The 60,948-nt window shown below is 36.8% G+C and overlaps 1 protein-coding gene and 1 long non-coding RNA gene across 2 annotated transcripts; one reads left to right on the top strand and one right to left on the bottom strand.

The window, feature by feature from the left end:
* Positions 1-22,371: 22,371 nt before the first annotated feature.
* On the bottom strand, positions 22,372-23,187 carry LOC142524608 (uncharacterized). The gene is made up of 3 exons (XR_012814917.1): positions 23,108-23,187; positions 22,671-22,733; positions 22,372-22,547 (listed from the first exon to the last, which is right to left on the bottom strand). It is a non-coding gene; the product is annotated as an uncharacterized LOC142524608 (long non-coding RNA).
* Positions 23,188-43,946: 20,759 nt separating this feature from the next.
* LOC142523871 (uncharacterized) lies at positions 43,947-45,131 on the top strand. Its single transcript, XM_075627603.1, has one exon. It carries the CDS (start codon positions 43,947-43,949, stop codon positions 45,129-45,131), a length of 1,185 nt encoding a protein of 394 aa, XP_075483718.1.
* The last annotated feature ends 15,817 nt before the right edge of the window (positions 45,132-60,948 follow it).

Here is a 60,948-nt window from a genome sequence, read left to right as displayed (position 1 = left end):
TAGCAGGATCAACATATATGTCATGTCTCGAAATTAAGTGGCCTAAAAATACCACTTTATCCATCCAGAATTCACATTTGGACAATTTAGTATATAAATAGCTAGTACGAAGAGTTTGAAGTACCAGTCTCAAATGTTCAGCATGCTCATTTTTCGATTTCGAATAGACAAGAATATCATCAATAAAAACAATAACAAATCGGTCAAGATAATCTAGAAAGACACGATTCATTAGATCAATAAAAAAAGTAGGAGCATTCGTGAGACCGAAAGGCATAACCAAAAACTCATAGTGGTCATACATGGTACGAAAAGTAGTTTTAGGCACATATTCATCTCGAACTCGTAGTTGATGATAACCAGAACGAAGATCAATCTTATAGTAAACGGAAGTACCCTGAAGCTGATCAAATAAGTCATCAATACGAGGAAGTGAATACTTGTTTTTCACAGTAGCCCGATTCAGTTGCCTATAATCGATACACATTCGCATCGTACCATCTTTCTTTCGAACAAATAAAACCGAAGCTCCCCAAGGTGATACACTCGGTCGAATATATCCCTTATCGAGAAGATCCTGTAATTGTTCTTTTAATTCTTTCAATTCCAGAGGTGCCATGCGATAAGGAGCTTTAGAAATAGGTGCAGTCCCCGGCATAAGTTCAATACTAAACTCAACTTCTCGATGAGGAGGAAAATCAGGAATCACATCAGGAAATACATCCGGGAACTCTTTTGCAGCAAGAATATCAGATAAAGTAGGCTCCTTCTTAGAGACATCAATAGCGTAGATAATATAACCCTCATCTCCACTAAACAAAAGTCGAGACATTTGCAAAGAGGATACCAATGGAATTTTAGCTTGGGAACCCTTGCCATAAAAATTCCACTTGGGTCCATCAATAGGTCGAAATCGAACCACTCCATGAAAACAATCGACAGTAGTTCGATTTGTTTTCAAGATATCCATGCCAACAATACAATCAAAGTCATGCATTGGGATGAAAATCAAATTCAGAAATAACACATTGTCCTCGTATATCAATACACAATTCTGCACAACTTGCTCAGACAGAATAATCTTTCCTGCTGGCGTGACTATCGATAACGTATCATACAATGGGGTACTCATAATGTCATGAGATGCAACAAATTCATGAGATATGAATGAGTGAAATGCTCCTGTATAAAATAAAACACGTGCAGGATAATCGCAAAGCATGAAAATTCCTGCAATCACAACACCAAGAGCTTTTTTTGCCTGATCCTCCGTCATAACATACACTCTCACTTGAGGAGGGACTTGAGCAGTCTGACCACCCGGTCCTTGATATCGTGGAACACTCAAATGCTGGAAAGAAAGAACAGGAACATAAGGTCTCATCATACTGGGGCCACCTCTAAATCCTGGCCGGGGTTGAGAAGAAGTCGTACCCCTGTTCGGACATACTCGTGAGAAATGGTCTTCCTGTCCACACTGATAACAAGTACCAAACATACCTCGACACTGCTCGATAGTATTTTTGCCTCCACAATGACTACAATAAAGAGCAATCAATGGACTCCATTTCGGGGATCCACTGGAACTCGAAGAAGATGAAGAAGCAGCAGAACCAGTCTTCTTAAATCTCCTACCTCTCGGACGCAAGGTAGGCTGCTGACCTGTCACTGGAGGTGGAGGAGCATACTGAGGACCTCCTTGATTTAGTCCAGCTTTGGCTGCCTTTGCTCGTTCAACTGCCTCTGCATAGCTCGTAGGCAAACCAGAAATGACAAAAGTATAAATAGCAGGGTATAATCCATTCACAAACCTGTTATATTTTGCTTTTGCATTTGCTGCTACGTGCGGTGCATATTTCAACAACGTAGAAAACTTTGAAGTATATTCTGCAACAGTCATCATTCCCTGCTGCAGACTATTGAATTCATTCTCTTGAGCAGTATAATACGAAGAAGGAGAATACTGCTTCAAAAAATGGGTCTTGAAGACATCCCATGTGGCTTCAATCCCGGCTTCTTTCAATCCAATCTCAGCGGCTTCCCACCAAGATTTTGCTCGGTCTTTCAATTGATACAAAGTAAGTTTCATTCGCCGAGCCTTAGAATATTCCACAATATTAAACTAGTGCTCGATATCCTTCAACCAAGCCTCTGCTCTTTCTGCACTCTCGGTGCCAAAGAACCTCGGTGGTTTCAAATCCTGGAATCGAGCCATCACTAAATCCATGGACATTCCTTCGAATTGTCCAACCAACCTCTCAGTACTACAACTCGCAGTTTCATTTGTGGGATCCATCTACAAATCAGAGGATGAATATCACAAATCTATATCAATTACACATCATCATCTCATATCATCAATCTCATCAACAATTTACTCAAACTAAATCATGTCGGAGCACACAATCGCACAATTCATTTGTGCCTATTCAAGTGTACACAAGACTCAATCGAGCATTCACAGCTATGCTCTGATACCACTCTGTGTGGGGACCTTAACTTCTAATCGTTATTACAATACAATCTGATTAGGGTTAATTAATTACAGCGAAAAACGATTTTATATTTTTTTTACAATGAGCCCAAAACGTGTCAACTATAATTATAATACTGAAAAATAGTATATAATATCGTTTCGTCTCAATATGCCACAATATAAAACAAGCCCACACTTAATCCAAAACAACTACATACAAACAAACTCATATCCTCGGGATATGCCCCGGTATATAGATACATATACATATACTGGGAAAGACCACTAAACCTCAATTAAAACTGTGACTCCCTCTAGAAGCACCATCTCCGGCCTCCTGATATCCTGGATACCTGTCATTGTCCACATACAAAGACAACAACATCCCCCTCTGGGTTGAGCAAATCTCAGTCTGAAACAACCACAATATATACCACAAGTATCTAAACAATGATATATGATATGCAATGCATGTATTTCGTGGAGGTATCAGGTCAAATGCCCATCCATTGAGCATATATCAGAATCAATCGAATCGCTATCAAATCAATGCTCGAGTTGGCACACCGGCCTCAATCAAGGATACTCGTATAATAATGTTGACAAAGCGCTATCAAATCCCAAATCTCAATCAATAAGTGGGGCCACCAATGACTATGCTTTAAGGGCCATATAATGCCAAACATAGCATCGTGTTCACAAACTCCATAATCAAATCCAATCATATCAGAGTATCCAAGGATCATAGCTCAACGTGCATGTCATGTATGCCACATAAACTCAACAAATAAAGCATATAGACATATATTATCAATCCAATCATTCAAACATATATCATATAATACAGATATCTGTCGTATGTTACTCAATCACAACATACCTCAATTCTTCGTTCCAGTCGATGTAGCTTTAGATTTCAGTAAAAATATCTATCTACATCAATAACATATTTATTTCAATCAATAATTTCATTCAAATTCAATAATATAAGTTTCAAATATCTTTTGAAACTTTGAAAATTCATATCAAATCGAAATCAAAACATAATTCAATTCCGACTTCGAATACAAGTTTCTTGTCGGTTATTCTATCGCATATATGGATCTCGACTTCAAATACATGCTATTACAGCACTTCAATAATTAAATGTGCTGAAACTAGAAGAAACTTACCTCAAAAGAAAGCTCTCGACGCGATGATTCCGAATATATAATTTGTTTTAAGTTTGGACAACGTTTCAAGGTGATTTCATACGGTAGAAATCAATTTCCAACTTTGTATCTCAAAGCTACGGCAAGGAATGAAAGAAATTGAGAAGATAACTCATTCTTATCAGCCTAAATATTGTGAAATTCGAGGGAGACTTACCAGGCGGACCACAATTCGCGCCCGGGCGCGTAAATATTGTGAAATTCGAGGGAGACTTACCGGGCGGACCACAATTCGCGCCCGGGCGCGCCTGGTATGGCCGAAGGCCTGTCACTGCACCATATTGCGACTTGTTCATCCCGAAACTCTATTTTACGTTTCGAATTAGAAAAGGTGATCAACATGACTGTTGTAGATCTATGTTCTGGCTTTGATTTTCCTCCAACCTCACTCAATTTGAATATCGGATGCGAGAGTTATGCTTATTCTCCCAAATATATCAGTGCATAAATTACAACGCACACGATACACTTTGGGATGATTTTGCCCTTATTTTCAAATGGATTTGGACAAAACTCAAGACATGAAAATTTTAGTACTATGTATTAGCTTTCCAATGCGATTGGTCTCATGTCATTTGGACCAATAATCAGTAAACTATGCTAAAAACCGTATCATGTGTCACTTTTCTGTTGCTGTTCAGCACACGTTTCAAATACAAATAAATTTCTATTGCAATCTTTCATTATCACCACTTATTTTCTCACTATCATTGTCATGATATACATCATATACGTAATCACATGACAATTTTATGAATCATTGATAATCACCATAGGATTTACGATAATACGATACACGGTCCTTACAAAGGGGATGAACGAAAATATGAGATTCTGGAGTCCTAGGGTTTCGAACTTGGGTTCTAGGTGGGCACAACTGTTTCTGCTATTTGGGATGTGTTCAAGGGTCCTAAGGGAGTCTAGACATGGTCCTAGGTGGGCTGTGCAAGGGCTGGACGCAAGGTAGGAGAGGGATGCAAGTTTTGGGGTTTTAGGGGAAGCAATGGTTTCGGTTTTGGGTTCGTTGAATGGTGGGCTGTTGGTGGCTGTTAGGGCATGTCCAGGGGTCCTGAGGGACTGAGTTGGGGCCCTAAGCTGAGGGAGGAAAGGTTGGTTCAAAGGGGAAGGGTGAAGGATCGTATGCCGGGCACCTTTGAGATGCTTTAAAGTTTAAACACAATATTCTCCAGTGAGATGCAATAGCTCATGTTATAAGAATGTTAACATCGATGAATTAAATCAAGTTTGGTTTTAAATCAAGTGGAAGAAACTCGAAGTAATCTTTCGTGAAGAAAGCTTCTATTTTTTAAAGCATTTTAACTTATGTAAACTGAATAACTGAAAAGCAGAGGATCAGTTCTGGGATATATCAGTTCAGTTATGGTAAGAACTGAACTGATAACACCTCAAAATGATCAAATCAGTTTGGAAAATGATAGTTAAATAATTAATACACAAGATATGTTTATGGATGTTCGGAGACTTCAAATACTCCTACGTCACCCCTTCTACCACCTCGGGTAAGATTCACTAGAAGACTTTCATCTATACAACAACTTGTACAAATCCACTCAGCTTAGGACTTACGGCACTGCCTAATCTGAACTCCTAGCCTAAACTGAAGGCAGAACCTTTCAGCCAACACTTCTTTAACATCTGTGTGTCAAAGATTACACACATAAGTTTATTGTCTTTGTGCAAAACTGTATTTTGGTGACGGCGGTGAGTGTTTGTGTGTGTGGGAACTGAACAAGGAATACACCGGAAAGATGATCGCACACACTGAGGGAAATGTGCTTCTAATATAAGCTGATAACACGTTGAAGTGTTCCCTTTGGGCTGATTGCTTCTTGTAAGCTAATATGCAATATGCGTGCCCTTTTTCTCCGTATCTTCACACACTTGTATATCTTCACTGATATTCTATTTATAAGCGGGAAACTGATCGTACAGTGAGACTCAATAATTGTATCCATTGTAGCTTGAATGTGTTCCTTGAGATACGTGTCTTGACTTTTCCGACAGCCATTCCGGAACATTTGTCTTTAAGCTTTGCTGCAACGTCCATTTACTGTACTATTGATAGTACAAATGATTTACCCAGTACGCACAGCTGGATTACATTGAATAAGCTTGTCGTGTTCTGCAAACTGATTGATTCCTAAACGATGATCTGAACTGGTCAATAGAATTGTCTTGAACTGGTTCGGTGAAATCAGTTGGCTCTTCAGCTGAACTGGTTTCACTGATTCAGTTGAACTGGTCAGTTGGGATTTCCATCAGTTGAGCTCTTCATCAGCTGGCCGGGCTTTTGAAGGTCTTATGCTGAATCACCTACCAACTGATCAATAAGTTGAACTGTTCTTTGATACATCAATTGGACTTATTCAGTTTGGACAATCAGTTGACACTTTCATTTGGCGTTCTCGAAAGCTTCAGTTTGGCTCGTTTAACTGATCAGTTTGAAGCCTGATCAGTTTCAGCTTCCTGCGCACTTAGGTAAATCATTAGAAATAAAATAACAATTTTTCTTAATCATCAAAATCAATATTGCGAACATGAACTGTTCCAACAATATCTCTCTTTTTGATGATCACAAAACTTGAACATTTAAGGCGATTTAAAAAAAAATTTAAATTTTTAAAATTAAACTAATTCTCCCCTTTTGTGAGAGACAAAAACATTTAAAAATAAAAAAAATTTCAGTTCGATAGATAAGAAAGCTCCCCCTCAATAACTGAATTTAAAATCAGGTTAAAACTGAGTTTAAAACATTTTTCAGTTCGAGGAAAATAAAGCTTCCCCTCCTTAACTGAATTGAAAAATCCTCTTGAAAAATAATTATATATGCCAAAATTTAGTAGCTTTAATCATTCAAGCAGTTTAGGCAAGAAATCTGGAGATATCAGTTCAATCATACAGAAACATAATTGGATAAACATGATGTTTAATTAATCAAATAAGAGTCCCTTTTATTATACATTTAAGCAAGTGTAAGGGAGATGCTACTACACTAGCAAATATTAAACAACATCAAATATCAATCAGTTTATGCATGACATAACTGAATATACCAACAATTGGTTGCCTTGAAGTCTTGAAGTGCTGCAAAGATCTTGAGTCTTCTTGCTAGACAAATAGGTACCTGCCTTGGACATGATCTCTGTGTTGCCAAACTGGTCGGGCTGACTCAAACTGGACTCAGCTGATGTTGAACCGCATTGATCATCTACTTGATATGATATGACAGTTAAGAGACGATATCCTGCAGATGATTAAGCTCAACTTTAATAATCCAACATCTCAACATAGCTGGGCTTCGTCTGTTGATCAGCTTCAGCTGGTAGGTTGTTAGCTGAAACCTTGTCTTCCGATCAATTTTGCTGAATAGCCAACATGTAGGACTCATACCCCTACAGGCTGATTAAAGCCCCAAAGCTCAGAGTCGAGAGAAGTGGCTACAATGTTAGTCGCAGAGCTAATCCTCTCTACTCTTCGCAATGAGCGTTAGACAAACATTTTCAAATATTTTTAAAAATAGTATAAAGTACTTTTAAATAACTTTTAAAACTATTTTAAAGTACTATAATTTAGAACACAATTTTCTTCGAATGTTCTTCTTAGAACAACTAGCTCTGATACCAATTTAAAGATCGTGTGCTGGATACCTTTGAGATGCTTCAAACACAATATTCTCCAATGAGCTGCAATAACTCGTGTTATAAGAATATTAACACCGATGAATTAAATTGAGTTTGGTTTTAAAGCAAGGGGAAGAAACTCGAAATAATCCTTCATGAAGAAAGCTGCAATTTTTGAAAGCCTTTTAACTTGTGTAAACTGAATAACTGAAAAGCAGAGGATCAGTTCTGGATATATCAATTCAGTTATGGTAAGAACTGAAATGATAACACCTCGAACTGATCAAATCATTTTGGAAAACGATAGTTAAACAGTTAATACACAAAATATGTTTATGGAAGTTCAAAGACTTCAAATGCTCCTACGTCACCCCTTCTACCACCTTGGGTAGGATTCACTAGAAGGCTTTGATCTATACAACAACTTGTACAAACCCACTCAGCTTAAGACTTACGTTACTGCCTAATCTGAACTCGAAGCCTAGACTAAAGGCAACACCTTTCAGCCAACACTTATTTAACGTATTTGTATCAAAGACAACATTCACAAGTTTATTGTCTTTGTGCAAGACTATATTTTTGTGACAGTGAGTGTGTGTGTGTGTGTGAGGGGGAACTGAGCAAGGAGTACACCGGAAGGTGTTCCCACACATTGAGGGAAATGTGCTTCTAATCTAAGTTGATAACACGTTGAAGTGTTCCCTCTGAGCTGATTGCTTCTTGTAAGCTAATATGCAATACGCGTGCCCTTTTCTCTGTATCTTCACACAATTGTATCTTATTGGTCTTCACTAATATTCTATTTATAGGCGAGAAACTGATCGTACAATGAGACCCTATAATTGTATCCATTGCAGCTTGAATGTGTTCCTTGAGATTCGTGTCTCGAATTTTTCGACAACCATTCTGGAACATTTGTCTTTAAGATTTGCTGCATCCATTTACTGTACTATTGATAGTACATATACTTTACCCAGTAGGCACAGCTGGATTCCATTGAATAAGCTTGTCGTGTTCTGCAAACCGATTGATTCCTAACTGATGCTCTGAACTGGTCAGTAGAACTGGTCTTGAACTGGTTCGGTGAAATCAGTTGGCTCGTCGGCTGAACTGGTTTCACTGATTCAGTTGGGCTTTCCATCAGTTGAGCTCTTCATCAGCTGGCTGGGCTTTTGAATGTCTTCTGCTGAATCACCTATCAACTGATCAATCAGTCTAAGTGTTCTTTGATACATCAGTTGGACTAATTCAGTTTGGTCAATCAGTTGGCACTTTCAGTTGGCGTTCTTGAAAGCTTCAGTTTGGCTCGTTTAACTTATCAGTTCGAAGCCTGATCAGTTCCAGCTTCCTGCGCACTTAGGTAAATCATTAGAAACAAAATAAAAAGTTTTGTTAATCGTCAAAATCAAGATTGCGAATATGAAATGTTCCAACAAAGGTGCTGTAGCGAAAGGCTTGGGGGCGCAAGGTATGTAGGATACGGTTGAGGGGTTTGCAAGTGCAGGGGTTGTATAAGCGGTTTCAGTAGCTTGTCTAGGGTTCAGTCATGGTCCTAGGATGGTGAGTTAAGGTCTGGACATGGCGGTTAAGGGCTGGAGTCGAGGAACATGAAGGTATATGCAAGCTAGGGTTCGAGATAAAACTCTATCAATAACAAGAAAAAATTAGCAATTCAGTTTCAAATGGTTTGAGCTTTGAAGCAACCTGCTATCTATCAATAGGCGAGAACAGACTGCTTCGCATATCTATTATGGCTGGCTTTAAGACATCAGAGGAAAGACCATCATCTCTATCCGGGTACGATAATAGCTTCATTCATTCGTTAAACCTTGGGGATAACCATTAGCATTGAGGTCAATGACCACACCACCTCTATCATACATACGACATTACAAGAAGCGAGAGTGCATGGTCAACACACACCTAAAGCGCCTATGTTCCGCTTGCAGCCACAACCTAATTGCATGAGATTCAGGGTATTTTAGTTTCTTGTCGGCATTCAAAACTTCTCTATCCCAGCCTCTCTCGTTTGATGTTTAAGCCATGACAATGGACAAAAGAAGAGAGCCCAACGTCCTTGGAATCCTTTAATCCAGAGCGAGGATTACGGCCATGTCTCTTCAAGAGCCATATCTCTTTGTTCTTTTCCCTGGCCCGGCTAACTGATATTTCTTTCTTCCTCGGCAATTCATATGGCTGAGGTTAAACTAGACTTTGAGTTCCTCTTTTAATAACATAAAAAAAGCATTCCACAGTCGTAGGTACCGACATCGGTTTAGTTACCATAGCCCTAGTCTTTTAGCGGACTCAAGGTGACTTCTAACCAGGAGTTCCTCATATCACACAATAAAGAGTGCCTCAAGCGGCCCGATTATGGTACTTCTAGTAGAAGTAGTAGTAGCAACAAATCTATTTCTTCGGCCCCGACTCTTCATCCGAATGTTTGGCGGCGCTTTCCGAAGGCGCTGAAGGAGGATATTGCAAGTGGTCCACTCTCTCATCTACAACAGTGAATCAACCCGTTGTCCTGCAGCACATGCAGTACCAACTTTTGTTCTTGATGTGGCTCTTTAGGAAGTTGCGGAAGATAGTATAGATGCTCCTGTTCTTTCTGCGGCAGTTGTGGGTGCGCTTTACTTCTTTCTGAGTATCCCAGTGCAGCTGTCTTGTTCAAGCTATGGATCAACTACAGAGAAGAAGTGTGAAAGACCATTTGCGGCTGCCAATGACCCAAGAGAAGGGAACTCACTCCCCATTTTGGAAACCATTGAAGGCCACCATCAACACCCATTCGAAAGGGCACTTGTTCCTGAAAGCCAAAAGGACGGCTAGCGGAAAGGATGGTTGTTCTAGATTTCCTACTAGGGGTGAAGGAATTCTTCCATTGAACCGGATCGAGAAGCACGGAACAATCTATTTAGAGAAAAATGAAGTGGCACAACTTCAATCCTTTTCTTCCGCTTCTGTAGCCGCCTCTTCAAAAGAAGGAAAGCCCGAAGTCGCAAAAACGTTTGAAAACCTCGGCTTGAAGGCATGTGATACCAGGGGTCGTGGAAGTAGTGAAAGAGAGCATTTTTATATCGTTATATAATATAACGAATTTGCGAACTTGAGATCACTTGTACGGAGATCCGCATTTAGAAGGGCTCATAGTTCACGTGCACAAGTTGACAACGATCGAATTGCTCAAGCAACTACGAGCTCTTCTCAGGGCGGGTCGGCCCCTCCTCACCACCCTGATGTAGACCCAGAAAATCAACAAACGCTTTACGCACTTCGCCTTTGGAGAAAGATTGCCACATTTTAGAGCCCAAAATCAGTATACTTAAACCCTTGCATTTATTAAATGGCTAAAAATTATTATTTAATTTTAAAATGATTTTAGGAAGGCATGATTGATTATTTTGCATGATTTTAAATTATTACATGTTTATTTAATGCACGTTAAAATGTCTTCTTGAGTTTTGTGCTTCAGATGATTATTCGATGCGGGATTGAGAAAAGAGAATGTTGAAGATTTAGGCAATTTACGAAAATGTGTTATTTTATTTCAAGTCAAGAAATGAGTATTTTAATTGAGTTATGAATTTTTAGCATTTTTAAAGCCTAATTTAATTTATTAGGTGATGTAAAGATTTTAAACTTTTAAAGTTTATTACATATGTATTTTATTTTTAATTAGGGGATTTTTAGTAAAGTTAGTATTGGGTTAGTATTCTAATTAGAATGTTAAATAGTTAATTAAGCAATTTTTACCTTAATCTAATCTATTTAATTAACCACTACACACACACAGATTCTCACGCACACACCTACACGACACACACACACACAATTCTCTTGTGTTGTGTTTTTCTTTTTTTTTTTTTGAGAGGAAAGCTGGGGTTCTAAGTTCTTCAGCAGCCACCCTTTCCCTTCGAATTATTTTAACGAATTCACGTCCGTTTCTTCAAGTAATCGTGCAACAAATCGTCCTGGATCGGCCCTCGCATCTCTCCGCTTCGGTATCGTCGTTTTGTGACTTTTAATTCATCAAAGAAATGTATATTCTTTCATTTTTGCATCGATCTTGTCATAGTATATGTTTCGATGTTTATTGTGTGAAAAAATTTATGTTTGTTATGCAAATGTTTGAGCAAAAATGTTTGAAACGATTTTGGATAAAAAATTTTAGATCTCAAAACCTAGTCTGCTGTCATTTTGATTACTGTGAATTTTCGGTTGATTCTCTGGAAAAATTTTCAACATATAAAGCGTATTAGTTTTTGATATCTTCGATTTGACAATAAATTCTTAATTTTTGGACAAGAAACGAGTGAGTTATGATCATTTTCGTGGGACTGCCCAAACTGCGATGATATAAAAATATGTCCTTTACGTGTTCTTGAGAATTGTTTGTTGCAGGCTTCATTGGGAACCGCCGGATGATCACTGCTGCATTTACATATATTGTATACGGTGTTTGGATATATTTTGGTGCTTCGTTTCGTGACGTTAAGCACATGGTTGTATTAGAAGTCGTAGGAATCATTTTTTGTTGAAAATTCGTGTTTATGGGTTGTGTTGCGTTGCATGTCGTGCGTCCATGTTTTGGGGCATTTGTGTGAGTTTGATTCATTGCTGTAGTGTCCTAGGATAGGTCTCGTTGCATCGGTTTGAGTCGGTTGGGCGTGGCATAGAGTTTGCATCAAATTTGTTCTTTGGGGCCGAGTTTGCGTAGAGTTAGTGCCACAGTGCTCTATGGGGAGCGCCGCAGCGCCCGGCTTTCACAAGCCTAGCACCGCGGCGCTGCCCTTGTGGCGATGTGGCGCTAGAGCTGCGGCACTGCGGCACCACGTTGCTAGTGGCGCTAGGCAACGCCACATCGCCGCATTACCCAGCGTCTGGGCACATGTTCAGGACTTTTAAATCACTATTTTAGATCCATGTCTTCCATTGTTTTGGAAATGTTCACACATCATTTCAGGATTTTTTTAGGGGTTCGATTTCATGGCTTAGTACGATGAATAAACGAGGTCAACTCCCGAGAGATCTGGAAAGTCATAAGTCAATTTTTTATTTCGGTGGTGAGCACGACTATTACGTCTAAGTTATGGAAATTAAGTGCTTGAAATTGAGTTAGTATGTGCAGCAGTAGCCCAAGCGAGATCCAACAAATCCCTCAACGCCATGTAAGTATGTTTGACGTGCAAAGGAAAACATTTTATGTTTTTGAGGTATGCTAATTGTCTTCTGACCAATTATGAACGGGTTTGTAAGCCGGAGAACGTGTCCAGGGACCTCTCTACCCCGGTAAAGTATGAGCGGGTTTTGATCAGGATTGGAAAGCGGTAAAATATGACCAGGGACCAATCCACCCGGTAAAGTATGACCGGGGATCTTATGTATGTGGTGGTGGACATCCCTGCCAGCCCAGTACTGTGGTTTAGTCTTATCAGGCGTATTATGTATGAGTCACTTGCTTTGAAACATATCTCTACGCAAAATGATGATGATACGCATGTTTATGTATGTATGATGCAAGTATGTTTACGAAAATGTTTATGAATCGATGGCATGTCTATGGTATTGTAAGTATTTTCAAAATTAAGTTACATATGTGCTACTTTAAAATGCATGTGGGTTTATTATACGTCACTTGCTATTCCCAGTTTATACATGTTGAGTCTTTAGACTCACTAGACTTGATCGATGCAGGTGAAGACGAGCATGAAGAGACGAGAGGCGGGGATCAGTGAGCTGGCTCGGACTGTGCCGTGGACTAATCTGAGGACCGCTTAGTTTCAAGGATTTTTATGCATGTTATTTCATTTACTCTAATTTTAAAGAAATTATTTCTTGTTGTTTAAAACAAGTACTTTTTCAAGTTCGTTACATTCCAGATATTTTGTCAAATATTTTATTTGTATTGCATTTTGAAAGATAATTACTTATTTAAGAAGATTTTTATTTTTCCGTAAATTTTAAGTATGTTTAAAAGTACGGTCCGTTACAGTTGATATCAGAGCGTTGTTCTTGTAAAGGGTTAAGCCTACTGCCATTTGTGAGAAGCTCACGAAGTCATGCTTCAAGTCTGTAAGTTCTAAAGTTTTAAAATTCTTTCATGTAGTAAGCATCAAGGTCATGATTTTAGCATGTACATGTTTAAACTTGATTTACGTGAATATTATGATATGGATATTACGTGCTTGCATTCTTGCATGTTGGTTTACGTGTTGGGTAAATTTTGGAACAGTATGTCTCCTATACGTATGTTTGCACGAGGAGCAGGTGAAGAGAACAGAGAGGCTCGTGATAAGGACAGAGCCACTCCTCCTTGCCCACCGCCAGATATGCAGGCACAGATGCTTGCAGGTATGACTCAGTTCTTCACACAGTTTGCGGGGAACAATACTGGAGCTGATACAGGGGTGAGGCCCAGGCCAGAGGTCAGTATATGAGAGGTTTAGGAAGATGGACCTGAAACGTCTGCTAATCTTTTCTTAAAATGTGCTAGAAATTATTTTTTTTCAAACCTCACTAAATCTGCTGAACCCTTACAATACATAAAAATATTTTTATAAAATATTTTGCTCCATTTTAAAATAAAACATCAACCAACTAGTAATTGAAAACCAAAGGAAAATAGTTTGAATCATAAAATCGTCTAACATTTTATCAAAACTAAAAATAAAATTTGAAAAGTATAGCCTATACTATAACCTCTCAAAACCACTCATAAATAAATACAAGTCATAAAATATCCTTAACATAATTTAAAATCATAAATAACAAAATAGTGCGGAAAACTAGCGTCAGTCCTCGAGTTATGTGCACATTCAGTCCAGCAAAGTCAACCATCAAGACCTCCATAACATTTTTATCATAATCACCTGCATCAATCACACCTAGTGAATCTAAAGACTCAACACACCATAATCTTGATAACAAGTAATACATATAAAAAACACATGCACTGTAAAAATACTTATATTTAAAATATCATTTTCATGAAGATGCATAAACCTTTAAAACAATACCATTTTCATAAACATTTTCATGATGCATAAACTTTAAATAAAAACATTCTCATAATGATGCATCAACTTTAAACATAGACATTTTCATAACCTTTTAATAAAAATTTTCGTAAACATTTTTATATCATCCTCAACATATTCATATGAACATGCATAACATGAACCTCAACATTTTCCTTTTCCTCATTTCATAACATAAATCCTTTCATCATGATCATAAACATTTTTCTTTTTATTGAATTCAGATCGTTAATTGTGACTTTCCTCATTCCTCAAAAGTCGATGGATCCATCTATATGAAACCACAGTACTGGGCGGCGGGGACATCAGCGACATAAGATCGTCAACTGAGCCTTGGCCTATCCTCAATCATATCCTCATTAGTCGATGGATCTATCTACATGAAACTACAGTACTGGGTGGCGGGGACATCAGCGAAAATCTCTTGTCAACCGAGCCTTGGCCTATTCTCATCGAATGGAAATACGATCGTCGGGCTCCCTCTGGGGACTTCTCCCATAAATAGGCTCCCTCTGGGGCCTTTTTCCCTCACGATATCCCCATTCTTATCTCAATAGTCACAATTACTTCACTTCCTTCAAAGTTTTACATTTTCATCACTTTATAAAAATCATGCATTTAATATCATTTTTCTTTTAAAAACAAGCATACAACATATCTTTTAACGTTATCATTTCCTCATAGAAATCCATAAACATTTTAAAAGAAACTTTTTAACATATAAAAATCCATAAATCTTTTAAATTAACATTTCAACATCATAAACGTTCAAAATAACATTTTGACATATTAAATCACAAACATTTAAAATAAACCTTTTGACATATTAAATCATAAACATTTAAAATCATCACTTTAACATCATAAAAATTCATAAACATTTAAAATAATCATATTAGCATGTAAAGCAACATTCAGGACTGTGGGGACCCGGACGCTAATCATCTTCTTAATCGTCATTGGGATAAATGGATCAATTAATTAATCTGGGTCTAATTTTTTTTTTAAAATTGCGGAACGTAATGTAATTCAATCAAATATACATATCATTATAAAAGTACAAGTCTTGTACAACAAACATCGAACTTAAACTAAGGTTCAACAACTAAATGTCAAGTGCTGAATCCTATCTACAGCAACGTTAAAGTCCGTAGTCTCCACTCTAATCACGATCTCTCATCATCTCCTCGACCCTGATCCTGTCCCACCTGTTGCCATGCACACATACAAACACGACAACAGCCGGATAATTCCGGTGAGAATAAAATCTCAGTATAAGCAATGTATACATGCGATGCATAAAATCATATACAAAAGCATAAACCATGTATTAAGAACATGAATCATAATTTATGACACATTAGTGAATATAGATAAAACTCTCTAACTCGTCATCTCCGACTCGACTCATCTCTAATCTAGGGATCCCGATTCCTGGACATTAACACGTATATCGAATCTCAGCGATAGGAGTCGATCCGCCCCTAAGCAATATCGATATAAGTCAATAATCCAGTGTCTTGGCATATCCGCCACAGACTTGGCATATCCGCCAAAGCTATCCTATGACAATGTGCAATGGGCCAATGACCACTCTATCACTGTCTGGCCCTTCTGTCAATGACTCTCGCTCAATAGCTATCGGCTATTCTCTACTTTCTATAAATCAATAGATTAATCATATCAAGGTCAAACAATTGCAATAAAATAAAGTATGTGGTTTTAGGGAAACTAGAGTCTAATTTGACTCAAGTTAATCTCCCGGCTAACATCGACTTATACCTTTCGTTCGTAGTCTCGGTCTGAGGAATTGGAAATTCTGAATTCAAGACTGTCTCTGTCAATCTGAAATGACATATCGAGAATAGCAATATAAACATTCCATTCCCAATTCAATACTAAATCCGATCAATCTGAATCTAATTCAAAATTAACAGCATAATGGCACAATCCCGATATCCTCGTCAATACAATATCAACAGATATCAATTACAAATCATAACCAATATCCGATACAATCCAGAATCAGTCAATAATCCAAATCTGTTCAATTTCCAATTAATATAATCAGAAAATCATAACAATTCCATAATCAATCTGTTCTTCGATCTGAATTCGATTCTACGATGTCTAATATATCCAGAACACCATATAATGATCAAATAATAATTCCTCCAATATCATAATTTCAAATGATAACAGAACTCAATAAAACTTACGTCCAGTTGTAGCTGTTGACAAGAGGAGTACAGAACCGTGCTCGGATTGAAATTCTGATAGACGGATCGTACAAAATCAATTTTCCCAAGCTTTAAAGAAACTTGAGGATTCTTCAGCGCTGTTCTCGGTCCTCGGCTACATTCAGACGGAGGAATGAAGATTTTACCATATACATTGCATGGCAAGGACAAGTGTCATATTCAAGTCCCATAATTGCACTTTAGCCCCTTAAGTCTTCATTATTTGCAATTTTGTCCTCACAACTCTTTTTAATTCCATTTCAATCCTAATTAATTAAAAAAACCGTGGAATCTAATTCATCATTCCAAAATTCGTAAATTAAATAATCTCGGATTAAAATGATATAATCTCGGGCCTTACAATTCTCCCTCTCTGAGACATGATTTCGTCCTCGAAATCGTAGGCAGTCAAATCATATCAGATAAGAAGATATAACAGAAGCTAAAATAAAATACTCACATCAGTGAAATAACTCTGGGAATTCCTGTCTCATATCTGATTCAGTCTCCCAAGTAGCTTCCTCAATGCCATGACGAGTCCACTGGACTTTCACAAGAGAAATAATCTTCGTTCTGAGTTGTTTTTCTTTACGATCAATAATCTGGATTGGTTTCTCGACATAACTCAGACTTTCATCAAGTTCGGCCTCGTCTGGCTGAATAATATGAGAATCATCAGAGAGATATTTTCTCAATAATGATACATGAAAGACATCATGTATTCTAGATAAAGAAGGCGGTAATGCGAGTCGATAGGCATGATCTCCTATCTTCTCTAGAATCTCATACGGCCCAATATATCGTGGAGACAGTTTCCCTTTCTTGCCAAATCTGACAACTCCTCTGAAAGGTGAAATCTTCAAAAATACTCGGTCTCCTGCCTCAAATACCAACGGTCTACGTCGAACATTGTCATATTTGGCTCGTCTGTCTTGAGCTGTCTTCATTCTTTTCTGAATCAGCTTCACTTTTTCTGTCATATCTCTACTCATATTAGGTCCAAACTCAGGTACCTCAAAGATATCATCCCAATACAGTTGGGGATCTGCACTTCTTTCCATACAACGCCTCAAAAGGATCTATCTCAATACTCGTCTGATAGCTGTTGTTGTAGGAAAATTTACAAAGTGGCAATGCATCTTGCCAACTAGTGCTAAAATCAAGCACTACAGCTCTCAGCATATCTTCCAGTGTCTGGATAGTCCGTTCTGACTGTTCGTTGGTCTGTGGATGATATGCGGTACTCAGATGTAACTTCGCACCTAGAGCCTGCTGCAAACTCTGCCAAAAGTGCGAAGTAAACCAAGGATCACGGTCTGATACAATCGACTTCTGCACTCCGTGCAATCTGAAAACTTCTCTGACATAGATATCTGCCATTTGGTCATATCTGTACGTCATCTGATACGGAATGAAGCATGCCGATATGGTCAATCTGTCAATCACGACCCAAATCGCATCACAACCTCTGAAGGAACGTGGTAACTGCGTCACGAAGTCCATGGAAATGTGATCCCATTTCCATTCAGGAATCGATAAACTGTGCACTAGAACTCCTGGTTTCTTTCTTTCCTGCTTTCACCTGTTGACAATTAAGACACTTGGAAACAAATTCTGCAACATCAGTCTTCATCTGTTTCCACCAAAACTGTCCTTTCAAATCATTGTACATCTTTCTGCCACCAGGATGAATGCTAAAACGACTGCTGTGCGCTTCTGCCAGTATCCTATGTCTCAAATCTGAAACATTCGGCACAACAATACGGTTATTCACATATAAAACACTGTCATTAACCTGATACTCTGATCGATACCCTGCTCTGATCATTGAAATCGAATTCTGAACATTCTGATCACTTTTCTGAGCCGCTTTAATTCTCAAAATCAGCTCTGGTTTGACTTGAATAGCATATAATCTCATTGGTCTATAAATCTGTCTCAAATACCGATCTAGACAAACAGCAATCTTCTATCAAATTCGAAACACCAATCGTCGATAAGGATAAAGAACATACCTTTCGACTTAGTGCATCAGCTGCTGCATTGGACTTTCCCGGATAATATTTGATTTCACAATCGAAATCCTTCAATAAATCAAGCCATCTTCGCTGCCTCATATTCAACTCGGACTGTGAAAACAATTATTTCAAGCTTTTATGATCAGAATATATTTCAAATTTCTCACCGTAAAGGTAGTGTCGCCATATCTTCAAAGCAAATACAATGGCAGCCAATTCAAGATCATGAATTGGGTAACGAGTCTCATGTGGCTTCAGCTGTCTCGAGGCATAAGCAATAACATGCCCTCGCTGTATCAGAATACAACCCAATTCTCGGTGAGATGCATCACAATAAACTAAAAAACCACCAGTACCGGATGGATTAGTCAATATCGGTGCACTAGTTAGTCTTTTCTTCAGCTCAAGAAAATTGGACTCGCAGTCTTCAGACCATACAAATGGAGCATTTTTCTGAGTCAACTGAGTAATAGGCTTGGCAATACTCGAAAAATCTTTAATAAATCGATGATAATATCCTGTCAAACCCATAAAACTACGAATCTCGGGTACTGATGTCGGTCTCAGCCAAGAAATCACGGCTTCAACCTTACTGGGATCAACCGAAATACCATCTCCGGATATAATGTGACCCAAGAATACAACTTGTCTCAACCAAAACTTGCATTTCGACAGTTTAGCATATAATTTCTCAGTCCTCAGAATTCTCAACACCGTTCTCAGATGTTCAGCATGTTCTATCATATTCTTCGAATAAATCAAAATATCATCGATGAATATAATCACAAAATCATCAAGATATTTCTGAAACACACGGTTCAGTAATCCCATAAACACAGCTGGAGCATTTGTTAAACCGAAAGGCATGACAATAAACTCATAATGTCCATACCTGGTTCTAAACGCTGTCTTCGAATATCAGAATCTCTGACTCTCAGCTGATGATATCCAGATCTCATATCGATCTTGGAATAAACAGATGATCCCTGCAACTGATCAAACAAATCATCTAGACGAGGCAATGGATATTTATTCTTTACCGTAGCCTTGTTCAGTTGCCGGTAGTCAATACAAAGTCTCATTGAACCGTCTTTCTTCTTCACAAACAACACTGGAGCACCCCAAGGAGAAACACTCGGTCTGATGTAACCCTTGGCCAGTAAGTCTTCTAACTGTTCTTTCAATTCAATTGGTGCCATTCTGTACGGAGCTCTAGAAATCGGAACTGTACCTGGCATCAATTCAATGCTGAAATCTATTTCTCGAATCGGAGGCAATCCCGGAATCTCGTCGGGGAAAACATCTGCAAACTCACACACCACTGGCAAATCTGCCAATGATGGACTCGATTTCAGTAAATCAACTGAATAGACAAGGAATCCTTCCGCTCATTTCTGCAATAATCGAGTCATAAACAATACAGATATCAAAGGAATTCTAGATCGAGAACCCTTACCGTAGAATTTCCACTCATCAGCCATATCCGGTCTGAATCTCACAATCTTGTGGAAACAATCAACAGTGGCTCTGTACTTGGTTAACATATCGATACCGATAATACAGTCAAAATCAGACAATCCAAGTACAATACAGTCTAACTCAATCTCATGCCCATCATACTGTAGCATACAATGTTTCACAGACTTCACTGATATCAAACATGTCCCCAAAGAAGAAGAGACAGACACTACAGTAGATAATGACTCAATAGGCAAAAAATGCGTCAATGCAAATCGCTTAGATATGAATGTATGCGATGCACCAGTATCTATCAATATATATGCAGGATAACTAGAAATAACACAGTTACCTGCCACGACATCGTCTGGTGCGTCTTGAGCCTGCTCCTCAGTCAAAGCGAACATTCTGGCCTGCTGGCTAGGAGGCTGGCTAACTGTCTGGCTTTCTCCTGGCCTTGGCTGTGACTGGGATGGTGCTGGCTGGAAGGAGTGGACTGCAACTGGTGGTCGTCTACCAGTCTGAGCTACTGATCCAGATGACTCGGCACCCTATGACCTCTGAGTATCTCTCTGGGGACAAACTCGAGCAAAATGTCCCTGCTGTCTACAAATACGGCTAGTGCCAAACACTCCTAGGCACTGCTCTGTGGAATGCTTCCCTCCACAAGTGCTGCAATAAGGTCCTGTATAACTCTGGCCCTGACCGGTCTATCTCGAGCCATTAGAACTAGATGAACCGCTTTCAGATTTCTTGAACTGTTTCCCTTTAGCTTTCAGGAATACTTTCTTTCCACCACTATCAAATCGGGGAGGTGGTTGCTGTGGTCTCGGTGCTGGAGGCACAAACGAAGCTCCTCTCTGTATCATCAGACCGGCTTCGGCTTCCTTAGCTCTGTTCAAAGCATCGGTAAAATTATTCGGTCTCCCGGTATTCACCAAGGTAAATATTTCAGGATTCAGGCCATTAATGAACTGATCCGCAATAGCTTCATCATTCTCGGCCACATGTGGAGCGAATCGTAGCAGTGTAGAGAACTTGGCCACATATTCTTCGATATTCAGCTGACCCTGTCTCAAGTTTGCAAATTCTGCACCTTTGTCCTATACGACACTGGAAAGAACCTTTGATAAAATTCAGTTCTAAAGACATTCCAGGTGATAACTGTACCTCGATGCTCCAAGGCCCGCTTTGTTGTAATCCACCAGTTCTTTGCAACATCATGCAACTGGTGCCCAATCAGTTTCACTCTCCGCTCATCGGTGTAATCCAAGGACTCAAACAGCATCTCAATGTCATCTAGCCAACTCTCACAATCAACTGAAGTCTCAGTACCCTTCAGAGTCGGTGGATGGAACAATTGAAATCTCTTCAGCAACGTTTCCATCGGTGTTGCTGTCACATCCATTGGAGGATTCGAAGTGCTACCCTGTTCTGGTATTCTTCGAGGAGGCATATCTGATTACTAAAAGGGTTAGCAACCAAATACCACAAATCTGTTTCAGTCCTCCTCCGATCATCTTACTGCTGATCAAGAATCGGTTCTGATTCATTCTCAATAACACATATTTCCAAATCAAGTCAGATAAACAGATAAACATGCATTCTAAAGCAGTAGAACATAATAGATTGCTAGCATGTAAAAGCAAGGAAGAAAACTCAACCTACCCCGCTCAGTAGCTCCTATCTCAATCTAAAGGATCTATCGCTCTGATACCACCTGTTGTGGGGACTCGGACGCTAATCATCTTCTTAATCGTCATTGGGATAAATGGATCAATTAATTAATCTGGGTCTAAATTTATTTTTTAAAATTACGGAACGTAATGTAATTCAATCTAATATACATATCAGTATAAAAGCACAAGTCTTGTACAACAAACATCGAACTTAAACTAAAGTTCAACAACTAAATGTCAAGTGCTGAATCCTATCTACAGCAACGTCAAAGCCCGTAGTCTCCACTCTAATCACGATATCTCATCATCTCCTCGACCCTGATCCTGTCCCACCTGTTGCCATGCACACATACAAACACGACAACAGCTGGATAACTCCGGTGAGAATAAAATCCCAATATAAGCAATGTATACATGCGATGCATAAAATCATATACAAAAGCATAAACCATGTATTAAGAACATGAATCATAATTTATGACACATTAGTGAATATAGATAAAACTCTCTAACTCATCATCTCCGACTCGACTCATCTCTAATCTAGGGATCTCGGTTCCTGACCATTAACACATATATCGAATCTCAGCGATAGGGGTCGATCCGCCCCTAAGCAATATCGATATAAGTCAATAATCCAGTGTCTTGGCATATCCGCCACAGACTTGGCATATCCGCCAAAGCTATCCTATGACAATGTGCAATGGGCCAATGACCACTCTATCACTGTCTGGCCCTTCTGTCAATGACTCTCGCTCAATAGCTATCGGCTATTCTCTACTTTCTATAAATCAATAGATTAATCATATCAAGGTCAAACAATTGCAATAAAATAAAGTATGTGGTTTTAGGGAAACTAGAGTCTAATTTGACTCAAGTTAATCTCCCGGCTAACATCGACTTATACCTTTCGTTCGTAGTCTCGGTCTGAAGAATTGGAAATTCTGAATTCAAGACTGTCTCTGTCAATCTGAAATGACATATCGAGAATAGCAATATCAACATTCCATTCCCAATTCAATACTAAATCCGATCAATCTGAATCTAATTCAAAATTAACAGCATAATGGCACAATCCCGATATCCTCGTCAATACAATATCAACAGATATCAATTACAAATCATAACCAATATCCGATACAATCCAGAATCAGTCAATAATCCAAATCTGTTCAATTTCCAATTAATATAATCAGAAAATCATAACAATTCCATAATCAATATGTTCTTCGATCTGAATTCGATTATAAGATGTCTAACATATCCAGAACACCATATAATGATCAAATAATAATTCCTCCAATATCATAATTTCAAATGATAACAGAACTCAATAAAACTTACGTCCAGTTGTAGCTGTTGACAAGAGGAGTACAGAACCGTGCTCGGATTGAAATTCTGATAGACGGATCGTACAAAATCAATTTTCCCAAGCTTTAAAGAAACATGAGGATTCTTCAGCGCTGTTCTCGGTCCTCGGCTACATTCAGATGGAGGAATGAAGATTTTACCATATACATTGCATGGCAAGGACAAGTGTCAAATTCAAGTCCCATAAATGCACTTTAGCCCCTGAAGTCTTCACTATTTGCAATTTGCTCCTCACAATTCTTTTTAATTCCATTAAAATCCTAATTAATTACAAAAATCGTTGAATCTAATTCATCATTCCAAAATTCGTAAATTAAATAATCTCGAATTAAAATGAGATAATCTCGGCCTTACAAAGGACACTGCCATGACGTTTACTAATTTCTAGGTGTAAAATGATCGTTTTATCCCTAGACGTAAAATTCCACGTTTTTGACTTTTTCTTAATTCCATTGACTCTAACATGTCCCAAATAATTATTTAAACTTACATGAATTTTCTCATATTTTTATTTAACTTAAATCTAAGGACTTTTAAATTAATCTTTAAATGTGACGTATTACTGCGTTTTAATACCGAATTAAACCAAATCTTAATATAAAATTCACAAATTAAAAACTTAGACTTATAGTAATTATTTGAGCTTAAACATAATTTTCCATAATTTTATAAAGCTTAAACTAGGTGTTTCAATTAATTCGCTAATTAACGTTCTGTGCAGTGATTAAATCCCGAATAAATCCAAACTCGTTATTTTGATCCCAAATTTTTAACATAACCTTTTTATGATTTATTCTACCCTTCCAAGTCATTAGCCACACCCGTGGACACATGGATTTAATTTTAGCCTTTTAATTTTTGTTTTTGACACATCGCCGAACCTACCGAGCCATATCCCAATTTACTCGAGCCACGACCGAGCCACCTTGAGCCAAAACCTAGCCAACCCATCTAGGGACCCTTCTGACCAAGCCCAGCCCGTAAAACCATCCATGGCCTGCTCAAAAACTTCCTGGAAACTCACCCAAATCTGTGCGTGTGTGTGTGTGAGACTTCTACCCTCCACCAAGACTCCTAGCCAACTAGGACACCTCCAGCCCTTAACCACTTGACCCCTCATGACCCTAACCTTCCCTGGACCACAGTCCAGCCAAAGCCCATACCAACCCAGCCCCTTGATCTCACGCCCGAAGCACTGCACCGAATTCATGCTTGGCCGAGAATCACTTTGATATGCACTCTTGGTTTCTGTTGCTTGCCACCCCACCATCGAGCCACCCCTTGAACCATCACCTCAGGCACTCTCCTGGGACCATAATCCCTTGACCTAGCTCAGCCCAGAGCCCCCAAGCAGAGCCCATTCTTCCCTGCACAGCTGCACACCCTGCGCTGCCCCCCATTGAAGCTCTCGGGTGGAGTCCTTGTTGGCAAGGACTCCTCCCAGCCCCTGGTTTTCGAGTCCTAGCATGGCTAGGACTCTTCTCCTTACCCCTCACGGACCATAGCCAAGCCCTGGCCCCACCGGAACCCAAGCCCAGCCACACACCCCATAAAACCGAACCCAACTCTTCCATAACATAAAGATGGCAACAGTTTGTTTTCTATCATGATGCAGTGTGTTTGGGTGTGTTATTAGGACCCTAAAACTTTTGAAAAACGTCCTTGATCAATACCCTAGCCATGGCAGCCCCTTAGCACATATTAAACAAGTTTTTTGGATGAAAACACAAGCCTTAAAAATCACCTATGATGCAATTCCGAAAATATAACATGATGCAACTTATTTTTCATGCAAAACACGTTTAAATAAATACTATGGTGTGATAGATGTGTAAAAGGAGATTTATGGCGTGCCTTTGCGTATTTTACGTACAAAAAACCGTTGACGATTGCAAAGAACGGCGACGACAAACTTGGCTTGAATTCCTCTTTGAAACTCACGAAATTTTCTACCAAATTGTGAAGTGTGTGTGCCGTGTTTTAGGAGAGATTTTGGAGTCAAAATTCTGAAAAGTGGCGTGTCAAAAGTGTAGGGTTACAGGGTCTAATTTACATATTAAATAGTTAATTAAGTACTAACCAAGCTTAGGCCCATTAAGCATATAAGTTAGGCCCATTAGTGCTTAATTTAATATTAAAAAATAAATGGTTTAATAAGGTTTGTGAATTTATTAGCCGGATTGCCAAAACGTTCGCATTTTTGTTGAAAATCCAACACCGATAAAAATTACGTTCCGGCGTATAAAATCACCTCAAAACCCCTTATTTTCAAAAATAAGAAAAAGCATCACCCATATTTTAAATAAGCAAAAACAATTATTTCATAAAAACATTTTATATTTTTCAGCCATCGGTCTCCGTTCCTCGATCGCAACTCGATTAACCTCTAAAAATACATTTTAATGCAATCATGTAGAAAATATATTTTTAAACATGTAAATATGCACAATATAATTAATTCATGCAATTAAAACATTTAACTAAAATACAAGAGAATTTAATAATTGCATGCATGTGGTTCGCGCGGACCTTTAAATTTTTGGGGCGTTACAATCTTCCCCCCAGAAATTGAATTTCGTCCTCGAAATTCACTTATCCTTAAAAACCCAAAGTTTAGACTTAGTTCTAGTACTCCAAAAATCCACGTTTCCGCTACACTACTCTGATGAAACTTAAATTCTAGAATGTCCTTACGTCTCCTTGATCCCAATTTAAATTTTCCTTCTAAATCCTTATTTTCAAATTGCAACTTAAAAAGACCCATAATGACTTAGTGCTGTTACTATTATAACCTCGAATTACAACTTTTCTTACAATTCCCAATATTAAAAGATATATGACCAAACTTATCGTATATTACTTTCCTTAATTTATATACTCAAAATGTTCCTTAACTTATCATCTTTCAATCTTAAAATCCCAAACCCATCCACTAACGCTTAGATTTTTCAAGCCTAATATCGATTCATCCTTAAAAACCATTGATTAAAATTTCTTATAATACTAAAACCAAGATATCCCAAGTTTCTGAATATTCTTAAAAGTTTAAATCATCAAAATTCTTACCATATAACACATTCAATTCGCACTTATTGCTAAACTAGTCCCCAAATTCCTTAATATTTGCAAAATAAATTCTTAATTTCCTCAAAAATCATCCTAATTGGTTCTTAATTTCGAAAATCCTACGATTAATCCATAAGTTCTTGGCATTCTTAATTTCCTGTTACGAGTTTCCCATAACATAATTTCGATAATTTTAAACTTATTTACCTAAAAATCAATTCTCATAATTAATCTTACATTTCATCAAAACTTAAAATCCCAATTTATACATTTTCTTACTCCCAAGTCGTTGCAAATCTTAAATCATTATTCCTTACGTCTAATTCCCAAAAATTAGTTCGACTAGTAACCATTAATCATAATATTTTCTTAGAAAATCTACGTGTCACAAAGCATTCATAATATTCATGATTAACTTATAGCTCAAAAATTAAAACGTCAATACTAAAACCCAAAAATCAACATAATCCAATTCCACCACGAAGCCAACATGCGTTGAAATCAAATAATTTCTTATTTCATATCGTATCACGTATAAAAATTCTTAAAACATATAAAACATATATTCTCATAATGCTATTAAACATGTGACGTAAACATATAATTCATATAATTACGCAGGTAACATCATAAAATCATATAAAGCATTTAAACTTACAAGTTTGAGGCTTGACGACTGAGCTTCCCGGCACTGATGGTGGCACAACCCTTCACAGAACCATTGCTCTAATACAAACTGAAACGTCTGCTAATCTTTTCTTAAAATGTGCTAGAATTTTTTTTTTCAAACCTCACTAAATCGGCCGAACCCTTACCATACATAAAAATATAATATTTTGCTCCATTTTAAAATAAAACATCAACCAACTAGTAATTGAAAACTAAAGGAAAATAGTTTGAATCATAAAATCGTCTAACATTTTATCAAACCTAAAAATAAAATTTGAAAAGTATAGCCCATACTATAACCTCTCAAAACCACTCATAAATAAATAAAAGTCATAAAATATCCTTAACATAATTTAAAATCATAAATAATAAACTAGTGCGGAAAACTAGCGTCGGTCCTGGGGTTATGTGCGTCTTCAGTCCAGAAAAGTCAACCATCAAGACCTCCATAACATTTTTATCATAATCACCTGCATCAATCACACCTAGTGATTCTAAAGACTCAACACACCATAATCTTGATAACTTGTAATACATATACAAAACACATGCACCGTAAAAATATTTGTACTTAAAATATCGTTTTCATTAATATGCATAAACCTTTAGAAAAATACCATTTTCATAAACATTTTCATGATGCATAAACTTTAAATAAAAACATTCTCAAAATGATGCATCAACTTTAAACATAGACATTTTCATAACCTTTTCATAAACATTTTCGTAAACCTTTTCATATAATTCTCAACATATTCGTATAAACATGCATAACATGAACCTCAACATTTTCCTTTTCTTAATTTCATAACATAAATCCTTTCATCATGATCATAAACATTTTTCCTTTTATTGAATTCAGATCGTTAATTGTGACTTTCCTCAATTCTCAAAAGTCGATGGATCCATCTACATGAAACCACAGTACTGGGCGGCGGAGACATCAGCGACATAAAATCCTCAACTGAGCCTTGGCCTATCCTCAATCATATCCTTATATCCTCATTAGTCGATGGATCCATCTACATGAAACCACAGTACTGGGCAGTGGGGACATCAGCGATAATCTCTTGTCAACTGAGCCTTGGCCTATCCCCATCGAATGGAAATACGATCGTCGGGCTCCCTCTGAGGCCTTCTCCCATAAATGGGCTTCCTCTAGGGCATTTTTCCTCACGATATCCCCATTTTTATCCTCAATAGTCATAATTACTACACTTCCTTCAATGTTTTATATTTTCATCACTTTATAAAAATCATGCATTTAATATCATTTTTCTTTTAAAAACAAGCATACAACATATCTTTTAACGTTATCGTTTACTCATAGAAATCCATAAACATTTTAAAAGAAACTTTTTAACATATAAAAATCCATAAATCTTTTAAATAAACATTTCAACATCATAAACATTCAAAATAACATTTTGACATATTTAATCACAAACATTTAAAATAAACCTTTTTACATATTAAATCATAAACATTTAAAATCATCACTTTAACATCATAAAAATTCGTTAACATTTAAAATAATCATATTAGCATGTAAAGCAACATTCAGGACACTGCCATAACATATAGTAATTTCTAGGTGTAAAATGATCGTTTTATCCCTAGACGTAAAATTCCATGTTTTTGACTTTTTCTTAATTCCATTGATTCTAACATGTCCCAAATAATTATTTAAGCTTACATGAATTTTCTCATATTTTTATTTAACTTAAATCTAGGACTTTTAAATTAATCTTTAAATGTTACGTATTACTGCGTTTTAATCCCGAATTAAACCAAACCTTGATATAAAATTCCCAAATAAAAAACTTAGATTTATAATAATTATTTGAGCTTAAACATAATTTAACATAATTTTATAAAGCTTAAAACTAGGTGTTTCAATTAATTTGCTAATTAACGTTCTGTGCGGCGATTAAATCCTAAATAAATCCAAAACTCGTTATTTTTATCCCAAATTTTTAACATAACCTTTTTATGATTTATTCTACCCTTCCAAGTCATGAGCCACACCCGTGGACCCATGGATTCAATTTTAGCCTTTTAATTTTTGTTTTTGACACATCGCCGAACCTACCGAGCCATCTCCCAATTTACTCGAGCCACGTCCAAGCCACCTTGAGCCAAAACCTAGCCAACCCATCTAGGGACCCTCTTGACCAAGCCCAGCCCGTAAAACCATCCATGGCCCGCTCAAAAACTTCCTGGAAACTCACCCAAATCTGTGCGTGTGTGTGGGTGAGACTTCTACCCTCCACCAAGACTCCTAGCCAACTAGGACACCTCCAGTCCTTAACCACTTGACCCCTCATAACCCTAACCTTCCCTGGACCACACCCACCCCAAGCCCAGACCAACCCAACCCCTTTAACTCGTGCCCGAAGCACTGCACCAGAATTCATGCTTGGCCGAGAATCACTTTGACATTCACTCTTGGTTTCTGTTGCTTGCCACCCCACCATCGAGCCACCCCTTGAACCATCACCTCAGCCACTCTCCTGGGACCATAACCCCTTGACCTAGCCCAGCCCAGAGCCCCCAGGCAGAGACCATTCTTCCCTGCACTGCTGCACACCCTGCGCTGCCCCCCATTGAAGCTCTCGGGTGGAGTCCTTGTTGGCAACGGACTCCTCCCAGCCCCTGCTTTTCGAGTCCTAGCATGGCTAGGAATCTTCTCCTGACCCCTCACGGACCATAGCCAAGCCCTGGCTCCAACCGAACCCAAGCCCAGCCACACACCCCATAAAACCGAACCCAACTCTTCCATAACATAAAGATGGCAACAGTTTGTTTTCTATCATGATGCAGTGTGTTTGGGTGTGTTATTAGGACCCTAAAACTTTGAAAAACGTCCTTGATCAATACCCTAGCCATGGCAGCCCCTTACCACATACTAAACAAGTTTTTTGGATGAAAACACAAGCCTTAAAAATCACCTATGATGCAATTCCGAAAATATAACATGATGCAGCTTGTTTTTAATGCAAAACACGTTTAAATAAATACTATGGTGTGATGGATGTGTAAAAGGAGATTTATGGCGTGCCTTTGCGTATTTTACGCACAAAAAATCGTTGACGATTGCAAAGAACGACGACGACAACCTTGGCTTGAATTCCTCTTTGAAACTCACGAAATTTTATACCAAATTGTGGAGTGTGTGTGCCGTGTTTTAGGAGAGATTTTGGAAGTGCAAAATTCTGAAAAGTGGCGTGTCAAAAGTGTACGGTTACGGGGTCTAATTTACATATTAAATAGTTAATTAAGTACTAACCAAGCTTAGGCCCATTAAGCATATAAGTTAGGCCCATTAGTGCTTAATTTAATATTAAAAAATAAATGGTTTAATAAGGTTTGTGAATTTATTAGACGGATTACCAAAACGTTCGCATTTTTGTTGAAAATCCAACACCGATAAAAATTACGTTCCGGCGTATAAAATCACCTCAAAACCCCTTATTTTCAAAAATAAGAAAAAGCATCACCCATATTTTAAATAAGCAAAAACAATTATTTCATAAAAACATTTTATATTTTTCAGCCATCGGTCTCCGTTCCTCGATCGCAACTCGATTAACCTTTAAAAATACATTTTAATGCAATCATGTAGAAAATATATTTTTAAACATGTAAATATGCACAACATAATTAATTCATGAAATTAAAACATTTAACTAAAATACAAGAGAATTTAATAATTGAATGCATGTGGTTCGCGCGGACCATTTAAATTTTCGGGGCGTTACAGGACCCAAAAGAGTTCTGGGGGACTACTGACCTGAAGATAGCTGAGGGATGGATTAAGTCCATCGAAGTGATTTTCGCTTTCATGGAGCTGCATGATGCAAACAGAGTTAGATGTGCCACCTTTTTGTTGATAGGGGACACCAGGCTATGGTGGGAGAGCGCGTCTATGTTGGTGAATTTGCAGACTCTGTCTTGGGATGGCTTTAAGGATGTCCTCTACTCCAAGTACTTCGCTGAGGAAGTACGCTCCCGCCTGACTAGGGAGTTTATGACGCTGCGACAGAGAGACAACAGCGTAGCAGAGTTTGTAAAGAGATTTGAGAGGGGGTGTCACTTCGTGTCCCTGATTGCTAATAATGCCCGGGAGAAGCTGAGACATTTCCTTGATGGTTTACGGCCGATTTTGCATCGTGATGTTCGAGTGGCTGGTTCTACTACCTATGCAATTGCCGTGTCGAGAGCCTTAGCGGTAGAGCAGGACCAGAGGGACATCGAGAGTGATCAGGCAAGGGCAAGAGGCCCTATCAGGCACCCCAGCAGCATCAACAACAGTTCAAGAGACCTTTCCAGGGACAGCCGAGAAAGAGGTCATTTCCAAGACCGCCGAAAGGCAAAGGTCCTATGCCACAAAGTAAGGCTCCTCAGAAGCCGTAGTACCCGATGTGTCCGAAGTGCAACCGTCAGCACATGGGCCAATGTTTATGGGGTTCTGGCAAATGCTTCAAGTGCGGAGCTAGTGATCATATGTTGAGGGACGGCCCGCAGTGGAGGCAGCCTACCCAGGGGAAAGTGTTCGCCTTGCATTCTGAGGAGGCGAACCCATACACGACTCTTCTGACTGGTAACATATTTAATTCAACACAGTTATTATTTTTGGACATGCATGCTTCAAATTTTGCTTGGGATATTAGTATGTTGTTTTCATATTTTGGAAATTCTGGATGAAAATTTTCAACTATGCATAAGGTTAAGGGTTGTATTTTTGGATATAAGTTCATGTGTTGTGCTAACGTCCTACAGGAAACATTGTCATTAAAAAAAGTTGCCACGAAAGCTTTGTTAGATTCTGGGGCCACTCACTCTTTTATCTCGGAGACGTTCGCCAATTATTTAGACGTCAAGTCCATTGGACTCGATGTAAACTACTTCGTGACAGTCCCATCAGGGGAAGAGTTATCAGCTACTAATGTGGTCAGAGATATCGATCTTGAACTACAGTGCCACCTAGTTTATGCCGACCTGATAGTGTTGCTTATTCCAGAATTTGATGTCATTTTGGGTATGGAATGGTTAACGAAGAACATAATTCTGATTGATTTTCGGAAAAGATCAGTGTTGGTAAGACTGTTGGGCATGGAGCAATTTATTTTCGAGCCAGACAGGTGGAGAAGTTTCCTTCTCATGATCTCTTGCATACAGACACAAAAACTTATACATAAGGGGTGTCAGACATTCTTGGCAAGTATTATTTCAACATCTAATGCATTCCACCCTATAACGCCCCGAAAATTTAAAGGTCCATGCGAACCACATGCATTTGAATTATTAAATTCTCCTGTATTTTAATTAAATATTTTAATTGCATGAATTAATTATGTTGGGCATATTTAAATGTTTAAAAAATATTTTTCTACATTGTTAATGTATTTTTAAAGATTATTCGAGTTGCGATCGAAAAACGGAGACCGATGGCAGAAAAATAGAAAATGTTTTTATTGGTTAATTGTTTTTAATTATTTAAAATAAGGGTGATGCTTTTTATTATTTTTGAAAATAAGGGGTTTTGAGGTGATTTTATACGCCGGGACGTAATTTTATCGGTGTTGGATTTTTCATCAAAATAAAACTTTTTGGTAATCCGGCTAATAAATTCACAAACGCATTTAAACAAAATTATTTTATTAAGTTAATTAAGCACTAATGGGCCTAATTTACCTACTTGGTGGGCTTAAGCCTAATTAGTAAATAATTAACTATTTAATACTCAAACCCTACCCTAAACCATGACACAATTCACGCCCGCTTTTCAGAATTTTGTTCTTCCAAAACTCACTCAAACACACGAACACACAACACATCATATTTTGAAGAAAAATATCGAGAAAGCTCTAGGGAGTTTCAAGCCAAGGTTGTCGTCGCCGTTCTTCGCAATCGTCAATGGTTTTCGTGCGTTTAAAATGCAAAGGCACGCCATACATCTCTTTTTCTCATCCATCATATCATATTATTGTTTGAATTATTGTATACATGAAGAACATGAAATATTTTTCATAATTTTCGAATTATTGCATAAACTTGATTTTTGAATCCAATAATTTGTTTATTGTTCGGTTAAGGGGCTGCCATGACTAGGGTATTGATCAAGGACGTTTTTCACAAGTTTTAGGGACCTAATAACACACACAAAATGCTGAATTCATGATAGGAAACAAGCTGGAACCGTAGGCCAAAGGAAATAGAAGAAACGTGAGTTCATGGTATGTGCAATCTTCAAGTGGTTCGATCACTATGCATGGGGCTTAGAGATTCGACCAGGTCTCGAGGGGGGCTCGTTCTGGATGTAGGTCAGGGTTAGGAAGGGTCCTAGCCCCTCACGCGCAACCTTGGAGGAGTCCCATGGAGAAGGGACTCCTCGCGCAACCTGTGGAAAGGTGACAGCAGCCAAGGGGGGGCTCGATGCTGGGGCTTTGGTGTGTTAGGTAGGTCCTATAGGGTCTAAGGAAGATGGGTAAGGTCTGGGATAGGGGCTGGTGTGGCTGGGTCGCTGCTGGCTCAAGGGAAAAGAGGGAACCGTGAAGGAAAGCCATCAAGCGTGAGGTTGTTGTGCAGAGTTCAGATGGCTCGCTGCTCTTGTTCAGGGGCTGGGCTTGGTTAGGCTGGGTCTGGGCGTGGTCTAGGGTCGGTAAGGGTCATGGGTGGCCAATGGGTAAGGGCTGGTAGTGTCCCAAGGCGGCTAGGAAACCTATTACACTTAGAACACTATAAACGCACACACGCATGTATTTGGTGTCGGTTTCCAGGAGTGATTGTGCGACTTAGGGGCTGGTCCTTGGGCTCGGGGTTGCACAGTAGGGTCACTATATGGGTTGGCTAGGTTTTGGCTCAAGGTGGCTCGGGCGTGGCTCGAGTAAATCGGGAGATGGCTCGGTGGGTTCGTTAGTGTGTCAAAACCAAAAATTAAAGAACTTAAATTGAATCCATGGGTCCACGAGGGTGGCTCATGACTTGGAAGGGTAGAATAAATACTAAAAATATTATGTTTAAAATTTGGGATCAAAATAACGAGTTTTGGATTTAATCGGGATTTAATCGCCGCACGAAACGCTAATTAACGAGTTAATTGAAACGCCTAGTTTTAAGCCTTATAAAATTATAAAAAATTAGGTTTAAGCTTGAATAATTATTATAAGTCTATGTTTTTAATTTGGGAATTTTATATTAAGGTTTGGTTTAATTCGGGATTAAAACGCATTAAATCGTCACATTTAAAGAATAAATTAAAAGTCATTGATTTATGCCAAATAAAAATATGAGAAAATTCATGTAAACTTAAATAATTATTTGGGGCATTTAAGAGTCAATGAATTCAAGAAAATGTCAAAAACGGGAAATTTTACGTCTAGGGGTAAAACGGTCTTTTTGCACCTAGAAAATTAGTGAACGTCATGGCAGTGCCCTGAATGCTGTTTTATGTGCTAATATGATTATTTTCTATAGTTATGGATGTTTATGAGATTTTATATGTTAAAATGATATTTTAAATGTTTAGGTGATTTTATATGTTTATGATTTAATATGTCAAAACGTTATTATAAATGTTTTGAGGTTAAAATGTCATTTTAAATGTTTATGAAATGTTCATGATTAAATTATGATTTTTAAATGTCTATGGGATTTTTATGATTTAAGGTTGACACTTAAAAGACATGTTGCATGCTTGGTTTCAAAAATAAAAATATATGTTATGCACGATTTTATAAAGTGATGGGAATGAAAAATGTTGAAGGGAGTGAAGTGATTGTGACTAATTCATTAATGATGGCGATGTCGTGAGGGTGATGGTCCCAGTGGGAGTCCGACGATCGTGTTTCCATCATTACGAATATGTGGTAACGGTTTTGTGGTAACGGAAGAATGGGAATATCGTGAGGGGAAAAGGCCCCAGAGGGAGCCCATTTATGGGAAAAGGCCCCAGAGAGAGCCCCGACGATCGTATTTCTATTCGATCATGATAGGCCAAGGCTCAGTTGACCCGTGAGAGTGTCGTTGATGTCCCCGCCGCCCAGTACTGTGGTTATATGTAGGTGGATCCATCGATTTTCATGTCATGTTGAGGAAAGTCACAATTAACGATCTGAATTCAACAAAGAAAAAAGAAAAGGAAAAGGAAAAATGTTTATGATCATGTTAAAAAGATTTTATGTCATGTCATGTTGAGGAAAAAGGAAATTCATGTTTGCATGTCATGAAAATGTTTATGCTTAAGTTGATGCATCATTATGAAAATGTTTCTATTTAAAGTTCATGCATCATAAAAGATTTACGAAAATGTTTATGTTTGAAGTTTATGCATCTTCATGAAAACGATATTTTAAGTACAAATATTTTTCACTGTTATATGTTGAATGTATTACGTATTACTTGCTATAAAGATTATGGTGTGTTGAGTCTTTAGACTCACTAGGTGTGATGGATGCAGGTGAGGTTGAGGGAGGTCTTGACGGATGATTTGACTGGACTGATGGCGCACACAACCCGAGGACCAGCGCTTCTACTTTTTTCGCATTATGATTTACGAATCATGATTTACGTTAAGAATTTTTAAAATTATTTATTTATGCTTTTTGAGAGGCTTTTGAGAGGTTTAGTATGTGCTATACTTTTCAAATAATGTTTTTAGGTTGGTAAAATGTTTGACGATTTTATGCTTTAAAATATTTTCCTTTGGATTTTTAAATAGCAGTTGGATGTTTATTTTTAAAATGATATCAAAAATATTTTATGGTTCGGCCGATGCTAAGTGATGTTTAAAAAAAAAAATCTAGTACTTTTAAAGCAATAAAAAGGGCAGGACGTTTCACACCCCGTCGACATCTGATGTACCGATTGTCAGAGAATTTCCCGATGTTTTCCCAGACGACGTCACAGGCCTTCCACTAGAGAGAGGTGGAGTTCTCCATTGACCTTGTGTAAGGTACTATGTCAATCTTTCAGGCACCGTACCGTTTGGCTCCAGCAGAGATGTTAGAGCTCAAGCAGCAAATTCAGGAGCTCCTAGACAAAGAATTCATCCGCCCTAGTTTCTCAGCATAGGGTGCACCAGTGCTCTTCGTAAAGAAGAAAGATTGGAGCATGAGGTTGTGTATCGATTATCGATAATTGAACAAGGTAACGATCAAGAACAAATATCCATTACCAAGGATCAATGACTTATTTGATCAGTTGCAGGGAGCTACAGTGTTCTCTAAGATAGATATACGTTCTGGGTATCATCAGCTAAAGGTAAGGGATGCAGATGTTCATAAAACAGCCATCAGAATTAGATATGAGCATTACGAGTTCTTAGTGATGCCATTCTGACTAACGAATGCTCCACCAATTTTTATGGACCTTATGAATCGAGTATTTCAGCCCTACCTAGATCAGTTTGTCATATTCTTCATTGACGGCATTCTTATATACTCGAAGAGCCATGAGGAGCACAGTCAGCAATTGGGTACAGTTTTTAAGTCTTGTAGAGCTGCAAGTTGTTTGCAAAATTCATTAAGTGTGAATTCTGGTTGGAGAATGTATCATTTTTGGAACATATCATTTCTAGCAGTGGCATTGATGTGGATCCAGCTAAAGTCGCATCAGTAAAATAATGGGTTGAGCCGAAGAACGCATCAGAGATCCATAGTTTCCTAGGCTTGGCAGGATACTACAGGAAATTTATTCAAGGGTTTTCCTCGATTGATGATAAACATAAAAAAGTGTACATTAATTAAATATTTTATAATATAAATTTATAGTTTTTGTTTTATTAAATGTTTAAATATTATATATTTTATAATAAATTGTATAAAATATAAGTTGTTGTGTAGTTATAAGTTTTTACTATTTTTACAGGTTCGATAAAACAAGAATAACTTTGCCGTTGCAAATGGGATTAAGATGATTCTTGGACCTGTAGAAAGTTGATATTATTATCTACAATACTGTTGGCAAGCATGAGATAAAAATACTCTCACAATTGGGATCAAATTAAGCAACAAATAAAGTTACCAAAGGAGTGACATGTTTAACATGCTCTACCATTTTGACCATATCTCCCAAATCACTTGGTCAAATGGTAAAACAAAAATACCACAATTCAAACAACTCAATTATCTACATGTTTTGTTTTATGTGGAAAAGAAAATTCGGATGATAAGATTTTCAAAAGTGATGTGTATGATGACATAACTTCTTGGAACACCAATGAAGACTTATGTGTAAAAAAATAATATTTTATTTGTTGTTGTCTCCCCAAATTTTGCTATAAATAGGGGTGCATTGTAATGTATTGAGATATCTCTCATTCTATGAACAAACCTTTGAGTTCATAATATTTCTCTCTTTGTTTTTTTTTTTATTTCTTCATTTAAATATAATTAGCATGTTAATTTCATATTCAAAGTTTTATACTTTGAATAATGAGTAGCTAACTTCCCAAAGTTGAGATAAAAAGATGAAGCTTTTGATATGATAATAAAGTTATTAAAAGGTAATAATCTATGTTTTATATTATTTAATCATTATTTATTGTTTATGTTATATTTATTTCTTTAAGCATTATTATACACTAATTATAAGTGGGTGTTTTGATTGATTGTTGTTATATGTTATACTAAATTCTTGGAACCATTAATTTAAATGTTAGTTTGCTATTATCAACCATTTAAAGTGGAGGTCTTGATTTATTATATATGAGTTTATCATAATATTAATTTATTGGTACTATTTAAATGTTAGTTTGGTATTACAAACCATTTAAAGTGGGAACCATGATTTAGCATTTACAAATATATATATATATGTGTGTGTGTGTGTGTATATATATATATATATATATATATCTGTGTGTGTGTGTATAATATATAATATAATATAAATATGATTATTTAATATATTGAAACTATTTTATTAAGTAGATTTCAGTGATGTTCTTTAATGTTAATTTTATTAAAATACCAGGAGTGGATCATCTAATCTCAACTACTTAAATTAAAATTTGAACAATTAAAAATTACCAATTAAATATTCAAACAATTAAAACAAAACAAAAGGACCTTGTAGTGGACTTGTAATTACCTTAGCTTCCATGTGGATACGATATTTGAAATCACCGAATTATATTAATTGTGAACAACCTGCTCTTGGGAGTGCAACAATCAAAGTCGCATCAAGTTTTTGGCGCCGTTGTCGGGGAAGTATAATTTAATTTTAAGTCTATTTAATTTTTTTTATAGTTTATTTTTCTTTCTTTGAATTTTTATTGCTTTTGTGTGTTTTTATTCTTTTGAATTCGCATGAGCATTTGGTCATGTACACTTAGCGGTCGACTCATTCGAAATAACCTTTTATTTTCACAAAACATGGCGGAAGAACCCATCCAAGAAAATGAAGATGAAAATTGGTAGGATTGATTAGAGGGATCATCGTTGAGCAACAATAGCTCGGTTCTTGAAATTTTGAACACCGATGAATTAAATGGAGTTTTGTTTTCAAACCAAGCGAAAAACACTCGAAATAATCCTTCGTAGAAGCCAATTAAATATTTTGTAATGCATTTAAAACATATGCAAGTTGAATGATTAAAAATATTTTGGTTGAAGCATTTTATCAAACACTTGGTATGCAATATTTTTGTATTTGAAGAACACATAAAATGATTCAACAATGCTTCTTTAAAAACAGTGGAAATGAACAGTAATGCAATAAACAAATAGACACGAATTTGTTGATGGATGTTCGGAGACTTCAAATGCTCCTACGTCACCCTTTCTTCCCCTTGAGAAGGATTAACTAGAAGACTTAGATTTATACAATTCTTTGTACAAACCTACTCCAGAAGGGGAGCACCCAACTAGAACTCCTAGCACTCAAGATTGTAGGCAACACATTACAATCAACATATTGTTTAATGTCTCATATGCAAATACTACAAACACAATATTTTACGTCTTTGTGTAAAGACTCACTCAACTAATATTTGAAGTTAAACTCTCTTGTATATGTGTGAGTGATTGTGTGTGAGTAATTTATCTTTACAGTGTACATATCCTCACACAAGGGCTTGTGCTATCAACTAGCTGATTGTTTCATGCTAAATGCCCATGCTTTGAATCCTCTTCAAAGCTCTTGTTTGATCTTCTAGATGTTGTATTTATAGGCCCCAACAATGATATATACGTTAAATACAAGAATATGAACATTTGGAAAGTTTCTGTACTGTTTCTGAAATTGCAACGGTCAAATTCGCCTCACTGAATATTTTCCCGACTGGTCAACTCAACTCGTCGTTCAGTTCAACTGGTCAGCAGCTGGTTCAATTCAGTTCAGTTGGTCAACTGCTGGTTCGGTTCAGTTCAGCTGGTTCAGTTGGTCTGGTTAAGTACAACTGGTCTGGTTCAACTGGTCTTCAGCTAGTTAGGTTCAATTTCAGTTGGTTCAGTTCAACTGGTCTTCAGCTGGTCTGGTTCAATTTCAGTTCAGTTGGTCAGCTGAAATCAGCCTAGCTGATTCAATTTGTGCAGAACCAGTAGTTTCATTGTCATTTATCAGTATCTTAAGCTTCGATTCAGACTTTGACTCCTGAAGATGATTCTTAGATCATCATCTTATCTTTTCAACGCATACTGAATCGCTTCATTTTCGATAAACGAGCTGAGAGATATGAAGAAAATTCCGCAACTGCTCAAACACAACTGATTGCTGTTTTCGTGCAGTCTGTTTCGTAATTCAGCGATCAGTTAGACCTTGATAACATCTGCATTTGCCCAAATGACATACAATATGACTTGTTTCAAATTGAGTTTTCTGATCAGTCAAATTGGCAGATTGTCATTTGGATCATTCAGTTGAGAGTTATCATCAAAATACCAAACCTTTCCAGAAATTCAGTTTGTGCAGAATTTAGTTTCAGTTTGCTTCTTGTTTTATAACTTCACACTTGAGTAAATATGTTAGAAACACAACAACAAGTTTTGTTAACATCATAATCAAGATTGCAAACATGAAATGTTACAACAAATTCAATCTCAACATGATTATGACAGACGAAAAACACTTAGAGATCACATGAATCCTACATGCACTATTGCACCTTCATGTCTAGTGTTTCTCCTTGATGCATCTCATTTTAATTTTAAGCGTGGTATTATTCAACTTTTACCCAATTTTCATGGCTTAGATTCTGAAAATCCATACATGCATTTACGAGAGTCTGAAGAAGTGTGCAACACATATAATGATCTAAATTGTAGCATGAACACCATTCGACTTAAGCTTTTTCCTTTTTCTTTAAAAGATAAAGCTAAAACTTGGCTACAAAATCCTAGATCGGGATCCATTCGAACTTGGGATGAATTGCAACAACAATATTTGAAAAAAAATTTTCCATCTCATAAAACAAATTCTTTCAAAAGGCAAATAATCACTTTCACTCAAAAACAAGGAGAAACTTTTTATCAGTGCTGGGATAGATATAAAGAATTGATTAATCTTTGTCCACATCATGGTTTTGAAATTTGGAGAATTATTTCTCAATTTTATGAAGGCTTAACACTTAAAGATAGGCAAATGGTTGAAGGCTTAACACTTAAGGCTTAACACTTTTATGAAGGCTTAACACTTAAGGCTTAACACTTAACGAATTAGTCACAATCTCAATTTTACACCGCTTCAAAAAGGGTTTGAACAGCAGAATACAGTCGGCTTTGGCAGTCTACCAACCTGCGAACTTCTCAGACTTGATGGGCGCAGCTATCCGAGCTGAAACTGATATCCAGCGCAGAGAGAAGGAGATTAGGAACAAAAGGCCTATGAATGATCAGTCCTCTCATGGCAGTCAGTCGTTCAAGAAACCGAACCATTCCAGTGAACCACCTAAAGGGCCTTCGCCTGCCTCAGGCTACCAGGCCATTAAGCCTTGCCCAACTTGCCACTTACGACACCTGGGAGAATGTCGTAGAGCCAGCGGCGTCTGCTTTGGATGCGGGAAACCAGGACACCGTATGGCAGATTGTCCAGCCGCCAGCAAAAAAACAACTGGACCAGTTAAAGGAGACGGGTCAAGCCCAGGGGCGAATGCCAATAAACCGCGGGAGAACAAACCAAATGCCAGGGTGTTTGCCATGACGCGGGAGGAGGCAGATGATGCAAGCGATGTTGTGCCAGGTACCATACTTTTTCAGCAAGTACCTGCTTATGTGTTATTTGACTGTGACGCTACACATTTTTGTATATCTAAGAGATTTGGTAAGAAGTTAGGACGTAAGCCCGATAAGCTAACCGAACCTTTCCAACTAGCCACGCCTACTAGTAGAGCCATTGAAACCGACGAAATTTACAGAAATTGAAATTAGTATTGGTAATTAGATTTTTAGAGCCGACCGGATACAGTTGATCATGGTCTATTTCGAGATCATCTTAGAAATGGATTGGATTGGCAAGAAACAATGCGGTAGTAGATTGCAAGGGAAAGAAATATCCCTACCTATTCCCAGACCAAGCCAACTCAAGTTTCGAGGACGAAACTTCTCATAAGGAGGGAGGGATGTGAGAACCGAATCTTTCATTGACATAATTATTAAGTTGTAAGGAATTTGGGTATAAGATTTCTTTTGTATTAAATGAGATATGCTATGGGAAATAATTATTGATGATATCTTTGTGGCCTAGACAATTATATCTAGCTTAAGGCATGCACAATTTCGAATTTTGGGAAGGAAATATGGCAAATTGGTATAACATACAAGATGCAAGAAAATAAGATGAAGTAATTCAAGGAGATCAAGGAATTTAGGTATGATATTTTCGAAAATACATGGAATTTGGGCAAGATATTTTCGAAAATAACGGAGAGCATTGTTTAAGGAATAAATCCCCTCACTTGGCCACGATATTTTCGAAAATATGGCAAGGATTTTGGAGTCAAATATTAGGAGATTTGACATGAATTTTGGTATGATTTTAGTGCCAAATTTAGCTCAACCCTCCTCACCTATAAATACCACACCACCTCTACTCATTCTCTACCCCATATTTTCGAAATCCCTTGCTGAAAAATCTCGAATTTCAGAAGCTTTCCCCTAGCCGAAATATTGCCCAAAAATCGTCCAAGAAATTAAGCCGAAGTTCTGTCCGAAGGAGGAGCAAGAAGTGATCCAAACCAAGCCGTACACTCCACGTTTTTAAGTGCATCCATACACTGTAAGTGGGCTGTTTTAAAATTTATAATTTCGGTTTATGCATATGTGAGAAATTTCGATTTTCGTTGTTTTAAAAATACGGTCGAGCACCGTCGTTCCGTCTATACGTTTTTACGAAATTTTGGTACGTTATGTTTGACACTGTGAGGATTCCCTGAAAATGGGTGGAATTCCAACATATGGCCCTTAACAGTGGGATAGAACTGTTTTATGGCCTCGCCCCCTTAGAGGATTAAAACTTAGGGACTGACGTCAGTAAACCGTTGAAAGGTGAAAAATCGCGGTGTTATTACGTTATGGAATTTACGTTACGATTATGAAATGCATGTTGTACGTTATGATATGTTTTGAAAATGTTATTAAATTGGTTATGTTGTATTCAAAGTCCCCCATTTACTGAGTATTCCCAAAATACTCACCTCCTTACAACCCTTCCCAGATAAGTCCGAAGAACAGCTTGAGGAGGAAGAGTCGGAACAATTTTGGGGTTGGTGATTTGCCGAATTAGTGATAAGATTTATTCTGAATTTTATGATTTACTAAATTGTAAGACGCTTCCTTATTATTTACTATTTCGTTGGATTTTGACATTGTAAAGACAATATTTATTTCATTGAAATTATGAATTATAAACTGGTTTCGGTTTAAACTGTGCTACAAAGGCTTGTTGTTTTCAATTGTGTGATTGTTAAACGACGCCGGTGTCAATACCGAGTTTTGGGGACGTGACATTTAAGTGGTATCAGTGCCGCCAGGTTCATAATCCGAGTGGGAAAAATCGAGTTTCAAAAATATATATATATATATTTTTCGGAAAATTTCGGCCAAACAGGCCCTTAGCGCGCGCGCCGCTTCTCCGCCTATTCCGGCCGATTCCGGTACCCTTTCTTCGATCAAAGACCAGTTTCAGAATCGTCTTGATAAAACGAACACAAGCCCTCAACCAATTTTGGATTTCGTGTTCGGGTGAAACCGGAATTTCGGATCTACGAATTTGGCGTACGAACCCTAACGCCGAATATTATTTCATCAAATTACCCTACGAAACCTACTCTGATTTTCAATTAATTTTACCTTAACAATCTAAGTTTCATGGGTAACTTTTCCCAAGAATCAATTTTGAGTTCGGATCAACCAATCGGGAACGCCTAATTTCGAGTAAGTCAACCGATTTCTCGCGAGTTCCGGCCAAATTTGGTAGCTTTCCGACCGATTCTTGCCGTGCCACCACCGGTTCCGTGATCCTGACCCCTTCGCCGACACACGCATTTGCTCCGACCATACTCCGGCGAGTCAACCCGGCGAGTCAACTCGGCCGAGTCAACGAGTCAACCCGCCAGCATGCGTCCTTCGATTTTTCGTAGGAAACTCCGAATTTGGTTCCGTCAACTGATCTGAAATCCTCTCGACATACTCTTCGAATCCATATGCCTATCTCAAAACTTCCTATTTTTGGAAATTTTCGAATTTTTAATTATTTTCATATACTTGACTCTATATTCTGTCCTATTTTTGATATTCTGAGAATTTTCCTTTTTATTATTTTACTTTTTTTTCCGTTGTTGCTATTTTATTCAGTACGACTTTTATTTCCTTTAGATTGGTCATGTTCTTTCTTTTAGAAATCAATAAAAATTTGTTCTATTTGGTTTATTGATTTCAATTTATTTCAGCACAATCTATTGTATGAACTTTACTCGTACAACAAATTCTTAGAACTTGCAATCTATAGGAAATGGCCGGCAGACCCCCAAGACAGAACCGCAACCCGTGTTATGCTAATACCAACCGTGAAGGCGGACAGGAGAACGAGCAAGGGAATGGACCCCCGCCGGCAGTCAACTTAAGCCATAGCTGATCTTATGGCCATAGCCACTATTGTGACAACAACACTGCAAGGATTGGGAAATCAGAACGCCAATCAGCCACCACCACCCCCACCACCAAATGGAATCAAGTTCCACTATGAATCACTCCGCAAGAATAGGTGTCCAACCTTCAGTGGAGCCGCTGACCCTGAAGTTAGCCAGAGTTGGCTGAAAAGTGTAGAGACTCAACATCGCCTATTGGAAGTTCCTGAGGCACTGAAATTGGACGTGACTGTGCCGTTCCTGGAAGATAAAGCAGGAAAATGGTGGGAAGCAATCTCGCCAGCCATGACAGCTGCAGGACCAATGACTTGGCAGCGATTCCGAGAAGCCTTTCTGAAACAGTATTATCCAGCCGAAGTCAGACTGCAGAAACTGAGTGAGTTTGAAAACTTCACTCAAACTCCGGATATGTCAGTTGTAGAATACACCTCCCAGTTCAACATCTTAGGATCTTATGCTCCGGCAATCATGGCGGACGAAGTTCTGAAATTACACCGCTTCAAAAAGGGTTTGAACAGCAGAATACAGTCGGCTTTGGCAGTCTACCAACCTGCGAACTTCTCAGACTTGATGGGCGCAGCTATCCGAGCTGAAACTGATATCCAGCGCAGAGAGAAGGAGATTAGGAACAAAAGGCCTATGAATGATCAGTCCTCTCATGGCAGTCAGTCGTTCAAGAAACCGAACCATTCCAGTGAACCACCTAAAGGGCCTTCGCCTGCCTCAAGCTACCAGGCCATTAAGCCTTGCCCAACTTGCCACTTACGACACCTGGGAGAATGTCGTAGAGCCAGCGGCGTCTGCTTTGGATGCGGGAAACCAGGACACCGTATGGCAGATTGTCCAGCCACCAACAACAAAACAACTGGACCAGTTAAAGGAGACGGGTCAAGCCCAGGGGCGAATGCCAATAAACCGCGGGAGAACAAACCAAATGCCAGGGTGTTTGCCATGACGCAGGAGGAGGCAGATGATGCAAGCGATGTTGTGCCAGGTACCATAATTTTTCAGCAAGTACCTGCTTATGTGTTATTTGACTGTGGCGCTACACATTTTTGTATATCTAAGAGATTTGGTAAGAAGTTAGGACGTAAGCCCGATAAGCTAACCGAACCTTTCCAACTAGCCACGCCTACTAGTAGAGCCATTGAAACCGACGAAATTTACAGAAATTGAAATTAGTATTGGTAATTAGATTTTTAGAGCCGACCGGATACAGTTGATCATGGTCGATTTCGAGATCATCTTAGAAATGGATTGGTTAGCAAGAAACAATGCGGTAGTAGATTGTAAGGGAAAGAAATATCCCTACCTATTCCCAGACCAAGCCAACTCAAGTTTCGAGAACGAAACTTCTCATAAGGAGGGAAGGATGTGAGAACCGAATCTTTCATTGACAGAATTATTAAGTTGTAAGGAATTTGGGTATAAGATTTCTTTTGTATTAAATGAGATATGCTATGGGAAATAATTATTGATGATATCTTTGTGGCCTAAACAATTATATCTAGCTTAAGGCATGCACAATTTCGAATTTTGGGAAGGAAATATGGCAAATTGGTATAACATACAAGATGCAAGAAAATAAGATGAAGTAATTCAAGGAGATCAAGGAATTTAGGTATGATATTTTCGAAAATACATGGAATTTGGGCAAGATATTTTCGAAAATAATGGAGAGCATTGTTTAAGGAATAAATCCCCTCACTTGGCCACGATATTTTCGAAAATATGGCAATGATTTTGGAGTCAAATATTAGGAGATTTGACATGAATTTTGGTATGATTTTAGTGCCAAATTTAGCTCAACCCTCCTCACCTATAAATACCACACCACCTCTACTCATTCTCTACCCCATATTTTCGAAATCCCTTGCTGAAAAATCTCGAATTTCAGAAGCCTTCCCCTAGCCGAAATATTGCCCAAAAATCGTCCAAGAAATTAAGCCGAAGTTCTGTCCGAAGGAGGAGCAAGAAGTGATCCAAACCAAGCCGTACACTCCACGTTTTTAAGTGCATCCATACACTGTAAGTGGGCTGTTTTAAAATTTATAATTTCGGTTTATGCATATCTGAGAAATTTCGGTTTTCGTTGTTTTAAAAATACGGTCGAGCACCGTCGTTCCGTCTATACGTTTTTACGAAATTTTGGTACGTTATGTTTGACACTGTGAGGATTCCCTGAAAATGGGTGGAATTCCAACATATGGCCCTTAACAGTGGGATAGAACTGTTTTATGGCCTCGCCCCCTTAGAGGATTAAAACTTAGGGACTGACGTCAGTAAACCGTTGAAAGGTGAAAAATCGCAGTGTTATTACGTTATGAAATTTACTCTACGATTATGAAAAGCATGTTGTACTTTATGATATGTTTTGAAAATGTTATTAAATTGGTTATGTTGTGTTCAAAGTCCCCCATTTACTGAGTATTCCCAAAATACTCACCCCCTTACAACCCTTCCCAGATAAGTCCGAAGAACAGCTTGAGGAGGAAGAGTCGGAACAATTTTGGGGTTGGTGATTTGCCGAATTAGTGATAAGATTTATTCTGAATTTTATGATTTACTAAATTGTAAGACGCTTCCTTATTATTTACTATTTCGTTGGATTTTGACATTGTAAAGACAATATTTATTTCATTGAAATTATGAATTATAAACTGGTTTCGGTTTAAATTGTGCTACAAAGGCTTGTTGTTTTCAATTGTGTGATTGTTAAACAACGCCGGTGTCAATCCCGAGTTTTGGGGCCTGACATAATGGAACATTTGAAGATAAAGATCCAAACGAGGCAATTGAGTATCCCGATTCATTAGCTGAAAATGCTCAAAATTGGGACACTATAGGTACAATCGAACCATCAAACAAGATTCAATCTCCCACATCTGGTGGAGGTATGTACATCCTCAAGGATGAACATGATCTCCAAGCCAGATTTACCTCTTTGGCAAGAAAAGTTGAGGCACTTGAATTGAAAAAGAATGGTCAATTAAAATCTGTTCAAGAAATTATGCGTCACATTTGTGATACAAGTGATCATTCTATAAAAGATTGTCCCACTTTTCCCTCTTTTAAAGAATGTATCCATGAACAAGCCATTGTTTTGAACAATTTCAAAACACCAAATTTTGAACCATTTTCTCAAAGTTACAATCCAGGTTGGAGAAATCATCCAAATTTAATTTGGAGGAATGATAATACTGCACAATTTTTACAACCACATTTCAAAAATCAACAAAATTTTCAAAAGTATGCACCTTATGTTCCTCCACATAAAAGGAATTTGGAAGATACATTGAATTCTTTCATTGTAAATCAAGAGTCTATCAATATTCAAAATGCTCAAACCATGACAGATTTGAAAGATATTCTTGCTAAATTTGCATCTGCACTTAATGTTCATGAAAAAGGTAAATTTCCTTCACAACCACAAGCGTAATCTCAAGGATCATCATTCAAAAACTGGAACTTCTAGAACTCAAGCCGATGGATCAGGTAAAATTTGTTATTACCCTTCATAGTGGTAAGGTTGTGGAAAAATCCATTCTTGAACCTTGTGAAGATGATGATAAATCAACTCCAAAGGGTAAGGAAGTGGAACCCATAACTTGCGAAGAGGAGGATCAACAGACAGTGTCACCACCATTCCCTCATACATTGAAAAATAAAAAAAAAATCAAATTTGAATTATGATATATATGATATTTTTAAACGAGTAAAAATTAATATTCCTTTATTAGATGCAATAAAGCATGTACAATTGTATGCCAAATTTTTGAAAGACTTGTGCACTGTGAAAAGAAAATTGAATGTGAAAAAGAAAGCATTTTTAGCCGAACAAGTAAGTGCAATCATTCAAAACAATAATACTTTGAAATACAAAGACTCTGGTTGTCCTACTATTTCATGTATTATTGGAAAACGAAAGATTAAAAAAGTCTTGCTTGATCTTGGAGCTAGTGTGAATTTACTTCCATATTCAGTTTATCAAGAACTCAATCTAGGCGAGTTAAAACCTACTTCAGTATCACTTTTACTTACCAATAGATCTGTTAAAGTGCCAAGAGGTATGGTAGAAGACGTGTTGGTCCAAGTTGATAACTTTGTATATCCTGTAGATTTCATAGTTTTAGATACACAACCTATTGAAGCTTGTAATGCAATTCCTGTAATTTTGGGTCGTCCATTTTTAGCAACTTCTAATGCTCTAATAAATTGTAGAAATGAAATAATGAAATTGTCATTTGGTAACATGACCTTGGAGCTTAATGTTTTTAATTATTGTAAGCAACCACATGACAAAGGAGATGAAAGTGAAGATGAAAATCTTATTGAAACTCTTGTGTAAGAAAACATTCAAGAAGGGAGTACTCGTGACCAATTAGATATTTGTTCAATTGATACTGTTAAAGAAAATATTGAAATTGATCTTGATGATTTTATCAGGTATCACTCGTTAGTAGGATCAGAGAAAGAATTTGAGGCAAAATATGATAACAAAGATGAACCACCCATATTGAAGTTAAAACCCTTGCCAGAAGAATTGAAGTATGCATTATTTGGAGAAGATGAAACATATCTGATGGTAATTTCTTCCAAACTAGCAAGTGATCAAGAAGATAAATTAGTTGATATGCTTAAAAGACATAAAAATGCAATTGGTTGGACACAAAAAATCTCAAGGGCATTAATCCACTAATTTGCTCTCACGAAATTCAGTTAGATGAAAATGTTAAAACATCTCAACAAACACAAAGGAAATTAAATCCACACATGAAAGATGTTGTGAAAACTGAAGTTCTCAAATTACTCGATGTTGGAATTATCTACCCTATTTCTGATAGTAAGTGGGTAAGCCCAACACAAGTAGTTCCAAAAAGATCTGGCATCACAGTGATAAAAAATGAACAAGTTGAATTGTTAACAAGTCGAGTCTCATTTAGTTGGTGGATGTATATCGATTATAGAAAATTAAATGACGCCACTAGAAAAGATCACTTTCCATTACCATTTTTGGATCAAATTTTAGAAAGAGTGGCAGGTCATCCCTACTACTATTTTATTGTTGGATATCCAGGCTATTATCAAATTCCCATTGCACTTGAAGATCAAGATAAAACTACATTCACATGTCCTTTTGGAACATTTACATTCAGAAGGATGTCATTTGGCTTATGCAATGCCCCATCCACATTTTGAAGATGTATTTTAAGCATTTTTAGCGACATGGTTGAAAATTGTTTGGAGATTTTCATGGATGGTTTAACTATTTTTTGGAATGCATTTGATAATTGTCTTGAAAATTTGGAAAGAAGTTTTAAAAAGATGTGAGGAAAAATGTCTTATTTTAAATTTTGGAAAGAAGTTTTAAAAAGATGTGAGGAAAAATATCTTATTTTAAATTGGGAAAAATGTCATTACATGATTACTTCTGGGATTGTTTTGGGACATGTTGTGTCATCTCAAGGAATTGAAGTTGATAAAGCAAAAGTTGATGTCATTGCCAATTTACCCCCTCCAAAAATCATTAAAGAAATTCGCTCATTTTTGGGACATGCTGGATTTTATAGGAGGTTTATAAATGACTTCTGTTTAATCACTAAACCTATTTGTGACCTCTAAACAAAAGACACTGTATTTTAGTGGACTCAAGAATGTCAAAATGCTTTCGATAAAATCATTCGACATTTAACATCAGCTCCTATCATGCTACCTCCTGATTGGTCTTTACCATTTGAAATCATGTGTGACGCGAGTTATTATGCAGTCGGTGCAGTATTGGGTCAAAGAAGAAACGGTAAGCCTTATGTGATATATTATGCAAGTTGAAATTTAAACAATGCTCAAATGAATTATTCCATAACAGAAAAAGAACTTGTAAGGCCCTGTAATTAATTATCCGGTAATTTGGCATAATTAGAATAATTACTGAGTTGTAAATTAAAAATAATTATTTATGCCAAATAAATTCAAGAAGTGTGTTAAAAATATGTATTTTAGATTATCGGAGTTAAAACGATATAAAATACATATAGAGATTGAAATAACACACGAGAGGAAATTATTGCATAACCGAGATATTTGAGTTCAAGTTATTATTTTATTAACCAAATACAATATATATATACTCATACTTACCAAAAAGAGGAAAAGATATAGCAAGCCATTCCCGTAACTTACACCCCAACCCATCTCCTTTCCTTGCAACCCATCGGCTTCCTTGCTCCAGCTAGCTGCAGCTGCGCCGCCCGAAATTCTGAAGCCAAGCACCGTGAGATGCAGGTGAAGACGTAGCAGCCAGCATCCAACAGCTCCAGCCATGGCGTGCTTTTCCTACGTTGAATCGAAGATAAACCAGCTCTTTTTCCAGCTTCTTTCCGAGCTGTTTTGAGCGAGTTCTTGGTTCCTTAGAGTGTGTGGAGATCGTTTCTAGATTCAATTCAGTTCATAAGAAGCTTTTGAAGGTAATCTTTAAGCCTAGGGTTTCAATTTTGTTCATGGAATTCTTATTGGGTTTCTGTTGGGAGTTTACAACTTTTGCTGCTGATTTTCGAGTTTATGTGTATTGTGCGCTAGGAATCTCGATTTGTGGTTCAAATAGAACTTGTAGGTTTGTTTGTTAGCTTTCTAGAGCCACTAGAATCATCGAATTTCAATCAGAAACGGATTTGATATGTTTTTTCTACCAAAATGTGCCAAAATCGATTTCTGCAATTGTGCTGTGTAGAATACCTATTGTAATTCGGGATTATGACCTTTGTGCATTCGGATTCTGGATTTTGGGCTAAAATAAAAGTTGTAGAGCTATGTCTTTTCTTCGAGATGAGATTTGAATCATTAATTTTCATTAAGAATTGAGAGAGTTATGCTTGTTTTACTGAAAATACGCAGTATTAGAGTTCTGTCCGCGAAATGTGTGAGTAGCAGTGTGTTCTTGTTAATTCTGGCATTAATCTACTCAGATTCTGGGATTGGTTTATTCTAAAAAAACTTATATATTTAAGTTTTCTTTCATTTCCATTTGGCGGATATTGATTTGGGTCAAAAATGAATTAGATATGAATTTTATGATCATAGGTGCCGAATTTGAAACTGTAACAGAATTCATTTTTCTAGATTTCTGTTTGTGGGTGTTTATCTGTGTCAAGATGATTGAATTTCTTATTGACATCTTCTAATGAAATATGGATTTTTGAGTTAGGATTCCAACCATGTATGATAAGTATATTTTGGTTAAGTTTTGGTTAAGTTTTGATCTTAAAACTTAGCATAGGTACAAGCTGAAATTTGGAAATATTGTTGTTGAATTGGAAATTTACTCGACTTGTTATATTATCTTATTGTTAGGCCGAGGAGATCAAAGTTGAGCTTATTGTCGTTATCAGTCGGTATAGGTATGTTACAGCTCGCTAACATACGACGGTAAAACACAAATTATGTTTAATTATCATTCTGTGTTGCACTGATGATATTTATGATTTGTTGACTGTTGTAAGTTGTTAAATGCCTTTGTTGTGATATATGTTTATTATTGTGACATATTATTGGCATTTAGCATAGGGCATACTGTTGTGACATTCATGTTGAGCCATATCGTTCTTGTTAGCCCATTGTTGATATCCGCTGTTATCTGGCACTGTTGTTTATCTCGGGATCATAGTGTGGCTGATAGGCCTATACACATGAGACCGTAGATGTGATTGAACAATCCCGTGGTTAGTGCAGCCTTTTGAGGTGAGCGCTGGGACTGTGTCATCTAGTTCATTCTGTTGTGCCATCCTGTTATATCGTATCAGCTGTATGGAGGCTGAGTCAGGGGTGTAATTCAGCACAGCTTGGCATACCTCGCATACTTGGCAGGGCGGTTTAGCTGCATGACGATGTAGCTCCCCTGTGTTGTTGCTCGAGCATTATTCCAGTTGTTATCGTACCGTTTGTTGGCTCCTGTTATCCCGATTATTCGTTGAGCCTTTCATGCATTGCACATTACATTTTATTATATGATTATGCATGATTTATGATTATTGTTGTTATTGTTGAATTGTTTCATACCAGAATCCCAACCTCAGTTGTTTTCTGGGGGACTGCTGTGGTTGCTATTGGGCACCATGGTAGATCTCCCGAGTCGTTTTGCAGCATCAGGCCGAGGTTCCGCCAGTGGAGATCGGGATTGAGGTTGGATTGCTTGGTTCTGTTCAGTGGAGTCTCCCAGTTAGTTTATATGTATGTCTTGAGTTTGTTTTAGTCTTGTATTGTAGTTTATTTGCCGGGGAGATGCCCGTGTATCTGTAGTGGTATTTGGTTATTTTTGTGATGTTCTGAGTCGACTCTGTGATATTTATGATCTGGTGAGTATTTGGTAAGTTTTAATTTCTACTTAGTCCTTGCCAGTGCGGCTATAGGTGTTTAACTTCGGTTTTTTTGTTTTCATGACTCTAGTTGGAGTATATTTTGATATAAACTGCTACTTGAGTTTTTCCGGATGTCCTACTTACGGGGAGGTCATACCGAAATTTTTCTAGGCCCTGAGGTCTGTTTTAAAGCATTTTAAACCTTTTTCTGTTGCAGCTTTAAATCAAACCATTATTGTTTGATCATTAATTGTCATTAGAGTAAATTGGCCTCACAGAACTACTTGCTGTAATATTTGCATTAGATAAATTCCGTTCTTATTTGATTGGATCAACGACTATAGTGTTTACTGATCATTCTGCTATTAGATATTTATTGACCAAACATGATGCAAAGCCACGAATGATACGATGGATTTTGTTGCTCCAAGAATTTGACATTGTAATCAAAGATAAAAAAGAACCGAGAATGTCGTAGCAGATCATTTATCGAGACTAGTAACATGATCATCTTGTGAAATGTTACCAATTGATGATAATTTTCCTGATAAACATCTATTTCCAGTCACTAATACACCTTGGTTTGCTAACATAGTGAATTTTTTTGTGACAAGAAAAATGCCACCGCCATGGAGTCCCCAAGATAAAAGAAAATTTTTGAATGAGGTAAAAAACTTTTATTGGGATGATCTGTATTTGTTCAAGTATTGTCCAGATCAAATTTTTCGACGTTGCATACCCGACAAAGAGATAAGTAGTGTCATTAAATTTTGTCCTTCAGAAGCATGCGGAGGACATTTTTCTTCAAAGAAAACGGCTGCAAAAATCTTGCAGTATGAATTTTATTGGCCCACTTTATTTAAAGACACCCACGAAATCTGCAAGATCAGTGAAAATTGTCAAAAATTGGGTGCGATTTCAAAAAAAAAACATGATGCCTTTGAATCCTATCATTGAAATTGAAATCTTTGACTGCTAGAGAATTGATTTTATGGGACTTTTTCCACCGTTGTTTGGATACTTGTATATTTTAGTTGCAGTTGATTATGTTTCAAAATGGATAGAGGCAATTCCATGTCGAACAAATGATCATAAAATCTTCATCAAATTTTTGAATGAAAATATTTTTAGTAGATTTGGAATTCCTCGAGCCATGATAAGTGATGGGGGAACTCACTTTGTTAATAAACTATTTGCTTCATTAATGAAAAAATATGGTATTACTCACAAAGTAATTACTCCTTATCATCCTCAAACAAATGGACAAATTGAAATAGCTAATAGGGAGTTACAACAAATTTTGGAAAAAAAACTGTTAATCCAAATAGAAAAGATTGGTCTCAGCGACTTAATGACGCATTTTTGGCATATCGAACAACTTTTAAAAAATCATTGAATATGTCTCACTATAGGTTGGTTTACGAAAAACATTGTCATTTGCCTGTGCAATTGGAACATAAAGCTTATTTGGAAATCAAAAGTTTTAATTCAAGCATGGATGATGCAACCAAATTGCGCAAATTGCAACTTAATGAACTTGATGAATTTAGAAAGGACGCGTATGAGAATTCAATGATTTATAAAGAAAAAATCAAATCATTTCATGATATAACAATTCTTAGAAAATCATTTGAGATTGGTAAAAAAATTTTGCTTTATAATTCTCAACTTCACATATTCCCAGGAAAATTACGATCAAGATGGACTTGCCCATATGTTGTAAAACATGTGTATCCTTATGGAGCTGTAGACATTGAAAATCCTAAAAATGGTGATGTTTTTAAGATAAATGGACAAAGGCTTAAACTATTTTTAGAAAATGAAATCTTTCAAGAAGAGTTTATTGTTTATTTATCTTTCCGATCCTTGAGTTTTTGCATTTAATTTTGCTTGTTTTTAATTTTGCTTGTTTTTACTTGAGGTTTCTTTAATCTTTTTATTTTCCCGGTTAAATGACGAATAACGGTACTTCGTGACTCTCATAGTCGGTTAAATCAGTTTCCCACAACTTCTGATACAAAAATTAAAAAAATCATTTCTTTTCTTTTCAAAATGGGTGAAATTCTCTCAAAAATTTTTAAATATTTTCACTCTATTTCTAAAAATGTTGTAAGAAAAATTTATGCAGATAGGTGTAAAAGATTGAGATTGCTAATGCAAAAAGGAATTCCAGAAGATATTCGTCTTGTAATAGAAGCTAAGGTCCGATTAGGAGGAGAAATTCCACAGTCATTGCTCATTCGGTATATGCCTGGATTAGGAAAAATCACTTCTGCGAAAAAACTAAGGGCCAAAAGGTTAGGGGTTTGTCATAAGTGTGCAAAATATACTTGTGACAAACGACGCAAATCTTTGGGATGTATTTTCTATAACAGATAAGATAAAATTTGTTTCATTAAGAATGAGCTGAGTATGGAGTCTTTAGATAACATCTTATTGACTCTTGAGACGCATTCTAGTGGACACGTGCATATTGAACTTCTCTGTTTATGAAAAAAATTCCAAGATGAGCATCATCGTAATAGTCTTGGGAATTCGACTAAAAAAGACTTTGTTTGCCAATTTATAAGAAAATTAGATGAGAAGCATATCCTCGACTCATAGAAGGCGTTGAAGTCGTTTATAGACGTAAAACCAGAGGAAAATTGTGAGACACAATCACATTGCTGTCTATATGCATGTGTGTCATTATTGTTTTTACTGTTTATTCTGCTTACAGCTGTGACCCATAGTTTTGTCAAGATAACATATTACCCCTATAAAATTTCTCATCTTTCTTCCTATTTTCGCAGACCAAAAAGAAAGTAAAAACATAGCTGGATCCTCTGCACAAACATTGAAAATTATTTGTGTATTTTGTGGGTCGAGTCCTGGAAAAAATGAAGTGTTTGTAGAAGCAGCGAATAATCTTGGAAAGATATTGGCTGAGAGAAAAAATTCATTTGGTATATGAGGGAGGTAATATTGGGTTAATGGGATCGGTTTCAACATCTGCTCATCTTGGAGGTAGTCAGGTTTTGGGTATTATTCCTACAGCTTTAGCTGAAGGAAATATTATAGGTGTTACGATAGGGGAGAAATTAAAAGTTTCTTCTATGTATGAAAGAATCACCATAATGATTGAAAATTGTGATGCTTTAATCGCATTACCAGGTGGTTTTGGTACATTAGAAGAAATTTTTCACACTGTTTATTGGGCACAACTTAATATCTATAAACCTGTGGGCTTATTGAATATCAATAATTATTATGACAGTTTGTTGACATTTCTTGATAAAGCTGTGGAAAAGAATTTCATTTCAGAAAATTTACGACGGATGCTGATCTCTGCTTCGACTACTGACCAATTAATTGTTGATTTGGAAGCTTCTTTTCATAAGCCTAATCCGATGATAACAAAGATCAATTGGTCGCAATCAAGCAGTAAGAAAAGAAAGTTGGATCATTAATTCAAAAGTCGTGGATTGGTTTCTGTTTGTTATCTTTAATAAAATTTCAGGTGATATCTCTTTCATTATGTACTCTTTATTAATAGTTATTTTGACATTAGGGACAATTTCATATTCTGATTGGGAGGAGAACAAACTTATTAAAAAAAATTTAATTTTTTTTGAAAATATATTAAAAAATTTTATTTTAAAATAAAACCATGTTTATTGTTTGTATCTTAGTAATTTTTTCAAAAATATCATACATTACATGTTTGAAAGGTTTAAATTAGAAAACATATTAATTTATCTAAGGATGTTTAAATTTTTATTTGAAAAAAAGTCATTTTTAATATTCTGATTACTAGAAAAATATGATTTATGAAATCTTTTGATTGATTAACCATTGTGATAAGATCAGTTATTAAAGTATATGGCTCAAGATATACCTGATATCAGGGACAATGTCATATTCTGATTGGAGAGAGAACAAACTTATTAAAAAAACTTTAAAAAAAATATATTAAAAAATATTATTTTAAAATAAAACCATGTCTATTATTTGTATCTTAGTAATTTTTGCAAAAATATCATACATTACATCTTTTAAAAGTTTAAATTAGAAAACGTATTAATTTATCTAAGGTTGTTTAAGTTTTTATTTGAAAAAAAGTCATTTTTAATATTCTGATCACTAGAAAAATATGATTTATGATCTTTTTGAGTGATTAACCATTGTGATAAGATCAGTTATTAAAGTATATGGTCCAAGATATACCTGATATGAGTGCATAAAATTTTAAATTTGAGCATATTTTGTGAGTGAGTGAGTGGAGAGGACTGAAAAAACAGTTTTCGAGTCTTTATTGATCATTAGAGAGGCTATCTATTGTTTAGATCTTGACTTCTTATTTTGAAGGAAAAAAATAGATATTTCCTGAAAAAAAAAGAAAAAAAAGATGCTGAAGATCTATGTAATTTTAAAGTTATATGCTACGACCCAATTATCTCTCATAAAAAAAGAAAAAAAAGGAAAAAATAGAAAGAGAAAAATATATAAAATATGTGGCCATGTAGCATATGTTTAGTATGAGTCTATGATGTTATGAAAAAAAGATCAGGAAAAAAATATATATAATAAGAATAACTAGATTTTGAATCAATGGATTTCCTATCTTTTGATTAATCTGGCTCGTTTCTCTGTCAGAATTCTGTAAACAATTTTCTTGAGCATTTATCTGTATTTCAACTCCAGGAGAGAAATCGTTCCCATGAAGAAAAAATTTATTAACTTGTGAGGATATGGAATTGAGACTCTTATTAGAATTTCTGAAGGCCATGTACATTTAATTAACTGAAAATAAGCTTTGAATCGATCAGCTCGGATTATTTCATAAATTATAATTATGATGATCTTGATATACTTTGACGGTTTTCAACTTTAATTTAAACACTTGAATAGTTCTGATTACATTTCTATTTAAATTAATCAATATGTTTTGTGTTGCTATTAACGCTTAAATTGTTAGGGGCTAGCAATAAGCTGGTTGGGGGGTGTGATAAACATAAAAAAATGTACATTAATAAATGTTTTATAATATAAATTTATAGTTTTTGTTTTATTAAATGTTTAAATTTTATATGTTTTATAATAAATTGTATAAAATATAAGTTGTTGTGTAATTATAAGTTTTTATTATTTTTACTGGTTCGATAAAACAAGAATAACATTGCCGTTGCAAATGAGATTAAGATGATTCTTGGACCTGCAGAAAGTTGATATTATTATCTACAATATTGCAAGCATGAGATAAAAATCATCTCACAATTGGGATCAAATTAAGCAAAAAATAAAATTACCAAAGGAGTGACAGTTTTACCATGCTCTAGCATTTTGATCATATCTCCCAAATGACTTAGTCAAATGGTAAAACAAAAATACCACAATTCAAATTACTCAATTATCTACATGTTTTGTTTTATGTGGAAAAGAAAATTCGGATGGTTAGAATTTCAAAAGTGATGTGTATGATGACATAATTTCTTGGAACACCAATGAAGACTTATGTGTCAAACAATAATATTTTATTTGTTGTTGTCCCCCCAAATTTTGCTATAAATAGGGGTGCATTGTAAGGTATTGAGATATCTCTCATTCTATGAACAAATCTTTGAGTTCATAATATTTCTCTCTTTGTTTTTTCTTTATTTCTTCATTTAAATATAATTAGCATGTTAATTTCATATTCAAAGTTTTATACTTTGAATAATGAGTAGCTAACTTCCCAAAGTTGAGATGAAAAGATGAAACTTTTGGTATAATAATAATGTTATTAAAAGGTAATAATCTATGTTTTTATATTATATAATCATTATTTATTGTTTATGTTATATTTATTTCTTTAAGCATTATTATACCCTATTTATATGTGGGAGTTTTGATTTATTGTTGTTATATGTTACATTAAATTATTGGAACCATTTAAATGTTAGTTTTGTATTACCAACCATTTAAAATGGATGCCTTGATTTATTATATATGAATTTATCATAATATTAATTTCTTGGTACCATTTAAATGTTAGTTTGTTATTACCAACCATTTAAAGTGGGAACCTTGATTTAGTGTTTACATATATATATATATATATATATAATATATATATATATATATAGCACAATATTTAATATATTGGAACAATTTTATTATGTAGATTTCATTGATGTTCATTAATGTTAACTTTATGAAAATACTAAGAGTGGATCCTCTAATCTCAACTACTTAAATTAAAATTTGAACAATTACCAATTAAAGATTCAAAGAATTAAAAGAAAAAAACTAAACAAAAGGACATTGTAGTGAACTTGTAATTACCTTAGCTTTCCTGTGGATACGATATTCGGACTCACCGAATTATACTACTTGTGGACAACCTGCTCTTGGGAGTGCAACAATCAAAGTCGCATCAATTTCAGTGCCACCCACTTCTTTGACTAAGAAAAATGCTATATTTGTATAGAGTGAAGATTGTCAGAATAGTTTTGATATTTTGAAGCAAGCTCTTATTACAATGCCAGTCTTAGCCACGCCGTCAGGGCAAGGAAATTTCTTGTTGTACACGATGCATCTAAGATCGGTTTAGGCGCAGTATTGATGCAGCATTGTCGAGTTATAGCTTATGCCTCCAGACAGTTGAAGGTGCATGAGAAGAACAGTTAGCTGTCGTTGTCTTGTGTTGAAGATATGGAGACATTATTTGTATTGCGAGAAATGCCACATATTTACTGATCACAAGAGTCTCAAGTATTTCTTCACGCAGAAAGAGCTGAACATGAGACAAAGATAGTGGTTGGAGTTGGTTAAAGACTACAATTGTGAAATTAGCTACCATCCAGGGAAAGCTAATGTTGTGGCAGATGCTTTGAGCAGGAAAGTAGCAGTCGTAGCACAGCTTTCTGCACAGAGATCTCTTCAGTCAAAGATTCAGAGGTTTGGCTTAGAAGCTTATCCTAAGGGCAGAGCTCCCAAGTTGTCTAATCTGACAGTTCAGTCTTCTTTTCTAGACCGAATCTGTAGAGGTCACCCTTCAGATGATCAGCTACAGAAATGGAGACTGAAGGATGAAGCTAAGGGCAATGTACTCTACACAGTGTCGGATGGTATTGCGAGGTACAGAGGGAGGATGTGGGTGCCTAGTGTTGATTCGATCAGAGAGGATATTTTGACAGAGGCACATATATCTCCGTATTCCATCCATCCAGAAGGTACTAAGATGTACAAGGATTTTTAGATGCTGTATTGGTGGCCAGGGATGAAGCGAGACATTCAACGATTTGTATCCGAGTGTCTCACTTGTCAGCAAGTGAAAGCAGAGCACCAAAGATCTGCAGGTATGCTTAAGCTGCTCCTTATTCCCGAGTGAAAATGGGAGAATGTCACAATGGATTTCATTGTTGGATCACCGAGGTCAGTTAGGAGATCTAATGCTTTTTGGGTTATAGTTGATCGACTTACTAAATCGGCACATTTCTTACCGTTGAAGATGACTTTCTCCATGACTCAGTATTCAGAGCTCTATATTCGGGAGATAGTCAGATTTCTTGGGATCCAACTTTCTATTGTGTCTGACAGGGATCCGAGATTCACATCGTCCTTTTGGAAGGGTTTGCATTCAGCTATGGTGACGAAGTTGCTATTCAGTACGGCATTTCACCCTCAGACAGATGGCCAGTCTGAGAGCGTAATTCAGATATTGGAAGATTTGTTGCGAGCATGTGTGATCGATTTCCATGGAAATTGGGAATCGAAGCTACCTCTAGTAGAGTTTACTTACAACAACAGTTTCCAATCATCTATAGGTATGGCTCATTAGAAATCACTATATGGAAGTAAGTACAGGTCGTCGATTCATTGGGATGAATTTGGTGATAGATCAGAACCTGTCCCAGAGATTTTTCAGTAGACTGCAGATGTGGTGGTCAAGATCCGAGACAGGATGAAGACCGCCCAGAGTCGTCAAAAGAGTTATGCTGACAAGAGATGGAGGGATCTCGAATTTGAATTTTCCGTAAGAGATCACGTATTCATGAAGATAGCACCTATGAAGGGTGTTACGAGGTTTGGGAAGAGAGGCAAGTTGAGTCCGAGATTTATTGGGCCGTTTGAAATTCTTGACAGAATTGAGACACTTGCTTATCGTGTAACTCTACCGCCAAATCTGGCCGGAGTACACAATGTGTTCCACGTCTCGATGCTGAGGAAGTATATGACAAATCCTTCGCATGTTTTGAGTTTTGATCCGTTGCAGTTGGCTACAGATCTGTCATATGAGGAAAGACCTGTCTGAATTCTAGACGAACAAGAGCGGAGACTTTGGAACAAATTGACCAAGTTGGTCAAAGTCCAGTGGCTGAGTCAATCAGTGGAGGAGGCCACTTGGGAGGGCGAAACAGTTACGAGAAGCCGCTACCTGGAGTTGTTTGGTAAGATTTAATTTCAAGAAAAAAATTTATTTAAGTGGGAGAGGAATTGTAGAGCCCAAAATCAGTACAAGTAAACCCTTGCATTTATTAAATGGTTAAAAATTATTTATTTAATTTTAATATGATTTGTAAGGCTCGATATTTATTAATCTTCATTGATGTGATATTCGGAAGATATGAGTATGCATGACATGTAATGAGAAGCACTAAATGAGATTATGAAGTGGTGCA

The sequence above is a fragment of the Primulina tabacum genome, chromosome 14, assembly GCF_025594145.1.
Source record: "Primulina tabacum isolate GXHZ01 chromosome 14, ASM2559414v2, whole genome shotgun sequence".
Classification (NCBI taxonomy): domain Eukaryota; kingdom Viridiplantae; phylum Streptophyta; class Magnoliopsida; order Lamiales; family Gesneriaceae; genus Primulina; species Primulina tabacum.
The sequence above is the reverse complement of the archived record's forward strand: the minus strand, read 5'-3'. Positions and strand labels throughout refer to the sequence as shown.

Bases quoted from the DNA above. Each gene is read 5' to 3' on its own strand.
- LOC142523871 (XM_075627603.1), top strand. From the start codon at position 43,947: ATGGCCATAGCCACTATTGTGACAACAACACTGCAAGGATTGGGAAAT.